The sequence below is a fragment of the Pelophylax lessonae genome (assembly GCF_965119305.1).
Source record: "Pelophylax lessonae genome assembly, chromosome: 7".
NCBI classification, from domain to species: Eukaryota; Metazoa; Chordata; class Amphibia; order Anura; family Ranidae; genus Pelophylax; species Pelophylax lessonae.
In genome coordinates, this window is record NC_138774.1 from 148,334,015 (window position 1) to 148,406,103 (window position 72,089).

The window sequence follows — 72,089 nt, forward strand, 5'->3', positions numbered from 1 at the left end:
GAATCAGTTAGCTTTACTGCCATTTTGTTAGCTAAGTTTAATTAGGGAATTTTAGACTCAATTCAGCCATTTTGTGTTTAAACTTATATGAGAGAGTGACCTTTTTGACTCCTCTCAGCTCTCCTAGCCCCCTTCCCGCTCTGAGGATCCCGCCTTTCATGTAGCTGGGCAGTTTAGGCTAGGTAGCTAGGTAGCTCCTAATCTGCCCTAGTTTTACAGCGAATGAGGCCCCTTCCCGCCTTTCCTTTCCCACCTATGAGCCCACCAGTACCTCAGCTTTAGGCTTATTTAAACAGGGTTCCGTTATCCTAGGGTTCAATCTCTTCAAGAATCTCTTACCAGCGTTCCCCTCCCTCCCTCCCCTTTGGTTTGTCGCGGCTACAATATTAACTGGTTGGGTCACCTCTGCTTTGCAGAGGGGGACGGTTTGTAAAGTGTTAAAGGATGGTTTATTTTTGTGGTTATATTTTGATGGTACAACCGGAGTTGTTCATGACTAGGTTGTTGGTGTGATGTTTAATAATATATTTGATGACTTATTTATGTTTCTTTTACCAGTTAATAAGTCCCCGTTCACACTGGGGCGACCTGTGAGGGGACCTGGTCGCCTCACAGGTCGCCGTAGGTCGCCTTCCATAGGGAAGCTGCGGACCCGTTCTAATAGGAGCGACACAAGTCGCTCCGACTTAGAAAAAGGGTCCGGAGCTTCTTTGGGGCGACCCGGAGCGACCGTCATAGACTTCAATGTTATGAAGTCCGTGCTGGCCGCTCCGAGGTCGCGGCGCGCTGCTCGCACCGCGACCTCGGAGGTCGCCCCTGGAAGTCGGATCGCCCCTGTGTGAACGGGGCCTTAACAGCCGCGCCCTTTATTTATTCAAACAATTTTGTCTGAGTGCCTTTATTTCTTGGTTAAAATATTTACATTTCCTGTTTTATTTACTTCCTAATTTAATGGTATTATTCTTAAAAGGTATGGTTAACATATTCAGTTTGACTCCTTCCTGCCATTCCATAACTTCTTTACAGGAGGTCTCCAACTTACAAGCTGACCTCAATGCACTGTTTCATTGGGCAACTATGTGGCCAATAAGGTTTAATGTTGATAAATGTAAAGTTATGCACTTGGGGGGCTAAGAATATGCATGCATCATACATACTGGGGGGGGGGGGGGTAGAACTGGGGGAAACCATAGCGGAGAAGGATCTGGGTGTTCTGGTAGATCATAAGCTTAACCACTTGCTACTCTCCCACTGTCAAATGACGGCGGAGCGGTGCAGCTATTGTCATATGACGGCGCACCAGAACAGCCTCTCTCGTGCGGCCCCTCGGCTGTGTTTAATCACATCCGGTCACATGTAAATGAGGAAGTGCCATTATTCAGCTCTCCTCACCTCGCACTGTCAGAGTGTGAGGCGAGGGGCACTGATCAGCGGCTCCTCCTCATAGGGGAGACATGTACAATTAATCAGGACACAGATCATCAAAATGTAAATAAAGTGCCAATTACTGCCCACCATGAGTGCCCACAATCAGTGCCCATAGTGCTGCCAGTCAGTGCCCATCAGTGCCTGCTCATCTAGACACTGATGGGCACTGACTGGCAGCACTATGGGCACTAATTGTGGGCACTGATGGTGCTGCCCATCAGTGTCCATCAATGCCGCCCATCCGTGCTCATCAGTGCCACCCATCAGTGTCCATCAGTGCCACCTGTCAGTGCCCATCAGTGCCGTCCGTCAGTGCCGCCTCTCAGTGCCCATCAGTGCAACCTCTCAGTGACCATCAGTGCCAACTCTCAGTGCCGCCTATCAGTGCCACCTATCAGTGTGGCATATTATTATTATTATTATTATACAGGATTTATATAGCGCCAACAGTTTGCGCAGCGCTTAACAAAATGAGGGCAGACATTACAGTTACACTACAATTTGGAACAAAAGGAATCAGAGGGCCCTGCTCGTTAGAGCTTACAATCTAAAATTAGTAGATCAGTGCCGCCTCATCAGTGCCACTTCATCAGTGCCCATAAGTGCCACCTCATCAGTGCCCATTAGTGCCGCCTCATCAGTGCACATCAGTGAAGGAGTAAAATTATTTATTTTCAAAATATACTCACAGAAAATAAGAAAAACTTTTTTTTTCTAAATTTTTTGTCTTTTTTCTTTTTTTTTTTTGTAAGAAATAAAAAACCCAGAGGTGATTAAATAACCAAGTGCCAAGTTCTAGACATTTTATGGCTAATAGTACTTAAATACTTAGTAAAGGCATGGGGAGCTGGTCGCTGCGATGGAAGACATGTACCAATGCAATAAATAACTTTTAAAAATTCCATACCATACCAAGCGCGGCAAACCTAAATCTCCACATTCACTTTTTGTATTTTGAATTCTGAAAAATTACTAGAATTCTCCAAAATTTATGCAGCCAAGAAAGCATTGAAGGTGTACATTTATAGGAACATAGTTTTAAAGGTTAACAGTATCCTAGAAGCTGCAATCTTAGTCTCAGGTCACTGTAATCAGAGCTAATTGGTGCATGCAATGAAAGCCTAAAAAGCACTCCTCGTACAGCATTCTAAAAACACATTAACTACTCTAAATGAAAAATGAAGGCAACCAAGTACATATTTGCCATAGATATTGTTGAATCCTCCATGATACTTGCTGTATATTTGGGTTGCTTGGAGGAATAGGCTGTTTATTCTTACTTTTACACCTGCAGGGGGTTAAAATTGGCAGATATAAGAATATGGCCCTCAGATTTACTTCACTGGGAACTGTCAATGAGTGGACAGGAGACCAAGTAATACAGTGGAGTGCACATGGAAGCCAGGTGAAGCAGAAAGCTGAAGCAGGAGCATCTGGCAAATAGACAGTCAAAGAAACAGGCAGGAGTCTAATAGACCAATGAGCAGAGCCAAAAACAGGCCAAGCCATTGGCACCCATAGGACCCTTTTGGAATGGAGACCACAGCTTCCCCGGACCTGTGTGAACCAGATCCATTGAGAGTCAGTCATACTCACATGTCATGCGAATTGGATGTGGGGACAGCCGCATCCAATTCACACATATGTAAAGTTGGCCCTATGGTTATCACTGGAACAGGAGGCAAGGGCATCTTCCAATGGGAACACCTGTTTTGGTAACAAGTGTCTAAGAGGTTATTTTTCCTTGCTTTTGAATATTTCTTCTCACGTTCTACTTCACCGGGATAGCATGTGAGAAGAAATCTGTGGTGGCACAGAGGGGTTGATTTACCGTACTAAAACTGGAGAATGCAAAATCTGGTGCAGCTCTGCATAGAAACCAATCAGCTTTCAAGTTTTTTTGTCAAAGCTTAATTGAACAAGCTGAAATTAGAAGCTGATTGGCTACCATGCACAGCTGCACTAGATTTTGCTCTCTCCAGTTTCAATAAATCAACCCCCTTGAGTCTTGGTTACCTTTTAGTGTATTCTGAGAACCATGAAACAAGATGCTCTATTATGCAAATACTGATGTAACCCGGTCTGCAGCACTGGAAGAGAGGAGCGGCTGCTTGGATCCGGCTTTCAATTTTATTGTTTCTACTGCTGTCCTTGCCCATGTTTACAGAGGGATAGGCACAGCTGTTACTGGAGACTTTTTTCAGGGCTTTGTGTAGCCTGTGAAGACCACCCACCACTAAGAGGTAGGGGATGTGGACTGCTGTAAATGCTGGGAGGAACTGAGGATTGTGGGGGAGGTACTGAGGATTGTGGGGGAGGTAGTTCTAGAGCTAAGGAACTACAGATCCCACAGTCATTGAAGTTCTTGGGAAAGGAAAAGGAGGTGGCTTGTTCCTGGGCTCAGGGAGATGCAAGGACATTAAGGAAGATAGAGTGTGCATCTGGTTTCTGGCAAGACGCTTACCTCTGCAGCTGAGATGGAGAGAGGATACTCCCTGGTACCTGGGATTTTTTTTTTATATAAATTTTATTAAATTTATACCTGAGATTGTTACTGTCACTGAATGAGCTGCTGCCCAGTTGTTTATCCTAAGCGTTCCAACATCAGATTTGGGCCCCCAACATGCGGTCAGGTCACCTGTGGCCAGGTGACAACTGCACCCTGTTGGAGACAGGGGTGCACTGCAAGGTAGTGAACCCAATAGCTGACTGCTGCGGATGGACAGGACACGTAAGTCCAAGATTCCCCAGGGCACGGAGTCTAAGGCCCAGCAGGTGTTCACCAGAGCCTCTACTGGTGAGGATGGACTTCGCTGCAACTGGACCCAGGTCGTGGCCCCTGGGGTCCCCCGGGTCACGCTCCGTAGGGATAGAGGGGAAGCAGCCACTCAGGATACAAGGGATGGTGATGGGTAAGCCAAGGTCGGGCAACAGGCAGACAAGGGTAACCAAAGGACAGGCCAAAGGTCAGAATCACAGACAAACAAGAGTAGTCAGAGATGAGCCAAAGTCGGTACACAGAAAGGTAGATGTAGCACACGGCAGACAGGAACACAAGCTAACAAACACTGTTGAAACGCAAAGCAGACCTGCAGTGCACTGGTTAATATAGACTTCCTGGAATGGCCTGGGGTGGAGCCATACAGGGAGGAGAGATGATAAAAGGCAGCCAGAAGGAGAGTCAGGCCTCTAATGGAGATATGGAGGAGAAGGTAAGCTGCCAGACACTATTGTATGTCCATGACACATGCTAACCAGCAGGGACAGGTGTTTAATATAGACTACCAATCTGTTATTATTGTTCTACTTCCTTTAGGTACGATTACCTCTAGCATAGTGTTTAGTGACTACTCTCGATTTCACTTCTTTGTCACCAACAGGGGCGGACTGGGCCGGGGGGCAGGGAGGCAATTGCCCTCCAGGCTGCTCTGATGCTTCCTAAAAAGGCCACTTGCTCCGCACCGCTTCCACCCCTGCAGACAGGCATGACACCCGCCGCTACATTGTGTTATACTTGCGGTCGGAGCTTCACTGCTCTGCTGCAGCTCTGCAAGTATACTGTAATACAATGTAGCGGCGGCTGGCGGGTGTCATGCCTGTCTGCAGGGGTGGAAGCGGTGCGGAGCAAGTGGCCTTTTTGACTGGTGAGTCCAATCACTTCCCTGTCAGGCGGAGTGATCTCCACCCGACAGGGGCTTCCTAGTCCCGGCCGAGCGTGATGTCATCCAGAGGCCAGGAGGCGGGAAGAAAGGACGGAGGAGATTGCTTCTGTTAAGAACTGCAAGGAGCCAGCCCAGGCAGTGAAGCCTTGTGCAAGTGAGTTTCAGAGGCTGATAATACACCTTGTGTGAACTGGCTGAAGTGTTTAACTCATTGAGGGGAGGGGTTAATTTACAATGCTGTTTGTAAAATGCAGCATGGAGGGGGTTAATGTACAGCCACTGGCCACTGATGCATTAGTGACCAGTGGCAGTTAATTAACCCCTTTGTGCTGCATTAGTGACAGTGGCACCAGTGTCAGTGTTAATTAACCCCTGTATTGTGCAGCATGAAATGGTTAATAAACACTGACACTGGTACAACTAATGCAGCACAAAGGGGTTAATGACTGCCACTAGTCACTATGCATCAGTGTCCAGTGGTGTATTTTATTTTTGTGCTACCCTAGGCAAGATTTAAATCGGCACCCCCCATCTAAATGTATCCCACCCCAGCCACAGTATACTGTTCTTGTCTCAGGGTCTGATGAGGAAGCCACAGCTGTTCACAATGAATGGCTGCAGCTTCCTTATCAGATCCTGGGACATGAGGGCAGAGGATGGGGGTCAGTGGGACATAGGACGTGGTCAGCAGGGCAGAGAATGTGGCGGCAATGGTAAGCACTGATCAGGAGCAATGAGTATGCTGGATTGATATGCAGCACTAGTAGGTGGCACTGATGGACACTGATAGGTGGCACTGATCAAGCTGCACTGATAAGGCTGAGCTTGAATGCACTGGTGAGGCTGCATTGATGGGCAATGATCAGGCTGCATTGATGAGCACTGATGAGGCTGCACTGATGGACACTGGTGGTGCTGCGTTGATGGGGACTGATGAGGCTGCATTGATGGAAACTGATGAGGCTGCACTGGTGGACACTGATGAGGCTGAAAAAGTGAAAAAATGTGGCGCTCAACAGCTTGATAAAACACAAAATAAATTATTCCAATGTGCAAACATTCGTGCAAAAAAACAGTTTCTAGTGTCCAAAAAAAAAAAAAAGGGTTAAGCAAACAGCCAATGATGGAAACACAGACTTGATAGGAGTGAATCTCAAAAAAGCCTCCACCTCCACACGATCACCCAGTGAAATGTATAGGTACCGCTTACCAGAACCACTGGACCCCTTAGTTATAGGGGGTCAAACACGCTTATTGATCCATATCAGATCCGACCTTGCACATCCCCCTCTCACACAGGCGAGATAGGAGACGCCGCTCCATGCCTGCGTTCCTTAGACCCTTAGATTGGGAACGTGAGACCGTAAACTTCCGGGTCTAAGGAACGCAGGTGTGGAGTGGCGTCTCCTATCCCCAGCAAACTGAAAATGATCCTTTGATGAGTAATACTGCACCATGAGAGCCTGTTTGTCATTTCTCTCCATCTATGACTTGGTTCTTTAATACTCCATCGATTTGGCTACACACTGTCGCCTATGTGAGAGGGGGATGTGCAAGGTCGGATCTGATGTGGATCAATAAGCATGTTTGACCCCCTATAACTAAGGGGTCCAGTGGTTCTGGTAAGCGGTACCTATACATTTCACTGGGTGATCGTGTGGAGGTGGAGGCTTTTTTGAGATTCACTCCTATCAAGTCTGTGTTTCCATCATTGGCTGTTTGCTTTACCCATTTTTTTTTTTGGACACTAGAGACTGTTTTTTTGCACGAACGTTTTCACATTGGAATAATTTATTTTGTGTTTTATCAAACTGTTGAGCGCCACATTTTTTCACTTTTTCATTTGTCACGTTATTCACGTTGATTTTGCAGCTCGCAGAGTGGAAGCAATTTCACCTTAAACACATTTATGGATATGAGTAGTGTTTATTTATTTATACATCACATTCATTTTGCGCAGTTTTTGTTGGGTTCACCAATAATCTTCTTTCACTGATGAGGCTGAGCTGATGGACACTGATCAGGTTGCATTGATAGGCACTGATCGGGTTGCATTGATGGGTAATGGTGAGGCTGCATTGATGGGCACTGATCAGGCTGCATTGATGGGAACTGATAAGGCTGCACTGGTGAGGCTGCATTTATGGGCACTGGAGAGGCTGCATTGATGGACACTGGTGAGGTTGCATTGATGGGCACTGGTGAGGCTGAATTGATGGGCACTGGTCAGGTTGCATTGATGGGCACTGATCAGGCTGCATTAATGGGCACTGGTCAGGTTGCATTAATGGGCACTGGTCAGGTTGCATTGATGGGCAATGATCAGGATGCCTTGATGGGCACAGGTGAGGCTGCATTAATGAGCACTGATGAGGCTGGACTGATGGGCATTGGTGAGGCTGCATTAATGGGCACTGATGAGGCTGGACTGATGCGCACTGGTGAGGCTGCATTAATGGGCACTGATGAGGCTGGACTGATGGGCACTGGTGAGGCTGCATTGATGCATTATTTTTGTTAAACCTCCTTTGTTGCTATTAACATTAAATTATGTTACCACATTGTATCATATTTGTCTTGCTTTATAACATCAATATCAGTTATAAACCAGGTGGGCATAGATGGTGAGCTCGGTGGTTAAATGGGCCACTTGACTGGACTTGCCCCCCAGGCCCAAGGCTGCCAGTCCTCCCCTGGTCACCAATCATATATCTTAATTGCCATTATTTTACCTATTTGTTGAGCAATTATTACTGTTTATTTTCCTTTAAACGGTTGGAGTAGTGTACACTTTTTTAATAAATATTCCCCCTTCATTCCAAGTGTTTCAGATTGCATGATGCTGGAATGAAATTACAAGAAATTGTCTTACCCCTGCCCAGTTGTCGTTTCCTAAACTACAAAATCTCTCCCCTCTCCTCAGCTGCACATCATAGGGGGTTGTTTTTTAGTCCAAGAAAAGACCTGGGAGGACTGGTCAGACTCCTTGAGATAACACAGGGAGACTGAACAGGACAGCTTTAAATTTCAGGTTTACTCAACAGGTATTTTTTTTTTAAACTTATCAAACAGATAAAACAAAATGCTTTCAATGGTTAATTTACCAGAATAAAATGGAGTGAATAAGAGAAGTCCATTATTTGGGTATGCATGCACTTTAAAAACTATGATAGATGTCCTTGTAGCCTGGTTGCTACTTACACTTTGAGAATTTTTAAATGTTTCATTAACATCTCTTTATATTTCTCAGAGCTAAAGTAGAATTTCTTAGAAGGGAAATGTTAAAAAGGAAATTCTACTCTGAACAGGTTGTGAAAGAAATGAACCTGGTAGGCAATTGTTACAGGTCCATCAGCAGGGCGAGGGTTTGCCGATAGGTGATTTGATGGAGAGAAGGAGCCAGTGAGCGGGCTTCATAAATCCCTTGTGTTTTTATACGCTAATCTTAGCATCTCATTCTGCAAAAGCAGGAAGCAGATGACAAATACTCTACCTGACTGTTTGTTCTCACAGATTAGCAGCACGCAGGTCAGACTCCATATATCCAAGACCAAAAACCGGTAAGAAACACATTTTTATTCTATTTCAGACAGTCCTGCACATCACATAACGAAACAGCTATTAAATCCCTATTTTTTCAATTATACTAAAGGAAAATGACGACTTTGTAAATGTAATTCCCTATTTCATCTTCTAAACAAAGAGAAGTGGAACTAACTAGTAAAACAATAACTAGGTATTATGTTACTCATGACCATATGTTTTCTCTTTTGCTGGCTTTAGTCAGTGGTTAGTGGTTCACTTGCTTAGAATTACATTTTTGTTTTTGCTTATTGTATTGTAGGCTCACCTCTCATTGGGGCTTGTGTAATACAACAAGACTGTGGATTTTCAGTATTATAATAGCTTTTTCCTTGTACAAAGGGCAGATTTATAAAGCAGTGATTTTCACTATTTCATCAAAGATTAACTAATGGTGAATCAACTACTGTCATTAAAATTCTGAAAGATTCTCCTGCAGTGAATGCTTTGTAATAGTCAAATTCAATGCTTTATAAATATGTGCTGTTGCTTCTTCGAACGTGCTGTTGATTTATTTCAGTGTACGTGTGTTTCTCTTCTTGTTTCATATGATACTGAGAGAACAATTTTGCATTGTGACAAATAAATAAAGGAACAGGTGTTGAATTGTAATTTCTGCAGTGTGGGATTTTCCGTATGAACTGGCAGTGTTTGGCATCAATGAGCTTATTCCATAAAAATCGATTCCAAAAATCAACTGTGTAACCATTCACAAATCAACTCTTTGTGACTAAAGTAAAGTAAAAATCAGATTTTCTGGTTTCTGCGGGCTACTACTCGTTATAATTTCTCTTTACATTACATTACTGGATAAGAGTGGCCATAGATACACAGGTAACTCCCAAGAAATAACGACTAGGAAGATATTTAAATCTTTTATCACCTGCAGTGATGTCACAAACAGCCCCAAATAATTCTCAAAATTTTGTATCCAGGTAAATAATGTCCACCTGAAGCCCATTTAAGGTTAGAACATTAGAATAAGACCAAGAACAAAGCATAGTAACCAATGTTTCGCAACTCAAAATGTATGATTACATTTATCTGACTTTAGATAAATTAAATCTGATTGGTTGTTATGAGGAAAGGATACGTTGCTTACTACCATCACTCCTTGTAAAATAAGCCCTATACGTAATAAAAACGGAAGTAACAACAAAGATATGCAGTAATCCATAGAAACCACTTACATCTTTGGTTGCAATACAGGCTATTGTACACCATTACCTTATACAATATTTTTAAATAAAGGCCAAAGGAAATTTAATAGACATTAATACTTGCTAATCTGTCAATTAGGATATCTAAAATAAAATTAATATTATTTATTATTTGTATTAAAATATTTTATTCTCCCAAAAATGCATATATTTTAGTGTAGCATTTTATTCTGTGATTTGGAATTACAATAAGATCATTGGCATTAAAAAGAAAGTGATGCCAGATGTTGCTGTGAGCTCCTTGGAGACAAATGCAGTATAATTATCCATATTTATCCTCACCTGCACTGTGTCTGTTATTAACTGCTGCGCTTTGAGATATCACTTAATCCCCATCGCAAACTTGTTTACAATGTATTAAATTCATTTGTCGTGTTCTCCAAAAGCCTGGTACACACAATAAGATTATCAGCCAAATGATCGTCACTTTTTTTTTTTTTTTTTTGCATGCTAGTCTCTATATCAGAAATGAAGATGTTACTACAGTTATGAAAATTCTCGTACAACAAAAAAAAAATCAGAAGTGATGTGATGTATTGTATTACTATTGTATTTTTGGCCGAAAACTGTACTGATTAAACAAAAATCATATAATCGTACGAGAAACATTTCCGTGTTTGTCCCTTTAGATCATTTTAGACAAAATGTTGTGATCAGCTCTCGAAAGCTGTGTATTAGCGATCAGACTTGTGACTAATCGATCAGACTATCATATAATTGCTCCAAAAGCGGTATTCTTCCTCTGATTTAACCACTTGCCGACTGGTCACGTTGACCGTACTGCGGCAAAGTGGCACGATTCCGTCCAGCGACGTAAGACCTATGTCGCTGGACTCCTCCCCCTGTAGGCGGCGCTCCGCTGTTTTCATTCACAGCGGGAGTCGGGCCAGGGGAGGAGCGGCGGCGATCGCCGCTGCTCTTCCCCGATCGTCGGTGGAATCTAGTTTGGAGATCCGCGCGCCTGTGTAAACAGAGCAGGCGGATCTCCTAAGTGACAGAGAGTGACAGATCGCAGTGTTCAGCATAACATCCGATCTGTCCCTGACTCACTCAGTCACCTCCCCCCCCCCCCACACGTCAGTAAGCACCAGGCATACATTAACCCCTCCCTCTCCAATAAAATTAACCCCTTCACTGCCAGTGTCATTTTTACAGTAACAGTGCATATTTATAGCACTGATTTACTGTAGTAATATCACTGATACCACCAAAAGTGTCAGTCAAGGGTCCGATCTGTCCGCCGTAATGTCGCAGTCCCGCAAAAAAAAAAAAAATCGCAGATCGCCGCCATTACTCGTTAAAAAAAAAAACACCAAAAATGACAGAAATCTTTCCCTTAGTTAGTAAACGCAATAACTTTTGCGCAAACCAATCAAAATACGCTTATTGTGATTTTTTTTTACCAAACATAGGTAGCAGAAAACAAATTGGCCAAAAATGTAAAAAAATTTTGATTTTTACATTTTTTTGGGGGGAATTTCATATAAAAAATGTTACAAATATTGTTATTTTTTCAAAATAAACGCTCTTTTTTTGTTTATAGCGCAAAAAATAAAAATTGCACCGGTGATCAAATACCACCAAAAGAAAGCTCTGTTTGTGGGAAAAAAAGGACGCAAATTTTGTTAGGGTACGGCGTCGCACGACCGTGCAATTGTCAGTTAAAGTCGCACAGTGCCGAATCGCAAAAAGTGGCCTGGACGTAAGACAGCAAAATCCTCCGGTGGTAAAGTGGTTAATAATCGTGTGTATGGGCCTTAAGTCTTGGGAGGGGACAGCTTTTCATGTCACTGACAGTGGGTTACAATTAAAGGTGAAAAACAGTATGTGTTTGAATATGTCAAATATAATACAGGAAACTAATGTAGGGATAAGTGAACGGATCTAAGGTCTTGAACAATCAGTGATGTACTGCATGTAATCCATTAGGATTCACTGACTGATCAACATTCATCACAGATTCATCACAGTTCACAGATCTGTTCACTTATTAGGAGTAACAAGGTAATGAACAGTGTCTGTCTACCTGTAAAATTTTACAGCATAGTTTCCAAAGAATAATTTAATTTAGCTTTGGATTGATTTTTTTTTTATGTCATGGGTTATAGGCCTGATAACGCAAATGTTGCCTTTATTAAATCCAGAAAAATATTGCAAGTTATTACTGACAGAAGTGCCTTAAGCTGTCAGCACTGTACGTTGTTTAATTTTTGTTGTTTGCATATTGCATTTGTTTTTTGTTTTTTTTGGTTTTTAAGTTCTGTATTGTTCTGGGGGCTATGTTGAATAAAATTATTTTCTTGTAACTAAAACAATGTATCCTGGTTACAAAAGAAGAATCAATATAGAAAATGGTACGCTGACCACGTGTGTTTGTTCTTACAGTAGATCATTTTAGAGCATGAGGATCACACAAATGATGGTTCAGCCTTGTTGGAATATTGCTTGTTCATCCTTAGATTGAAGACACTCAAAGCCCTTACACATTCACATTTCGGTATTATAATCTGATAATTGTGCGAATCATTCAGAACAATTGATTCTGCAAAAATCAAAGAGCCATAGTTTGGTTTCCAATTGATTTAGACTTGATGTCGATTTAGATGAATGAACTTGGGTCAATAATGGCATCTGAGAATGTAGATTTAGTGGCTGTTACGGAGACATGGTTTAATGAAAGAAATGACTGGGACATAACCATACCAGGGTACTCTTTATACAGAAGAGACAGAGAAGGCAAGAAAGGAGGAGGAGTGGCCCTGTATGTGAAAGATAGCATTAAATCTAACCTAATACAAGTTGGTGAGGCCAACATAGAGTCAGTTTGGGTTACGTTGCAGTTTTCTAATTATGCAGTAACTCGTGTAGGTGTGATATATAGACCACCTGGTCAAGTTAAAGAACTAGATCATCTACTAGTTGAAGAAATAGCTAAAATGACAATGAAAGGAGAAGTTATCATTATGGGAGATTTCAATCTTCCAGATATAAACTGGAAAACCAAAATAGCAAGTTCTACCAGGAGTACAGATATTCTAAATTCCCTACTGGGGTTGTCTCTGCAACAAGTGGTTGAGGAGCCAACCCGGAGGGAGGCCATTTTGGATTTGGTATTCACAAATGGGGATTCGGTATATGATGTCATTGTAGGCGAAACCTTGGGATCTAGTGATCACCAGTCAGTGTGGTTTATTATAAGAACTGTGAAAGAGTCACACCACACAAAAACAAAAGTTTTAGATTTTAGAAAAACAGACTTTTCAAAAATGAAATTAGTCATAAATGAGTCCTTATCAGACTGGAACGGATTACATGGAGTCCAGGAGAAATGGGACTACTTAAAAGGTGCATTATTGAAGGCAACAGAAAATTGCATTAGACTTGTCAGTAAAAGCAAAAAAAGGAAGAGACCACTGTGGTACTCAGCAGAAGTGGCCCAAATCATTAAAAAAAAAAAGCTAGCATTTTGTAATTATAAAAAAACCCAGAGCAATGAAGATAAGGAAATCTACAAGATTAGGCAGAAAGAGGCCAAGCAAGTTATAAGAACTTCTAAAGCGCAGGCAGAAGAAAAACTAGCTCAGTCTATGAAAAAGGGGGATAAGACATTCTTCAGATATATAAATGAAAAAAGGAAATTAAAACAAGGAATAACTAAATTAAAAACAAAGGACGGAAGGTATGTAGAAGAGAATAAAGGGCTAGCCGACTGCCTTAATGAATACTTCTGTTCAGTTTTTACAGAAGAAAAAGAAGGAGAAGGACCTCCACTTGAAAGGATGACTAATGAATCGTTTGATGCATGTGTCTTTACAGAGGAAGACATTCTAAGATTGCTGTCTAAAGTGAAGACAAATAAGTCACAGGGTCCTGATGAGATACACCCAAAATTATTAAAAGAGCCTAGTGGTGAGCTGGCAAAACCATTAACAGATTTATTTAACCAATCTTTAGTAACAGGAGTCGTCCCGGAAGATTGGAAATTGGCAAATGTCGTGCCCATTCACAAGAAAGGTAGTAGGGAGGAATCGAGCAACTATAGACCAGTGAGTCTGACATCAATAGTAGGCAAATTAATGGAAACCCTATTAATGGATAGGATTGTGGAACATCTTAAATCCCATGGATTGCAAGATGAAAAACAACATGGGTTTACTTCAGGGAGATCATGTCAAACAAATCTTATAGATTTTTTTGACTGGGTGACTAAAACAATAGACGGTGGAGGTGCAGTAGACATTGCATATCTAGGATTTTAGTAAGGCTTTTGACACTGTCCCACATAGAAGACTTATCAATAAACTGCAGTCATTGAGCATGGACTCCCATATTGTTGAGTGGATTAGGCAGTGGCTGAGTGACAGAAAACAGAGGGTTTTAGTCAATGGAGAACATTCAGAACAAGGTCATGTTACCAGTGGGGTACCTCAGGGATCTGTACTGGGACCAATTTTATTTAATATCTTCATAAGTGATATTGCAAAAGGCCTCGATGGTAAGGTTTGTCTTTTTGCTGATGACACAAAGATATGTAACAGGGTTGATGTTCCTGGAGGGAAACGCCAAATGGAAAAGGATTTAGGAAAACTAGAAGAATGGTCAGAACTCTGGCAACTGAAATTTAATGTGGATAAGTGCAAGATAATGCACCTGGGGCGTAAAAACGCAAGGGCAGAATATAGAATATTTGACACAGTCCTGACCTCAGTATCTGAGGAAAGGGATTTAGGAGTAATTATTTCAGAAGAATTAAAGGTGGGAAGACAATGTAATAGAGCAGCACGAAATGCCAGCAGAATGCTTGGATGTATAGGGAGAGGTATAAGCAGTAGAAAGAGAGAAGTGCTTATGCCGCTGTACAGAACACTGGTGAGACCTCACTTGGAGTATTGTGCGCAGTACTGGAGGCCATATCTCCAGAAGGATATAGATACACTAGAGAGAGTTCAGAGAAGAGCTACTAAACTAGTACATGGAATGCAGGAAAAAACTTACCAGGAAAGGTTAAAGGACCTGAACATGTATAGCTTGGAAGAAAGAAGAGACAGAGGGGATATGATAGAAACTTTTAAATACATAAAGGGAATCAACTCGGTAAAGGAGGAGAGCATATTTAAAAGAAGAAAAACTACCACAAGAGGACACAGTTTTAAATTAGAGGGGCAAAGGTTTAAAAGTAATATGAGGAAGTATTGCTTTACTGAGAGAGTAGTGGATGCATGGAATAACCTTCCTGCAGAAGCGGTAGCTGCAAATACAGTGAAGGAGTTTAAGCATGCATGGGATAGGCATAAGGCTATCCTTCATATAAGATAGGGCCAGGGACTATTCATAGGATTCAGATATATTGGGCAGACTAGATGGGCCAAATGGTCCTTATCTGCCGACACATTCTATGTTTCTATGTTTCTATGTAGATCGGAGTTAATTGGCCAAGACAGAAAATTATTGATTGTTTTGCAATAATCGTCACCACCAAAATGCTTTAGTTATGAATTTGATCATATTTCTTTTGATCAGATTGTGAAATTGCAAGGTGAAAACAGAGATGCGGTCAATAATTTATGATCCTAAGTTATGGTTGTATCTAAACTATAGATCGAAATCTACTTCACTCATATGTGGCATATTGATCAAATGGGTCATCGACTGTAGGCCAATTATTCCTATCAGAAGAGATCAAATAAAAAATCAAAGTTGCATGGCCTCCAGTAGAGGGCGCATTTTGATGTGCATGCACAGCCTGGCCAGCCTCCGCTGGCCAGGCTTTTTTTGAACAGGGGTTTTTTGAACAGGGGTTTCCTTGAAAAAAATGGGAAAGAGAAATGGGACCACGGCAGGTATGTAAACAGGTCCCAAGAGGGTTGTGGGACCTCCTATTAATAGGAGATTGTCACACCTGATAAGGTGGCTGTCATCTCATGTTTTTGGGTTTCCTTAAACCAATTTTTCTCAACTCCAGTCCTTAAGTACCCCCAACAGTCATGTTTTCAGGATTTCTCTCAGATGAAACAGCTGTGGTAATTACTAAAGGCAGTGAAACTGATCAAATCCCCTGTGGAAAACAATGGAAAGCCTGAAAACATGACCTGTTAGGAGTACTTGAGGACTAGAGTTGAGAAACATTGCCTTAGACAGTGTATGTAGATGTCAACTAACAAAATACAATTGCATTTGGAAGAGTACAGAAAAGATAATTTATAAAAGTTAAAAAAAACAGCAAACTTTTTTTATCATTTTTGGTGGAGTCGGAAGAAGAAAGAACCTCTGTCAGATTTTTATTGTCTGTGTTCTAGTGGGGAAGAATCTCACTAATTGGGAGGAAAGCCCACCTTTGATGTTTGTCACTGTTCCCATCTCCCTCTATAAGAATACCTCACTTCCTGTTCCAGTGACAACTGTCAACAGTGGTGTTTCCCCGGACTTTCTGTCCTAGCTTACCAGACAGCAATACAAATCTGATGGCCTGACATAGGTTCTAATCCTTTTTCTTACTTGACTTGGCAGGAATTTCACTTCAGCCTTCCGCTGCTTACAGATATTACTAACAATATAAACGAGTATCCGTTGTTCTTAAGTATTCACATATACATCTAGAAAAAAAGTCATATTATTTACCAGCCAACCAATTGCAGTTTAGTCTCAGGTATGGATGTCACAAAGGAAAACTTTAATAGTCTAAAATTAATTTTATTCCAATAGTATTTTTTTAGATTTTGCTGTACATACCTAAACTAATTTTTGTTTTTAATTATTTTTTGTAGGTATGTCTGTTTTACAAATATACATTAGATACATGACAAAGGATTCCCAGAACACTATAGGTTATCAGAAGAGACAGCAGTACCATCCTGCGTTGTAGCTGGCCTTGTATGTTTAAATTTGCAAAATAAGTCATTTAATAAAGGACAATTCACTAAAATTAGTCAATCAATTTTGTGTGTAAACTACAGTTTGAGCTACAGACCTCTATATACGCCAAAAGCCTAATTACTGCACTGCAGACTGCTAAGCAGTCTCTGGAAGAAGTAAAAAGGAAACCTACAATGTTGTAAGTTTTACCTGCTGGCTATTGACACCACAATATAAATATGTATAATGTCACATTTAACTTTAAAAAATATATATTTTTAAATTTATTTTTTATTTCTGACAATTGTATAGAAAAAATAAACATACAAACCACTATACATTCCATTTAAAACTGATCTCATTTACAAAACCAGAACTGAGCATTTTTTACATAATGAAATGTCTCTGTTCTAAAAATAGGCGTAGCAAGATTCCCAGCTGTTTTGCTGGATATGGGTCCGCCAGGGTTATCACTAGCAACAGCAGCACAGTTAGGGATATTCTTCAAGTGTGAGCTCTGAGACAAGAATCAGTCCAGTATCTTTGGGTTTTTAGGTTTATTGAGAACTTGGATGGGAGAAGGGATGAGTGGGATACTCTTCTGGCTCAACTATGCACAATATTAGGGGGACAACTGAAAAAAATGCCTGCTGATGCTGACTTGACGCTGGGTGAATGCCGGTCAACGCCGGTTGGCGCTAATGAACGCTGACTCGCGGTCTCTTAGCACTGAACTGACTCCTTGTAGAAGCTCCCTTAACACTTTTCTGTGAGGTAGCTACTTGTACATCTGCTGCAACGCTTAACACTTAAGGGCCCGCACCAGCGCCTTCTTTACACACACACTTCTCTTCAGGGCTTAGACTCAGGCACCCCCTTTCTAAGCTTCCTCCTGGTTAGCTGGCTCCTGGATCCCTCAGACCTTCTGGAGTGGTCCCCTATCCTAGGCACACCCCTGGGCAGTTTACAGAACTCACGACACTGCTTCCCTGGAAACTTCTGCCCCAGCAGTTCCACAGAACACTGGATCCCACTCTGCAGCTCAGCTCAACTTTCTGTACTCTAGGCCGACTGCCAAGGACACTTTTCCTGACGCTGACAGGAGGAGAGACACCCTCCTCCTGGGACTCTGCTTGCCGCCAAAGATGCCCTGTCATGTGCTCCCCTCAGACTTATATCCCCTCCCAGGATGCACTGCGGCAGATTCTGCCCTCTGGGGTAGATACAAGCCCTGGTGTGCCATTGGCCAGGTTTCCTCCACTGTCCAATGAGAGCCCTCATTGGACACAGTGGGGAGACTCCCCAAGCTCAACAGGCACACCTGAGAACACATGACAGCCTAGCTGAACAATCAAGGCCCCCCTGATAAGCAGACAGGGCCACCCATATACTTTTCCTAGCACCTACCTAGGAGGGTGCTACATAGGGATGCTTTGTAGTTAGGCATGAAAATAATGCAGCCATAATACTCAAGAACTGCAAAAATGGCACCCATCCATTCCTCAGCAAGTAGTGAGCCCCTCTTTGTAAAAAATGGTTTTACCCATGGGAGAACCCCTCTAACATGTTTCGCCCAGTTAAGGTTTAATTGTAGAGGGGTAAAACATTGAAACATGTTAGAGGGGTTCCAAGGGGGGGACCGAGGGGGACCAAGCTGAATCCATTTTTACTAAGAGAGGCTCACTATATGCCCAGGTAATGTGCGGACATGTGCCATTTTGTTGTAGTCCTTTATGTGTTTGAAGAACCAGTATTCAATCCAATCAGCACCTGCAAACATTGTGGCCAGTCGGCTTGGATATCAGAATGGAGATTTGAGTGGTATCAATTTTATTTAATCATAATACTTAAGGGATGCAAATTTCTATAATTTACAATCTGACTGTCAGTGTATGCTGCTTTCGGCCTCATACTAAATCATTATGGTGTTCATTAACCCTATTTTCTGTTTGGCTCTCAATGTAAGTCTGTGAAAATGCAGGTCAATAAATGTTCATGCGTTGAGTACTGCTGTTGGTATTCCTCAAACTGGGATGTGAACTGTGAAAACCTGCTGTATTATTGCAGTAATAGTGTATACAGATATATACCAGTCAAAATGAAACAATGTGATGCATACACGTAGCATGTTACCCTATGTGGTCAGTATTCCAATTTTTGACCCATGAATTGCAGTGGTGCATACTTACATCCAACCCCCTTTTATTGGTAATCTGGTGATCTGAGAACTCCTGCTTGTGACTTAAAGCGGAGTTCCGGGCACAGAAGTCATTTTTCACTGAACATACCCCCGGGACAGTCAGGGCTAGCACATTCCACAATGGCTAGCCTCTGATCTGTCCCGGTTCACACTTACCTTTTAGAAGAAATACTTACTTATAAAATTTCTTCCACAGCGTTTCCATCTCTCTTGTGGGCAGCTGAAGCCGGCGCGGTCCTCTTCTGTGTCTTCTTCCGCGTCTTCTTGTCCCAGAATGCGCCTGCACCGGCCCCTCTCGTCACTTCCAGTGCGGCGCCGCATTCCTCCACAGCTTCTGGGCATGCCCAGAAGCTGTTTAGCAGGGGAATGCGGCATCGCCCGGAAGTGACGAGCGGGGCCGGTGCCGTCGCATTGATTCCTGGGAGCGATGACGTTCAGCTCCCAGGAATCATCGCGAAGGAGGAAGTGACGGGTGAGCCGCGGCGCTGAGGGAGGAAGTACTCTGAGGTGAGTATTTACGATCTTCATTTACAAGGTAAGTAAACAAAAAAAAAAAAAAACCTAACTATCCAATTCCTTTTCAGGTGATGTCTACCTAGCGGAGGGGCACAAAAAAAAATATCGATTTTGTGCCCGGAACTCCGCTTTAAGTGAAGAATTTACAAACACATACAGGATGCCAGATAGTAATAAATGTTATTACTAAGGAGTGTATTTATAATAAAAAAATGTGCATACCTTTTTTGTACAGCAAAATTGCTGCACAATCTGCGTGGATGAGGCAAAATGTAATGTTTTCCTTATATTTATTCTACAGGTTGTTTAAAAAATAGAGTGATACAGGAAATTACCTCATTATGGCCAATGGGTGGAACTGAGGATGAAAGGGAAATACATACTTCTTTCCTATGATTCTCAGCTCTATCTAATGACCAAAATAGAAAAAAAAAAAACACTGGATTTTGCCTCATTTGCACAGAATGAATGTACCAGCAGTTCTGCTGGATAAATACCTACACAATTTTTTTATTTTTTTACAGCCATCAATCCGATTCTAAGCTGCCCTGGAAGTTTGAATGTGATTTGTAATACAAGGTCACAGCTGTACTGTTGGCTGGACAACATTAGCACCACTTTTTGCATGAAATTACTCCTAAAAGATAAATTGGGCGGACTTCTTTACTTTGCTGTTGATGTTTCCTGGATAGCATTAGCTATGCACTGAGAGTTCTTAATTATAGCTCCTTTATCTCATGTTCACATTGCTAGAGATGAATTAGAGCAACCAGTGCTTTGGGGCAGTCGAGGTTTGGAGGTAATTTGCAGGTACAGCCTGGACATTGCATCCAACATGCAGGCTGCCCTATGTTAATGACATCCCGAATGGACAACATACAGTATATGATCAGTGCACTTCATTAGACAGGGTGCAAGTGGAGCTCTGACATTTAGGCATCCATATGAGAATAGTCATAATTTGGCACAAACAAATTTGTTTGGGTTCCTGGATCTACTGTAAATAAATAGCCGAGTCCAGGATTCGCAGGGTTTCCCGAATCGCACCAGTGTGAACCCAGCCTAAGGAAGTTATGGATTCTGACTTTTTTTTCTATTTGGATAAATATTGAACACTTTTTTAGTCTGACCTAAAGTCCCTGGCTTCTTCACACTCTGCTGTGCACTCTTCTGACTTGTGTCATGTAGTATAGTTCAAATGTTATCAGCAAAATGATAACAAAAGCTTTGCACAGATAAGTGGCACACTTCATGTGCACTACATAAAAACAGTGTTGGTAGCAATTTTGTTGGTTAAATTAGTTTGTCTGACAGTTCGGTCTATGCGTGACATACCAGTAATGGACCCTTAGTCCATCACCATTAGTAGTAGCAGCTCAGGCTGCTACTACTACTATGAATAGGTAGGGTCACATTTCTAGTATGTGGAACAGGCCTAGGCTGCTTCTATTGTACCTTCCCTATGACCATAGATCAATAAAGCAGCACCATTTTCTACATCTTAAATAATTTCAAATGCCTAGTGCAATAAGTAGTTGAGGTAGAATGTTAAATTCCTAATATGTTCTCCCCGAATGGTGAAATAAATGGCAGTTTGCTTCCCCCTAAAACCTTGTCATCCTAAATCCTGGTTTGTGTTGCCTTTCCACAAATCCAGCCCTTTAGTCAGACAGGTCCAGCTACAGGGAATATGTTGTTCCACATGTCCATAGGTTTTGGAGCCTTGCGGTATTTGTACTTCTACAAGCTCATTAAACTGTGTGAAGGCTTCTGGACTCCATTCAGAGGCAGACAACAGAAGTCTTGGCTTCGGTTTTAACCCCTTCAGAGTTGTACAAGGTAATGTAGACATCTAAATAAGTTATTACCAGGACAACAATCCACACTGAGTATGATGACTGATGTTGGTAGCTCTTCAAGGCAGATCTATCACCAACAAGGTTGAAAGTTCTTTTGCCTTCAGAACTGCCATAATTCTTCATGGCATAGATTCAACAAGGTGTTGAAAATATTCCTCAGAGATTTTGGTCCATATTGACATGATAGCGTCATACAGTTGCTGCAGATTTGTCGGCTGCACGCCCATGATGTGAATCTCCTGTTTCACCACATCCCAAAGGATTGAGATCTGGTGACTGTGGAGGCCATTGGAGTACAGTGAACTCATTGTTATGTTTAAGAAATCAGTGGTGAGATGATGTGAGCTTTGTGACATGGTGTATCATCTTGCTGGAGGTAGCCTTCAGAAGATGGGTTCACTGTAGTCATAAAGGGATGATCATGGTCAGTTGGTACTAGAGGGCCCAAAGTGTGTAAAGAAAATATCCCCCACACCATTAATCCACCACCACCAGCCTGAACCATTGATACAAGGCAGGATGGATCCATGCTTTCATGTTGTTTACACCAAATTCTGACCCTACCATATGAAATTGAGACTCATCAGACCAGGCAACATTTATCCAGTCTTCTATTGTCCAATTTTGGTGAGCCTGTGTGACTTGTTTCCTGTTCCAAACTGATAGGAGTGGCACTTCTGCTGCTGTAGCCCATGTGCTTTAAGGTTCAATGTGTTGTGCGTTCAGAGATGGTATTCTGCATACCTTGGTTGTAACGAGTGGTTATTTGAGTTACTGTTAAGTTTTTATCATCTCAAACCAGTCTACTCAATCTCCTCTGACCTTTGACATCAACAAGGCATTTTTGTCCACACAACTGCTGCTCACTGGATATTTTCTCTTTTTCAGACCATTCTCTGTAAACCCTAAACATGATTGTGCGTGAAAATCCCAGTAGATCAGCAATTTTTGAAATACTCAGTCCAGCTGGTCTGGCACCAACAACCATGCCATGTTCAAAACCACCTTAATCTCCTTTCTTTCCCATGGGGTAGTAGACAGGATTTATCGGATAACTAAATAACTTAAACTAAGATAAATAAATGACACCACAATATTTTTAAGGTTGGAAATTGAAGAGGCCGCGGCCGTTTATTATTTATTAAAATTAACCAATAACTTTTAAATATCAATACAAAATTTTCATCATAAAAACAACCCAGTCACTACGACCCAGGTTGCCACTAGCAAAATTAAAACTTCAGAATAATTATCCAAACAAACCTAAAACATTCAGTCACAAGAATAAACGTCCTCCTTTGCAGCATGCAAAGGTGACCCTAAAATAATAAACTGACCGCGAAAAATAAGGGGGGGGGGGGAACCGCTCGGCTTCGGCTTCCTGAGGCGATCTGAAGTCCAGTCAGTGAGAGACCCCTTAAATGAGGCTGAAGAAAGGCTCTGGACCAATCCTGGATGAGGAAAACAGGCAGGAAAAACGGGATGCAGCAGGTAAGAAGCCTAATCTACCTGGATACTGGGGCAGCTAGTAACAGGAACAGCCAATCAGCTCAAGGATGAGCTAACCGGCCTAAACTCGCTAGTAATATCCCTGGTCCTATAATACTTATGCTATGCTAACTGTACCTGTCACTACCCCATAAATAAAAGGGGTTAATTAACCCCTTTTCTTTTTATTCTGATGCTCGGTTTGACCTTCAGCAAGCCACCTTTACTACCTCTAGATGCCTAAATGCATTGAGTTGCTGCCATGTGATTGGCTGATTAGCAATTTGTGTTACCAAGCAATAGAACAGGTATACCTAATAAAGTGGCTGGTAAGTATATATCCGTGGTTTAGCCACAGCTTTATAGAGCAAAGCAAACTGTAAACAATCACAGAGCTTTTCAAGTACAATGGAAAATCACTGTTTGCTACAATGCACACTTCCATAAATTAGGTTTATCATTGTTTCAAACGTAATCCCTCACAAACTAAATTTTACAAGCGCTGCTCTATCGGTTGCATCAATTAGTACCAGCTGTGTCTTGTCACCCTAACAGTAGTTTATTTTCTTTTTTGTTAATTTCCTTGTTTTCTAATTAGTATTATTCATATGGTCAAATTGTTCTTCTTGGCTATGTTGCAGAGTATGTTAAGCTGTAAAACTTAAAGCAAACCCGTACTTTGCTTATTCAGAGCATAATGTGACCTGGGTCCAATGGCACTGTCACACAGGACTCAGTAGCCCTATGTAAGCTAGATTTAAGACTTGTATCTCATACAAGGCTTTCCTTTTACTCCCACTGGCTGGGAGAAAAAAGCAATATGTGCTGCTGGGCAGGGAAGCATTCAAATATACACGTATTGCTTTGGCCTGCATGGGAAAAGCACAAGATCACTTTACAGTGAAGCTTCTGAAGTCTTCAATCTGTCCTCTCTACTATGTTAATCTGTACAGTATACTGTAGTTTGGTAGAGAAAGGGGAGTGACTCGCATGCTCCCCCATACCAGGTATTTTTCTTTGCCAACAGCAGCCAAATAGTACACTGGGGTAGCGAAGAGAAGGTCAATATGTACAATTGAGGAATACGACAGTAATGTAAAGCCGTGGCCTAGCCCTGCATGGGCAAAACACAGTTTCACTTTTAGGGCCCTTTCAGACCTTAATATCCTGTTGAGTTGCAATAACATACCTTTTTTTGCACGTTAACGTGCATTGCATTTAGAAAGCCTATTGAAATCTATCTGCTGGCAACAGCAAAACACCCAAAACAACAGACACGCATCATTTATATAATGCAGCCTACTATAATGCATGGCAATATGTTACCACGTATTGTGGTACGCTGCAACAAACATGTGGTGGAGCTGTGTTGGTGTGCGTTGGGTTGCAACCTGCTAATGCACATAACATGCATTCCTACATTCACACCACAAAGATGTGAATGGGCCCCAGAGGTTAGGAATCAAATCTCCAGTTTTTAATTCTTGTCTTGAATATTGTCCATAAAAATTTAAGTTAGATTAAATACATTTTGTTTTATAGGTTGTTTACACATATATAGCAGTGAGCAAATTACCGACTGCACAATGCAAATGCACAAGGGATTATTTACATTTCTTGAGGGAAAGATAGATAGATGCTGGCAAGGAGGGAAGGGGATTTGATAAAAGGCTCTGTTAGTGTTGTAACACAGGAAACAGAAAGACAAGTTCTTCTAAGGCATTCTCATTATTCATGTGACTGGGTTAGGGGAAATCTGTACAGTGCACATAATGGACAAATTCATTTTATTTTACTGAACATAAGCAACATGTATTTATTTATTTTTCACTTGTTCCTTGTTGCCAGCCTGGGCGAAAATGCAGTCTGTCCAGATATTGGAGAACATGTGACACCCCCTGGCCTCCCCACAATCCTTTACTTGGTGCTCTAGTGACCAATGACTGGGAGGGGGGGGGGGGGGGTGGAGTCTGACCTTCTGCTTAAAAATGGATCTGTAACCTGACTATGGATATTCAAATATTTACATATTCCTAACAAACAATAAATTAACTTTAAAACAATCAATTTAAAAAAAAAAAAAAAAAAAAAAAAAAACAATTTAAATGACTTTAGTGAAGATGAATTTCTGCATAGTGCCTACAAATACAGAGGTCAGTGAGGATTGTTTTAATTATTCACTCCTTTTTAAGAATATATAAGTACCTTGTAAACCAATTCAGTTTATGTTTGTCTTTTGTGGTATCTAATTGCTAGATTTCCTCAAAGGCTATATTCAGTATTTTCATTGTGTTTGGTATACAATGGGGATCGAAAGTTTTGGCACCCCAGGAAAAAAATTTGTATTAATGTGCATAAAGAAGCCAAGGAAAGATGGAAAAATCTCCAAAAGGCATCAAATTACAGATTAGACATTCTTATAATATGTCAACAAAAGTTAGATATAATTTCCATCATTGACACTTTCAAAATTATAGAAAACAAAAAAATGGCGTCTGCAAAAGTTTGGGCACCCTGCAGAATTTATAGCATGCACCGCCCCCTGTGCAAGGCTGAGACCTGCCAGTGTCATGGATTGTTCTCAATCATCGTCTGGGAAGACCAGGTGATGTCAATCTCAAAGGTTTTAAATGCCCAGACTCATCTGACCTTGCCCCAACAATCAGCACCATGTGATCTTCTAAGCAGTTGTCTAGAAAACTGAAACTGAAAATAGTTGACGCTCACAAAGCTGGAGAAGGCTATAAGAAGATAGCAAAGAGTTTTCACATGTCAATATCCTCTGTTCGGAATGTAATTAAGAAATGGCAGTCATCAGGAACAGTGGAAGTTAAAGCAAGATCTGGAAGACCAAGAAAAATATCAGACAGAACAGCTCGCAGGATTGTGAGAAAAACAATTCAAAACCCACGTTTGACTGCACGATCCCTCCAGAAAGATCTGGCAGACACTGGAGTTGTGGTACACTATTCCACTATAAAGAGATACTTGTACAAATATGGTCTTCATGGAAGAGTCATCAGAAGAAAACCTCTTCTATGTCCTCACCACAAAAATCAGCGTTTGAACTTTGCAAATGAACATATAGACAAGCCTGATGCATTTTGGAAACAAGTTCTGTGGACCGGTGAGGTTAAAATTGAACTTTTTGGCCGGAATGAGCAAAGGTACGTTTGAAGAAGAAGGGGCACAGAATTTAATGAAAAGAACCTCTGTCCAACTGTTAAGCATGGGGGTGGATCAATCATGCTTTGGGGTTGTATTGCAGCCAGTGGCACAGGGAACATCTCACGAGTAGAAGAGAAAATGGATTCAATAAAATGTCAGCAATTTTTTGATGGTAACTTGATGCCATCTGTGAAAAAGCTGAAGTTAAAGAGAGGATGGCTTCTACAAATGGATAATGATCCTAAACACACCTCAAAATCCACAGGGGATTACATCAAGAGGCATAAACTGAAGGTTTTGCCATGGCCTTCACAGTCTCCTGACTTCAACATAATTGAAAATCTATAGATAGACCTTAAAAGAGCAGTGCGTGACAGACAGCTCAGAAATCTCAAAGAACTGGAAGACTTTTGTAAGGAAGAATGGGCTCAAACAAATACCTCAAATACCTCAAACAAGAATTGAAAGACTGGCTACAAAAAGCGTTTACAAGCTGTGATACTTGCCAAAGGGGGCAGTACAAGATATTAACTCTGCAGGGTGCCCAAACTTTTGCAGGCACCATTTTTTTGTTTTCTGTTATTTTGAAAGTGTAAATGATGGAAATAAAATCTAACTTTTGTTGACATATTATAAGAATGTCTAATCTGTAATTTGATGCCTTTTGGAGATTTTTCCATCTTTCCTTGGCTTCTTTATGTGCATTAATACAAATTTTTACCTGGGGTGCCCAAACTTTAGATCCCCACTGTAGTTGTAGCTTGTGCAGTCAGATTTAGTTTGTTATGTCAGCAAATATTACCAGCTACAACAGACCTCAGCAAACTGCATCTTCAGGGCAATATCTAGGCTTTTGGCTATCCATATCTGGCCCTTGATGCCTCCACTGTTAGCATGCCTTTCTGAATCTGTCAGTTTCCTCACTGAGAAGCTGACAGGCTCCAAGAGGCACACTGATGTATGTCTGTGTGGAGAGCTGCAAAAACTGGAAGGAGGGAACCTGAACAGCTGATCAGAACAGTGGGGAGGCTTGGTTCTGACAGGAGGGCATTGCCTAAGATACATCCCACCATGTTTTTGCTGTCTTCGTGCCTGCAAGCTGCAAACCCCAAGAGCAATGAGTCTTGTTCTTCACTCCAGGTCAAGATTCCCAGAAATCCTTGCTGTACGGATCTCAGGCACTATCCTTCATTCCAGTCACAGTGCTTTTCAAAGGGTATGTGACAGGCAGTGAGGAGGTGAAATATTGCCTTTTTACTGCCTGATTTACCCCCTTTAATGCTGTGTCACCACACTGCAAGCCCGTGCATTGCACATGGTTGTGGCACAGCCCACTCAATAGGCAAGTTTGACATTGCCCATCCTTGGCCTACCTACTGTAATCAATAAACTGTGTATTTGTCTAATGAAGTATATCCCCACACTAGATAGATTATGGTAGATTTTGCTGGTCTAAAAAATCAATTCTAAGCAATGGCCTGGCCAGTGTCAGTCAGGAAGACATTCTTGGTCTGTCAGACTTTTCAAAATTTTCCAGAAAGTCCTATTTGGGTGAAAATTATTACTTTGAACATTGTACGTGCTAATTTTTGCCTCCAAGGTGTACCAATAATAGTCTAATCTTTAGGGAAACCAATAAATAGTCTTATCTTTAGGGAATTAGCCTTAGGAACAGCATGTTTATAGCTAGTCTATGCATATATACCTGTTATACATATATAGTAATTAGTTACATATTTCAGGCGTTGGATCAGGGTGTATATTTCCAGTCTATGCTAATATACAGCAGTGTGTGTTCAGTATTTTGATCCCATTTCTTGACAAGTTGCCCTTAAATTGTTCCCCTTATATTCATGCCTGTTTTTTTAGCTTTGCTGTCACCTGAAATTACAATGTTACATGTTAAATCTGTTGCAGGGCCACAGAACACCATGACTGTTACTCCAGTCTACGATGACTCAGAAGCTGTTGAGTTATGTGCCACCTATCATCTCTATCTCAAACCAAAAGCAAAATTAATCATCTCAGTCAACCTCTCCGAAGAGACAGGCCAGTGCCGGCCAGTATCACACTGGGATATTCTGGAACAGATGAAAACTATGGTTGCACCAGACCATTTCACTTCTCTCAGGGTTGTCAAAAGCACAAAGGAGGTCATTCGACTGGAAGGTGAAACAGACACTAGACAACTGTGTCAGATTTTCTTAGAGAAAATGAATGGACAAACATTGCAAATAAACAATCTAAATGACCCTGCAATACTTGAGGTACAAGAGGCTCCTTTAGAAAGTCCAGCCATTGAAGAGACCAAAGAACAAATGCTAGAACAGATAGAAGATGGAGAAGACATCTCAGACTATTCTACTGTGCAATCTTCGATACATCTGGAAGGACTACCATGTAAATGGTTTTCAGATTGGAACACAAATATTGACAGGCCAAGTGAGGGGATATTAAGAAGTGCTTTTGAAAAATATGGAAAAATAGTTTATATTGATATACCTATGCTTGATCCATACAGAGAAGAGGATGTGGGGAATGCAGTGACTCCTGGCAGTCTACAGGCCTTTGATGCTTTTCTCCAATATGAGGACAAATCAAGTGCAATGAATGCTATGTGTTCACTACATGGCATGAAACTCATGTATGCTGCTGAGGATGGGAAGTCTTTGGCTTGTGATTTCAAGGTAAAATACATATATATTGTATATAGGTGATATAAATACATATAAAACCAGGGTTTTTTCAGCTGGACCATGCCAGAATGTTGTTCCACCACCTCTAAGGCTGGCCCTTTGGTCACCACTTTCACTTATAAACACAAAAGCATGGCTTCTTTGTTTACAAGTGACAGTGCACTTCTCCAGGCGGCTCTACACACAGTGTGCACTCAGGCACTTCATGAGAACAACAAGACGTGGCCGCGAGAGGTACTAGAACTAAAAGGACTAAATAGCATAGATAACACAGGGAGGTTGCAGAGGACTTAGGATAGCTCTGAATTTCTGACAAGATATATGGGATTTTTGCACTCATCAAACCATACTAGCCAACTGTCCCTTTTTTCCTGAGACAGTCCCTGCAAATAGGAGCCTGTCCCAGGTAATTTATATTGTCACTGGAAGTGCCTGTTAATCACCTCCCACCCGGGCCATTGTAAATATATGGCCGGGTGGGAGTCTCCTCCTTCTGATCGGACGGTCCGGAACGTCCTTCAGAAGGAGAGAGATCGCGATGCCGCGGGCACCCGCAGCAGCGCGATCTCGATGTGTCTGTGTCCCTCGGACACAGAGCAACATCATTCGGCAGGAGGGCCCTGTGATTGGCCCTCCTGATCACATGACGGCTGTGTCCAATCACAGCCGTCATGTAATGTAAATAGAGGCGTTGTAACGGCTTCGATCTCTTCTCCTCCTGACAGATCCTGTCAGTGAGGAGAAGAGGGATGATCGGTGCTGCAGCGGGGGTGATCAGTGAGTATTTCTAATTACTCACTGATCACAGGGGAGGTCTGTGCTGGTAATCAGAACATTGATTACCAGTGCAGCCCTGGGGGGGGGGGGGGGGGGAGGGGTGCCACTAAGCCACCAGGGATGCTCACCCATGACCACCAGGGATGCCCACCATGGCCACCAGGGATGGCAAACAGGGCTCAGAGAGCCCCCCAGTGCCCTCCCTATCAGTGCTGCCCACCAATGCCATCTATCAGTGCTGCCCACCAGTGCTATTATTGCCATCTATCAGTGCCGCCCACCAGTGCCCATTATTGCCCACCAGTGCTGCCTATCAGTGCCCATCAGTGCCCCCCATCAGTGCCGATCAGTGCCCCCCATCAGTGCCGATCAGTGCCACCCATCAGTGCCGATCATTGCTGCCCAACAGTGCCACCTATCAGTGCCCATCAGTGCTGCCAATCAGTGCCCATCAGCGCTGCCTATCAGTGCCCACCAATGCTGCATATCAGTGCTATCTATCAGTGCCCATCAGTGCTGCATATCAGTGCTACCTATCAGTGCCCATCTGTGCTGCATATCAGTGCCACCCCATCAGTGCCACCCCATCAGTGTCTCCTCATCAGTGCCTGTCAGTGCGGCATCATCAGTGCTCATCAGTGCAGGAAAAAACATATCTATTTACAAAATTTTATAACCTAAACAAAAAAAACTTTTTTTTTTTTTCAAACTTTTCAGTCTTTTTTTATTTGTGCACCAAAAAAGAAAAAACCTGACGGTGATCAAATACCACCAAAAGAAAGCTCTATTTGTGGGGAAAAAATGACACAAATTTGGTTTAGGTACAGCGTTGCATGACCGCGCAATTGTCATTCAAATTGCAACAGCGCTAAAAGCTGAAAATTGGTCTGGGAAGGAAGGGGGTTTAAGTGCCCAGTATTGAGGTGGTTAATCAGGCTGCCCATAAATGTTACGCAGAAGTAGTGCAGCTGAATGGGAGACTTATTCCAACTCTGCTACTGTGGTCTTAAGTTTGAAATTCCCTTTTCAATTTCCTGTAAAAATTTTCTCTATATTGAGTAGACTCTATAATCTGATAAGTAGGCAAGATTAATTGTGGGCAGGGCTTCAGGGAAGTGGGTGTGGTAATTGTTGGCAGCTATGATCAAACAGAACTAACAAAGTGCTTCCAATTATATTTTAAAAAGACCAAACAGGAGCAAATATGAGAAGCTGATTATTAGCGTTTACTTACAGCTCATGTTCTGGACACCACTGTATAATTCATTATAGAGCAGGATGACTGTGTTTTTGTCCTCCTTGTTTACTTCCATCCCCTTATATTTCTATATAGAGCAGGGTGCCATCCTCTTTATTTACTTTCATCCCCTGTAACCTATTTCTCCTGTCTATAACTTCCTTATAAAAATCAGAATGGTACAGGTCATCTATATGTAGTATGTCAGTATGTTAGTATGTTACTACTCCTATCTGTGTGTATTTTTGGCCAGGTGTGTGGTATTTATTAGGGAATCGTTCTCAATCCTTCCAGCATTTTCAGCTGATGCTTCCAACATCTGACTTCCATACCATCTTGGTGTATGTTAAAAGTGTTACTAAACCCACAACAGTAAAATCAGTCTGCATAATATATGCAGTAAAGCATGTTTGATCCTATCTTCTGATCCTCCCCTTCTTCCAGAGTCCCCAATCCATCTCCTAATAGTACAGAGTCTTCGGGGCACTCTGCACATGCTCATGTATACAAAGTGAGCTGGCATATATAGGGAATGGGCGTGTCTCAGTCCAAAATTGTACATATACAAAAAGAAAACATCACCCACGGAACTTTAACGAGGCACAGCCAAAGGATAAGATATACAAAAAATGTATTGTTACATAAAACAGATATTAACATACATTTTAAAACAAGTTGTCATACATAGTTACCAACTATATATATATATATACACACACACACACACATGAATAGCCAATCCTTAAATCAGTCAAAATGAAACTAAACTTCCATAAGGTGCGTAGCACCCTTCTAGGTAGGTGCTAGGAATAGCATATTTGTGGCCCTGTCTGCTTATCAGGGGGGCCTGATCTATTAGTTTCATTGGGGGGCCTGATCTATTAGCTCATTGGACAGTGGAGGAAACCCAGCCAGTGGAAAACTCTGTTTTATGTCAGTTCCAGTGAGAAGGCATTCCTGCAATGCATCCTGGGATTGCACATAAATAGGAAGGGAGCATGTGACAGAGTAGCGGGAGCATCAGTCCCAGGAGGAGGTGACGGCTGTCACAAGTGAAAAGGTGGTCCGGGCAGTCGGTCTAGGGGTCAGAGGTTGAGCTAGGCTGCAGAGGATCCAGAGTGTGCTGACCGAGTGGATCTGCTTGGCAAAGATCTTCTGGAAAAACAGTGTCGTGAGTACTTAAGATCTGCCCAGGGGTCTGCCTAGGAAAGGGGACCATTCCAGAGAGGTCAAGGGGGATCCAGGAGCCAGCTAACCAGGAGAGTACAGTAAAGGGGGTGCCAAGTACTAAAGCCCTGAAGTTTGGGGATTATAGGGGGCGCCAGGAAGGTCCCTGAAGTGTTCAGCGATACAGATTGTACTACAAGTCAGCTACCCTAGGAAGGAGTACCTCAGGGGGCTCAAAGGACTTTTCCACAGTCAGAGGTAAAGTCATAGTAAGTGGCCTAGCCGTGACCAGCGTCAGACAGCGCTAATCAGCGTCAGCAAGCGTTAACCAGCATTAAGCAGCATTTTTGTAGAGTCCCTGACTATTTGTGCATAGTTTAGTTGTTGGAGTATCCCACTCATCCCTTCTCCTATCCAAGTTCTCAAATAAACCTAACCCAAAGAAACTGGACTGGTTCTTGTCTGAGGTATTCACACTTGGGAAACATGCTTAAAGGTACTACTGTTGCTAGCGGTAACCCAGGGGGACCCACACTCAGCAGCTCCCTTGGGAGTAGTACTACAGCTTAATAATCTGTACTGATTTTCTCTACGCGTTTCATGAGATAAGCCCTTGCTTCTTCAGGAGAGGTGCACATGAATATCTAGAGATAAAGACAAGCTAATATGAGAAAAATGAAGAGGGAGAGAAAAGGGGGGGGGGCAGCCCACACACACCTGGACTTACAATTGGTTGGATAAATACAAAAAGATTCCACATGTTTACAGTAGTGTGTTTAGCAGATAAAATAGGTTAACAGGTTTTTCAGGGGTAGATCAACAGAAAATGCCCGTCAGGGTCAACCCAGTGGTCCAACTAGTTCACCCTGGGAGTTGTGGATATCTGTTTTATGTAACAATACATTTTTTATCCTTTGACTGTGGGTGAGGTTTTCTTTTTATGTGTGCACATGCTCGGTTTTTGTGTATTGCTAGAGAGTTTTGTTTTTTTAGGGAGGATGCATGTGATCAGCACAAGGCCAATCAGCACTGTCCAGACAAAGGGTCAGGGGTCCTGCAGCCTCATAGGACAGTCAGTGAAAACTCCTCCTACAAGCTTTAACCAGTGTTCAGCTGGACACTGTCACAAGACTGCTATATACTGTTGATTAGAAGGTATTTAGCAAATTATATTTATTAAAATAATTGCATGTCCATGTTCTGTGTACTGTGGGAGATCAGATATAGTGAATGCAGTGTCCTGGCTTTAGTAACACTTTATGCTGAATAGGTGCACATAGCCCCATGCCAGCACTGATCCCCCAGGTTCAGGTAATGACAGCATCTAGTCCATTTTAGGAGCATCTACTGGGAAATATACCAGGGTAAGATACCATCTCCCTTTTTAGAAGTTTATCAGCATTTGTAATCAAACCTTTCTTTATCTAGTCTAAAATATGACCATCTCAATTTCTACTTTTACCACGAATCAGGTATGTTTGGACACCACCAACCACTTTAGTGAGGAGGCAGTAAACAAAAGGGCTGCTGAGCGTCTTAAGCTGCAACAACTGGAGCTGGAGAGGAAGCAAGAGAAGGAGGAAGAAGAGAGGTACATACAGATAACATGATCCGTAATGCCCTGTGACAAGTTTATAACAGTTTATAAAATAAAATAACTGATTAAAATTTGCCAGCCAGATCCTGTATAAAAAGTGGTCTGTACTATAACTCAACTCATACGGTCATACATGCCCTTATGTCCATATGACCTGTGATGCGTACTATGTATAGTTATTCTGCACCTGTGCTGCTGCTGCTTACGCACTGTTGGTATTTACATCTCCCCCTGAAGATGCAGCGGCAGTGCAGGTCTGATGATGTGTGAAAAATGATGGTGTGTGAATGACTTATTAAAAAGGAGATGTAAACATCAACAATTGGTAGGCAGTGGCACAGGAACAGAATGACCTCAGCCTATGTTCACATCTGTGCGTTTCTGCAAGCCACGTTTGCGCAAGCACAGCAGCCTATTCATTTCAATGGGCTGCTGTGCCTGCGTTTCCCGAAGAAAAAGGTGAATGCATCTTTTTTAAAGCGCAGCCCGCAGGAAAATCGCATAGTTATTTTTACCATGTGATTTCCCTGCAGTTCCTGCAGATGCACTGCACTTTTTTCAGAATGAATGGCAGCCCTATGTGTTTTCTCAAAGCAGTGCATTTTCACTGCGGGTGGTTGTGGGTATCACTGTGATTCCCGCACCCACAGCCATGCGCATGGTGTGAACCTAGTCTTAAGCCCCGTACACACGCATCGATTATTGGCCGGGAATTTTCGGCCAACGTCTGATTGGCCGATTTTCGGCTTGTTAGTATAATGCTTCCGACAACCGACTCCGACTTTTCGGCCGAAAAAAAATCTGGTGTGCAGGCTATAAAATTTTTGTTGGCCGTGAACACAACGGCCGATTTTCCGTAAGTCAGTACAGATTTCGGCAGACAAAAATCTGATGGGCAAGACTGGGCATGCTCAGAGAAGAAAACACACGGAAAGTAAACCAACACATGACATCACTTCTGAAGTAGATTTTTGTCAGCCGAGAAAATTCGTGTGCAGTCTAGGCACATTCCAACAAACAAAACACCACTCTGGACAAAAGTTGGACGATCAGTCGGCCGATAATCGTTGCGTGTGTACAAGGCATTAGTCATTCCCAACATTTGAAGGGTGAAGTCATTCTGCACCTGCGCAGCCGCTGCTACCTACATATTGATTGTGTTTACATCCCCAGCCCTGAATCCACTGGGCAAAGGCAGCAGCACATTTGGCCATGTCCATTTATGCTGTACACCTGTATACATCCACACAAATGTTGACATGCATATAGTATAAAATACAATCTAAATTGGGCTTTGGACACAAAGGCTAGAGGCTAAATGCTACAGAGCAAAATGATGCTCTGTGAATGGGCCCATAGCATACAATGCTGCTGTGTTCTGATCCGTATACATTACAGATCTGAATGCAGCGTACTGTGTGCATAACCTCTTACTATATAGTTATTGTTTAATAGCGCTGACTACTTGTATAATAGATATTAGCTATGAGTACTGTATGTGTATGAAAACGCTAGTTTAAAAATAAGGAAAACACCAATTTGTACCTGAAGACTATGTAAACAAATTGTTGCTCAGTGCTTTTATATGTTTTGTAATGTGACTTTTATAGTGGAATCGTACATAAATGCCAACTAGCTTGCTGGGATAAATGTAGAATAAAAAAGAACTGAAATATTTACCTTTCCTGGAGTATATACTATTCCAACCACCTGTCAAAAGGTTAGGCTATCTCTGCTGAAGGAACAATCAACCACTTTAAACCTTTAATCCTATGCCCCGTACACACGTGCTGATTATCTGCAGACTTTTGTCTGCAGACTTACCTTTTCTATGTAGTGCAAGGGCCTGCCAGATTGCATACAAATTAAAAATGTTTAGGTTTGACCTCATATTATATGGTTTTGGTAAGTCTGCAGACAAAAGTCTGCAGATAATCTGCACGTGTGTATGGGGCACTATCCTTTAGCAGAAATCACTTAATTGAGTCGTTAGGCCTTTGATCAGATGACCAAGTCTGGAAGGTTCCTTAAATAGTACTTTCTTTAAAAAATATTCAAATTTTTGCAAATAGATGCAATATTAATAGTGTAAAATCCAATAGTTATTTATAGGCCAAATAGTCTCTCCATGTATGTTGGCTTAAAGGAAAACTTTACTTTTATTTAAAAAAATTATATGACATACGGTACAGTATATGATTGCTAAACAAGCCATTTAGTTATTCAAATGAATTAAATTATCCAGTAATAATTTTCTAAAATTGACAAAAAACACCTATTCCCTATAAAACATTTTTTATCCTTTGTAATACACTACATGTGTAAAGGGGTGTGTTCCTTTTAGAACATTGGGCTTGATAAGGTAGTTTAGGCAGACCCTTTCACTTAGCACTGATTTTGTACTTGCAAAGCCTACATCAAAATCTATGATACAAAAAAATCTGCTACAACATTTGTTTAGGTTGCCACAGCTCTGTATTTTGTACCTTTGAAACTATAATTAGTGTTTTAAACTTAAAATAAATGAAAGCCATTACCTTAAATCTACAGGAAAAGAAAAATTGAGGAGAAAAAAGCCAGAGCCAGGAAAAGGAAAGCCAGGTTGAAGAGGAAACTCCAGAGACAGAAACGAGAACAGAAAGCTGCCCAGCAGAAAGAGGCCTGTCCTGTAGATGAAATTGAGGAGACACAAGAATGGGAAGAGAGGAAACTAATACTTGCTCAGAGACGTCTTGAGTCAATCCAGCTTCTCACTGTTCTCCTGGATAAAGTGAATGTAAGTGTTTTCTAGTAATCTACATCTAAGGCTCCGTTTCCACTATTGCGACTTGTTGTGCGACTTGACGCATGTCGAGTCGCATGACAAGTCAAAACCAATTGTTTACAATGAAGTTCGTTCTAATTGCTGCGACTTGAAAAAAGGGTTTTGCACTACTTTTTGGGCGACTTCAGTGCGACTTGTCCCTCATAGAAGGAAGTCGTACTGAAGTCCCCTGAAGTAGCCGCAAACAAGTCGCACTACAAAGTCGCGCTAGAAGTAGCATGGCTTTGTAGCCGCAATAGTGGAAACGTAGACTAAAAGTAGTCCACACAGGTGTTTGCGACAGTTTAAACTGCGGATTTTTGTCATATAACAAATTTTGACGTTTTCTCCTCTTTTCCTAAAATAATGACAATTTTTGTGCAAGAAAATAGTTGTCTATTAGGAGAATTGTAAAAATTCCATGCCATGTGGCACACAGAAGGTTACTAGTCATTGGTTAAGTAATTGACTTAAAGCGGAGTTCCGGGCACAAAAACAATATTTTTTTTTTTGTGCCCCTCCGCTAGGTAGACCTCACCTGAAAAGGAATTGGATAGTTATTTTTTTTTTTTTTGTTTACTTACCTTGTAATTGAAGATACTCACCTCAGAGTACTTCCTCCCTCGGAGCCGCGGCTCACCCCGTCACTTCCTGTCTCGCTATGATTCCTGGGAGCTGAACGTCATAGCTCCCAGGAATCAATGCGACGGCACCGGCCCCGCTCGTCATTTCCGGGCGACGCCGCATTCCCCTGCTAAACAGCTTCTGGGCATGCCCAGAAGCTGTGGAGGAATGCGGCGCCGCACCGGAAGTGACGAGAGGGGCCGGTGCAGGCGCATTCTGGGACAAGAAGACGTGGAAGAAGACACAGAAGAGGACCGCGCCGGCTTCAGCTGCCCACAAGAGAGATGGAAACGCTGTGGAAGAAATTTTATAAGTAAGTATTTCTTCTAAATGTAAGTGCGAACCGGGACAGATCAGAGGCTAGCCATTGTGGAATGTGCTAGCCCTAACTGTCCCGGGGGTATGTTTATTGAAAAATGACTTCTGTGCCCGGAACTCCGCTTTAAAGGAGAATTTTGGGGTGAGTAAGAAAAAAAACATCCATATGATGCTATAATAAATATGAAGGGTGCCAACCCAAAACCCAATACAGTGCCCCTTGAAACAGTATTCATACCCCTTGAAATGTAAAAATCTAAATTTTTTAACATTCTAGGCCAATTTGTTTTTTGCTACATATTTTTGGTAAAAAAAATCGCAATTAGCGTATTTTGATTGGTTTGCGCAAAAAGTTATTGCGTTTACTAACTATGGGAAAGATTTATGTCATTTTTATTGTTTTATTTTAAACTAGTAATGGCGGCGATCTGGGATTTTTTTTGCGGGACTGCGACATTGTGGCGGACAGATCGGACCCCTGACTGACATTTTTGACACTTTTGGGGGTACCAGTGACATTACTACAGTAATCAGTGCTATAAATATGCACTGTTACTGTAAAAATGACACTGGCAGGGAAGGGGTTAACTTTATTATTGATCAAGGGGTTAAGTGTGTCCCTAGGGGCAGTATTCTAACTGTTAGGGGTGTGGCTAGTGAAGTAATCGCAGAGACATACCATCCTACATGGCAGGATCGCATAGCCTCTGTCATTACTTCAGGGAGAATGACATACGGCTGTGTTTACATCAGCCGTCTGTCTTTCTCCCACTCCTGAGGGAGATCGCGAGTGGCCGGCGGACGTCGGAGCCGCCGGGCACATCTAGTTCAACCAACAAAAAAAAAAAAAACACCACCAGTATTGAAAACCCAACCATACAATCCCATATACACATTCCTATACCCACAGTTGATCCAGAGGAAGGCGAAAAAAAACAGCAAAGCATGATCCAATTTGCTACAGCAGGGGGGAGAAATTCCTTCCTGAACCCCGAGAGGCAATCGGATATTCCCTGGATCAACTTTACCTAAAAAATTGTATTAGTACCCACTTACTGTATATTAAGTACACCCAGGAAAGAATCCAGACCTTTTTTTAAAGCAATCTAGTGAGCTAGCCAGAACCTCCTCTGGAGGGAGTCTATTCCACACTTTCACAGCTCTTACAGTGAAGAAACCTTTCCGTATTTGGAGACGAAATCTGTTTTCCTCTAGATGTAATGAGTGCCCCCTTGTCCTCTGTGTTGACCTTAAAGTGAACAACTCAACACCAAGTTCACTAAATGGACCCCTTATGTACACATAGTACCTCAAAAAGTCAATAAAATAATACTCATAATAAAATAACATGTTAATCCTAATTGAGCTGTGCAGTAGTGTCTTTAGTCGATTGAATTTTTTTTTTTTTGAAAAAGGCTTGCTGGTGGAAAAAAAATGTTATGCTTGTGTGAACTGAACACTATATGTTCAATGTAATTGTACTCCTATGTATGTCTTATGACATACATGCATATCAGCACTGTATAATGCGTAAGCTCAAACCTGAACCCGGGTCCCAAAATCGTTTTTGTATCTGCAGATTGTTAGATATGGCATCACTGTATTGGCTAAGTCTCATCAGGAAAGTACCTGGATTTGGAGCCTCAGACAGTAGCACCGTTATAATGGCATAAACAAAGCTGACCAGCCAATTCAGACTATCAGACAACAGCAGAGCACTTGCATGTTTCAAACACTGTGTCCTGGAGTCTACTTTCAGTATTTACATGATCTTTAAGTAGCAGTTGCCCCTGGCTGCCACCAGAGGGTACTGTTGAGAGTCAGAAGAGGCTCTTTATTAGTCTGAATAAGCAGTTCACTTTGGTCTCTTAACAGTGCCCACTAGTGGGAACTATGAGCAGCTGCTGCACAAGAAGACCATTATACACACTGACATTGATATAGAAGATTTTGCTAAAAGCATGTATACTTCATAGGCAACACTAAAGACACTGTCAGATAATGATAGCTTCAAAAGAACTTTGTCCTGGTCATACAATATATTTATGAGGCAAACAAATGAATCAAACACCAACACAGACAGTTAGTGGGAAACTAAGATTAGATACAAGACATCAATTGTAAGTGCCACTGCCATCGCTGTGAAAAGCTGACTTTTGTGGAGTTAAGTTGTAAATGCATTACAAGAAATTATAGGACCCTATCAAAATTTTATTGGGAGTCTTGGGACCCCTATCAGTTACAAGTGGGTTATAATGCACCTCTATTTATACTATGTTAAACTATACAGCTAGAAATTGTATTTATTTAATGACAGGTATTTAAATAGTGCCAACAATGTATGCAGAGTTGTACATATATGGTACATTCACATCAGTCCCTGCCCTCAAGGAGCTTACAATCATCTAAGGTCGCTACCTAAATTCCAGGTAGTGTCATGGTTGGCATTTAAACAATGATCCTAGCGCTGTAAGACAGAAGTTCTGACCACTTTGCCACTGTGCTGCTCAGATTATAATATAAAAGACCTCCTGCAAATTAAAAGTTATAATAATTATTATTAGAGAAGACAGCTGTGACACAAGTTGTAGCCAAGCAATATTAACCACTTCAGCTCTGGGAGGCTTTACCTCCTTAATGACAAGGCCATTTTTTGCAAAACAGCACTGCGTTGCTTTAACTGACAATTGCACAGTCGTGCGACCCTGTACCCAAATAAAATTAATGTCCGTTTCCCCCCCCCACAAATAGAGCTTTCTTTTGGTGGTATTTGATAACCTCTGTGGTTTTTAGTTTTTGCGCTATAAACAAAAAAAGAGCGACAATTTGTAAAAAAAAAACTATGTTTTTTACTTTCTGCTTTAAAACATTCCCAATGAAAAAAAAAAAAATTAAAATTCTAATTTTTTTTATCAGTTTAGGCCAATTTGTATTCTGCTACATATTTTTGGTAAAAAAAGTCCCAAAAAGTGTATAATATTTGGTTTGCGCAAAAGTTGTAACGTTTACAAACTATGTGATATTTTTTTTTACTTTTTATTTATTTATTTTTTAGTAGTAATGGCGGCGATCAGCGATTTTTATCGGGACTGCGACATTGCGGCGGGCAGATCTGACATTAAGTGACACTTTATGGGGACCAGTGACATTAATACAGTGATCAGTGCTAAATATTATGCACTGTTCCTCTATAAATGACAATGGCAGGGAAGGGGTTAACACTAGGGGTGATCAAGGGGTTAAATGTGTTCCCTATATGTGCTTTCTAACTGTGTGGGGGATGAATTGAACAAAGGCACAGAGAGATCAGTGATTCAGCTTAGCTGAATCACACGATGTTTCCCTGCCTCTCTGACAGGAGAGCCTTCTTGCGTTGTTTATATTGCAGATGGCTCTCCTGTCAGTCTAGCCGAAGATCGCAGGATGTTGGTGGTGATCGCGTCCGCTCCTCCCGCGTGTCTAATCACCGCGTCAGACCACATGCACACAATCACATAGATCTACGTGATCATGCGCAGCCGAGCCGACCTGTTGCAGTAAATCTGCATTAGGCGGTCGGCAAGTGGTTAAAGAAGAGCTCTATTCTCCCCCCCCCCCCCCCAATAAATTAAAAGTCAGCAGCTATAAATTCTGTAGCTGCTGACTTTTAATATAAGGACACTTACCTGTTCAGGGATTCAGCAATGTCCTCACCTGAGCCAAATCTTCAAGGTAGGGGAAACCAGCAGTGAAGCTTTCCCGCTTAACAGCCAGCTTCCTACTGTGCATGCGCAAGCTGGGGTATGCTTTATGAATGGTCTCCCAGTCTTCTAGGACCTGTGCTATGTCCCAGAAGGTTGCGGGTGGATGGAGGAGGGGGCCAAACTTCCGCATAGATCAGCACGGCGATCTGTTTAGAAGTGGAAGCGGATACCTGTCAAAACCAGGTACCCGCTCCACCCTTGCCCCAAAAATGTGTAAAATGTGGCAGTGGAGGGGGGAGGATGCACACAAGCAGAACTTCCCCTTTTGGGTTAAGTTCCGCTTTAATGTGGCACTCCACAGCCTGTGCGGTTGAGATAGCTGCATTGCAGTGTTTTAGGCTAGGTTTCCACTAGTGCGGCTACGAAGTCGTGCTACTTCTAGCACGACTTCGTAGCGAAAGTAAACTGCGGCTTCAGTGAGACTTGTCCCTCATATATAGAGGGAAGTCGCACTGAAGACGGCTCAAAAGTAGTGCACGAACTACTTTTGAAGTCGCCGCAACTGAAGCCACGGCAGTGGAAACGGGACCCATTGAAAACAATGGCTTTTGACTTGCTGTGCGACTTGACATGTGTCAAGTCGCACTAGTGGAAACCGAGCCTTAATGGAGACTGGATTCTTTTTATGGTTAGCATTCACTGGATCAGGTGATTCGATCAATGGGCAGTAAAGAAATCTCTGCTTTCCAAACTTCCAAGCCAACAATCAGAATGGGCTTTTGCTGCAAAGGGGAATATATAATGTTTTTTGAATTTTAATAATTTTATCCTAAAAACCAAGGTGCCTTGGAGTGAAAATGCTAAATGTGATATATTCTTATTTTTGTGTCTCCAAAGGATCTGGTTCAAGTAAATAGACTTGAAGAGGAGCAAATGAACTGTGAAATCGAAGCCGTTTTCAGTGACTTTTCGGTGTCCACATACTCAGAGAATAGCAAAGTGGTTTTTCTGCATGAGACTACAGAAGAAGAGAACAGCCATCATGAAATAGAAATGGAAGCTGAACACGAGATGGTGGAAATCAAAATACATAAAGAAGATGCTGAGCCATATGGACAAAGACTACAATCATTCACTGACAGCAGTTGCGAGAAATGGAATTATGAAAAGGACCACCAACAACCAGAAGATGCACATGAATCCTATGATCCACCACAGCGCTTTTATGAACATCGTATTTTTAAACTATCACATTCTCAGCATGTCCATAGTGATAGATCTTCCAAAAAACGAAAGATTTATGAAACAGATGAATTTATTAATTATTTGCTAAATTATTACCGTTACCCTGAATATGCCAGAATGTTTCTAGAAACAAGTGAACGTTTGAACGAACCTATGTGCAAAAGAGTGGTCCTTTGGAAGGGGAACAGCTTTCAGATAAGATTACAGAATGTCAATGGCCATTTTGCAGAGATGAACTCTATCCCGGAGTTAGATGAGGATACAGAAGATGACAATGGTAGAAGGGAGAAGAATATTCAGGAGTCCATGGAGAATTTACTAGAAATGCCTATTTGTAGAAGAGATGTCAATGAACCTAGGAAGGATTTTATTGAAAATGAACACGAGGTTCTGATAAAAAAAGAAAAACCTCAGCAGGGAAAGAATTTTGAGAAGGTGTATCAGAAATTATGGAATGATGATGAGGATAGCCAAAGCTTGGAATCAAATAGTGAACTGAAAAAGGTTTTGGAAGAAATAAGTAGTACTTCAGAGTACTTCAGTGAGGAATTAAGCGCAACCTCAAGTAAGCAATTAAATGTAAAGAGAGCATCAAGGAAGCAAAGAAAACTTAAGCAAATGAAGAAAATGAGACAATGCAGTGTTTCTGGGCAAAATCACATCTGCCATCATAAAGACCTGCTAGGTCAGTTACTACATTCTTACTGCCAGCGTTTCAAAAAGCATGCACAACATAAGTTACCAAAGGCTCTTAGAAGAAAGCCGATCTTGCATCATCAATGTGACTCTGAAACAACCGAGTCTGATTCAGACACAGTAGTTGAGGTTCAGAGAACATGGAAAAGAAAAAAGCCAAAGAACAAGAATCAGGGTTCTTCTCTAGAAGAAAAGAAACATAAGAAGAAAATATGCTCCAGTTCTGATACAGAAAACAGTTTGGATTCTTATCACCAGCACAAGAAAAAAATATTTAATCAATACAATGGGAAACCAAAACGCAAGAAACAAAAGGCAGCAGATTTTGATGAAAATTCAAAGAGGAACTGGGATTACTGCTTTATAGAAAATGTTTCTGACTCCTTTGAACAAGAAGAGTCCTCATGGATTGGTGAAGAAACCCAAAGCAGTTACAGCCTGAGTTCCAGTCTTCAAACAGGGGAAAATGAACAAGTTGACATTTGTTCAAAGGGTTTACCTGCTACTTACTGGGACTGGGACCACCATTTCTACCCAGCTAGTAAGACTTAATACATAGAAAATATACTTAAAGTGTATGTATAGGGAGAATATTTTTTTGTTTTTGAGAAAATGAAGGAGGATTAAGCTGGAAATATATGTACCAAAAATCAGCCAGTGCAGCAGGAACCATCCAACTTTCGGTCCATGCGTACTCCTCTCTGTTCAACAGAAGCTGGTCTAATGACTGGTTTCTGTCAAACGGTCATGCTGGAAAATCAGAATTGGATCAGTGCTTGCAGCCAATGGTTGCAAGCGGTGATCAGTGTATTCTGGCAGGGAAGGGTACCCCTGCAACACACATGGTTTTTGTTGATGTAGGACATAGTCAGTTTTTGTTTTTTTTGTTCAACCTTCTGATTAAACAAAAAAAAAAAAACTGAACAGGTATACCGTGCTTTAGACCCTCTGCAAAGTTTTATTGGCCAGCCTGTGCCCAGAGGCTCTTGGTGACCATTGGCATTAAAACACAAAGAAAGTGAAAATACTGAATTTGTTGTTGTAAGTTATCATGAAAGCAAGAGATGATGGTGAACCTTCCAGTAGAGACAAATGTTTTGGTGACAACTGTTTAGGATGGGAATTTCCCTCACTTTAAGGAGCAATTTCTTCTGATTTTCCTGTTGTGTCTTCAGGACAGGAGTGAAGGTAAATCTCTCCCGCAAGATGCAGACAGCAAGAAATAAACGCAAAGTGTTTTAAACCTTCCCTGCTATATCCAAAACATACAGCGGAACTACACTCTATCTTATTACCACAATCCAAAAGTGCTAATTATTTCATTTTTATTATTCAAAGCAAACTAACCCCTCGGACTATATTTTGAGGTTGGCTGCAGCCCACTCCCTTGTCCATAAGCGCGGAATTCTTTCTACCCTCTAAACTAACCCATCCGTCCATGTCTCCATGCTTTATTTTGTTGAGAGATCACTTCAAAAAACATCCCCCTAGCTTTTCTGCCCATGGCCATTTTTAGTAGGGGCAGATGATTCATGTAACATTCACGTCCTAGAATCCATATGCCCTTAGCCTAGGCATGCAGGCAGGAGGGTGTGCTTAGCTGAGAAAACCCCTCCTTCCCTCCTGAAGACTCCTGGGATGTATGACATAATGTGCCTAGGCTTGAAAACTAGGAAGTATCTAAAGAAATGTAAAAATAATAACAGTCTATTTACCAATGCTAGCAGCATAAGGATTCCAAATAGTCAATATTGATTGAGAGAGCAAAGTTCCACTTTAAAAAAAAAAAAAAAAAGTTTTGGCTTTGCATACATTTTAATTATGATTGTGTACAGACCTTAAAGTGTTACTAAACCCACAACAGTAAAATCAGTCTGTATATGCAGTAAAGCATGCTTGTTATACTCACTGTGGAACCTAAGGGGTTAATCCTCCGCATTGTGTAAAAAGCTCCTGTCTTCTCTGATCCTCCCTTTCTTCCACTGTCCCCAATACATTTCCTGATAATACAGAACCAATGAACAGGCTGCACACGCACAATTTGGTGTGTATTGCTAGAAAGATTTTTTTTTCTTGGGAGAGTGTATGTAATCAGCACAGGAGCAATCAGCACTGTCCAGAGGGTCAGGGACCCCGAAGCCTCAAAGGACAGTCAGTGCAGAATGAAAACACCTCCTACAAGCTTTAACCAGACACTGATCGAAGTCACAAGACTGCTACATACTGCTGATGTGAAAAGGTATTTAGCGGTTTATATTTACTGAAATAGTTGCATGTCCATGTTCTGTGTACTGTGGGAGATCAGATATAGTGAATGCAGGCTCCTGGGTTTAGTAACACTTTACGTGTTTGCATTTAGTGCCTTTATTTCTATGTGTTTTTGTACTAAACTATTTCTAACAAAGTGAAAATAACAATAGGTTAGTTGTGTATGATATTGATTTAGATATTTGTAAATAATGATATTTATCTATTTGAACCACAGTGCATATAAAAGTACTTTTCATCCCTCCAAAGGTTTGCTTGTTGTACATTTAGAGCATAACTAAACCTAAGAACAAAAATACATCACAGCTTACTAGTCTTTATATGTGATGGCTGCATTAGTTTTTTATTCTTTCATTTTCACCTGGCAATCCTGCTAATAACAAACTGTCCTACATAGTCATAAATCTCACTTACGGTACTGTATCTATGTAGGAGCAGCATTGTCAACCTAGGGCAGGACTACAGAACCCCTACTCTCCTCTACTCCATAACATACAGTGGGTATAGAAAATAATAGAAAATAACCCCCCCCCCCCCCTTTAAAATAACCACATTTTGATGCTTTGCATCCTGAAATTAGGACAGACACCGTTATTGTTTTATCCAGCTGTATTTACTCAGTGCAACTTCTAACATACAAGTGAAAGATATAACCTCAACATGTCAGAAATAAAAAAAAAACATTCAAAAACAAAATCACTGAGTTGAAAAAAGGATCACCCCCCTCCTAAAAATGACTTGTAAACTCAATCAAGTGAATCACCTTCTCAATTGCACACAAAGCCATTTGACTTTCAGCTGTGGTCATTTTGATTAGCTCAGCATTTAAAGAGCTTTCTTGGAGCATTTCAGTCCCTGATAGTGCAACTGAAGCAAACAATCAACTATGGGTGGCAAGGCACCGTCAAAAGATCTCTGGGAAAAAGTTATGGACAGTCACAAGTCAGGAGACAGATACAAAAAATGTTTTCAAAGGCTTTATCAATGCCTAGGAGCACAGTGAAAAATATTAATAAGTGGATGGTATTTGGTACAACACAGACCCTCCCTGGATCAGGACGTCGCTCCCAACTGGATGAAAAAGGCCAGGAGGAAACTGGTCAGAGAGGCTACCAAAAGGCCAACAGCAACTCTGAAGCAGTTGCAGGAATTTTATGACAAAGAGTAGTCATTGTGTGCATGTGGCACTGGCCCTCAGAAAGGATGTGCTGGAACTGGAGAGAGTCCAGAGAAGGGCAACAAAAATAATTAGGGGAATGGAGGGCATCAGCTATGAGGAAAGACTACAAGCATTGAACGTATTCTCTATGGAGAAGAGACGCTTGAGAGGAGATATGCTATTAATGTACAAATACCGTACTAGTGACCTTAACATAGGGAACAAACTTTTTAGAGAAAAGGAAATTCAATTACCACACAGGGCCACTCACTAAAACTAGAAGAAAAGCTGTTTAACCTTAAACTGCGTAAGGGGTTCTTTACTGTCAGAGCGGTAAGGATGTGGAATTCTCTTCCACAAGCAGTGGTATTAGCAGGGAACATCTATAGTTTCAAAAAAAACTTTTAGATGGGCACCTTAAAGACCACAACATACAGGGATATACAATGTACGGTTAACAGTAAACACACACACACACATAATAGGTTGAACGGGATGGACTGGTATCTTTTTTCAAACTCACTAACTATGTAACAACAATATCACAAATTCTCCACAAATGTGAAATAAAAAGACACTCCTCACGAAAGGCCACATGCAGTCATGACTGAGCTTTGCCAAAACGCACCTTGAAAATACTGAGGCCATATGGAAAAAGGTGTTATGGTCAGATGAGACTAAAATTGAATTGTTTGGGCTCAACACAACAGCATGTTGGTGGTAATATCCTGCTATGGGGTTGATTTCTTTGCAGCAGGGACAGGAGGACTTATCAGGATAGAAAGAGTAATGGATGGGGCAAAATACCACCAAAATCTTGAGGAAAATCTGCTGCCCTCTGCCAGAAAATGGGAAGATTTATCTTCCAACATGACAATGACCCAAAGCACACAACAAAAATGAACACACAGTGATTGAAGGAGAAAAGGGTAAATGTCCTTGCATGGCCTAGTCAGAGCCCAGACTTAAACCCCACTGAAAATCTGTGGAATTACTTGAAGACTGCAGTCCACAAATGGTCACCATTAAATTTAACTGAGCTTGAGCAGTTCTGCTAAGAAGAGTGGGCAAATATTGCAAAGTCCAGATATGCAACGTTAGTAGAGACATATCCCAACAGACTGAAGGCTGTAATTAAAGAAAAAGGTGGTTCAACAAAATACTGATACAAAAGGGGTGACCCTTTTTCCAACTCTGTCATTCTGTTTTTTTTTTTTTTCTGACATGTTGGTGTTATATCTTTCACTTTGGATGTTATAAGTTGCACTGAGTAAATAAAGCTGGATAGAACAAAAACTGTGTCTGTCTTAATTTCATGCTGCAAAGTAACAAAACATGATTATTTTAAAAGGGGTGATTCTTTTCTATACCCACCCACTGTAGAAGGGAGGTGTTTTGTAGTCCTTAGAGATAGCTGAAAACAATGTAACTGATAAGAGCTCAGAAAAGGCAGAGTCGATTTTCTATATTTCGCTGACTAAAAGGAAGCATGTTTCGTTTTAAAATGTGCTCACTGGCTTATCCAGATAGAAGTGAGCCATATGTGCAAATTGCAACAATCAGAATTCACATTAGTGATATCAAGCTATTACAAATGGAATTCTGATCTGTTTCATACAGTATATGTTTGCAAAGATTCAGGGTCACTAAATAAAACTACTCACTACACTAATTTTCACAAAGATGATTTTATAAGATAGGTTTATCAATAAAGATTGATGCATATGAAAGTGTTTCCATACATTCTCCAAAAGGAAGGCATTTAAATGAAGGTAATGCATTTGGGAATGATTTATCAACTGTCATTTGGTATCTACACCGTCACTGCTTATTGACCCCTCTGCAAACAGGTATGTATCCACAGCAGCCTCCCTGTATTCTTCATTCTGACACCCAGTGGCTCTGGTACAGTGGAACTACTCAGCTGTATGCATTTGAAAAATCAGGCAACATCTTTATCACATGACAATCTAGGAACTGCAATGTCCCACTCCTTCATACTCAGCCCTACTGTCTTTTGAATGCGTTGCTGTTTCTACATTGAGCAGCAGACTGTGCAATATATGCATAAAAATTGTATAATTTTCTAAACAGGCTCCAGGTATTTTTAAATTGTTGTGAGCTGCTGCTATTCTACATATTGAACAAGATGTACCTTGTTCTGTTTAGGGTATGTATTCACATTCCATACTGTAGGTATACCATATACATTTATATTCTCAAATATGAATGTGCTTACTGCAGCACTGAAAAAGAGTTATTACCTTTGCTTCAGAGCAAGGTATTGTTACAACATGAGTAAGTACCTTAGAAATATCTTTGAGTCTTTATTCAGGTATTGCCAGAATTAAAAAAAAATAAATAAAAATTTTTTATTAAACTTTATATTGGTTTTCAAAAGTGTTTAGCACAAGCAGGTGCAGGAGCAGGCTAACCCGCACAAATAATACACAAAAACCCCAAAAAACAAAAAGGAAATACAAAGAAGGCGTGCATTTAAATGGCTCATTGCACCCACATCAATGACAATAATAATGGCTTAACTTTGGTCCCCGGCCAAGTGCAGGATAAGTCAAGTGAAAACTAAAATACCTTTTATATCCTTGGTACATAGTAAAACTCTTTGAATATATAATTGACAACTGAAAAATTCTTTAAGGTCCTGAGTGCTCCCGATAGAGAGGGACCTGCATCGTGCATAAAGAGCAGGAGGTCGTCCGCACATAGGACTACCCGTTCCTCCACCCAACCCACCTGCAGTCCTTGAATGTGTGGAGAGCCTCTGATATGGGTTCTACTGCAGGGTCGGAGAAAGCTGGCAGCCCTGCCTAGTGCCGCGAAAAAGTTCAAAAGGAGCTGAAAGGCAACATCCGAGCCTAATTGACGCAGTGGGTTGAGAGTAGAGGGTGCAGAGCCACAGGACAGTCCTCTCATAGTTAAATTATATGAGCAATTTTCATAAACCCATTCTTTATTTAGATCAAAAGAGGACCAGGTAAACAATTGAACATGTGAGTCATATAACAATATCACCGTATATAACAGAGAAACTGCTGTATATCACAGTCTAGAGGCAATTGTACATGAGCAAAACATTGTAGACCTATGCAGTACCAAGAGACTTCTGCTGGACATATAAAAAAATGAGGTGATGTCTACCCAGTCCTGGTCCATGTTTTTAACCACTTAAGCCCCGGAGGATTTGGCTGCCCAAAGACCAGGCCCTATTTTGCGATTCGGCACTGCGTGACTTTAGCAGACAACTGTGTGGTCGTGCGACGCTGTACCCTAATTAAATTGACATCCTTTTTTCCTACAGAGCTTTCTTTTGGTGGTATTTGATCACCTGTGTGATTTTTACTTTTTACGCCATAAACAAAAAAATTTAGTACATTTTGAAAAAATAACAATATTTTTCACATTTTTTTATATGAAATTCCCCAAAAAAATGTAAAAATCAAATTTTTTTAACATTTTAGGCCAATTTGTTTTCTGCTACCTATATTTGGTAAAAAAAAAAATCACAATAAGCGTATTTTGATTGGTTTGCGCAAAAGTTATTGCGTTTACTAAGGGAAAGATTTTTGTAATTTTTATTGTTTTTTTTTTTAACAAGTAATGGCGGTGATCTGCGATTTTTTTTTTTTGCGGGACTGCGACATTGCGGCGGACAGATCGGACCCTTTACTGACATTTTTTACACTTTTGGGGGTACCAGTGACATTACTACAGTAATCAGTACTATACATATGCACTGTTACTGTAAAAAGGGCACTGGCAGGGAAGGGGTTAACTTTATTGGTGATGCAGGGGTTAAGTGTGTCCCTAGGGGCGTGCGTCTAACTGTAAAGGGGTGTGGCTAGTGATGTAACCACAGAGACATACGATCCTACATAGCAGGATCGTATGATCTTTGCAGTTAGATCAGGGAGAATGACAGGCAGCTTTGTTTACATTAGACGCCTGCCTTTCTCCCTCTCCACCGGGAGATCGCGAGTGATCGGGTACGCCGGTCACACGTGCGGACATGTTAGGGAATGAGCGGGGGCAGGAGCACGCCTCCAGGGGCACGCGCTTGCCCCCTAGAGGCTCTCAGGCTAGCGACGTAGTACTACGTCACTTTGCCTGTACGGGGCTGACTGCCGCAGTAAATATACTGTGGGCGGTCGGCAAGTGGTTAAATGTATGGAGAGGGAGAAAAGCATATAACACAGTAGCGTTATGAGGGGATAGGGGAATAAACCCATCAGCAGGGTGGGAGAGAAGGGTGCTAAAAATATAGAATGGGACATACAGTAGCAATAAGAAAAATGGGGAGAATGGAGAAGCAGGAGAAAAAAAGAGGGTTGGGGAGTGTAGTATGGTAAGCAACGGGTTAAGTTGCTGTCTGCAAAATGTTACAATTATGTATATGTCTGGGAGCTGGGTTGGGCTGAAGTTAGTTGCATGCTGATGTGCAGTGAATAAAGAAGCAACCTGTAAAGCCTGTCTGTGTTAATACACTACATTTTGGCGACGAGGATGGCTAGCTTTCTGGATTTACCGGGTATCGGACCGTTTGATGTGTCTGGAGACCACACTAGTCTCTCACAGCGCTGGGACAAGTGGAAGAAGGGATTTCAGCTCTATGTTATAGCCACAGGAGTGACTGCACCTGCTCAGAAGAGAGCCATGTTGCTGCATCTAGCTGGACCTCAAGTTCAGGACATTTTTGAAACCCTGGGAGCAACAGGGGAAGATTCAGACTATGAGACAGCCATGAATAAACTGAGTGAGTACTTTGAGCCAAAGAAAAATATTCCCTATGAAAGATATAAATTTAGACAGGCTGTGCAAGAACTGGGAGAAACCACAGACAGTTATGTGACTAGGCTGAAATATCTGGCAAAGTCTTGTGATTTTGGGACTGTAACTGAGGAGATAATCAGAGATCAGGTCATAGAGAAATGCACATCTGTGCACCTCAGGAGGAGATTATTGAGAGAACCTAGTCTCACACTTACTAGTCTGCAGGAGATTGCAAGAGCCATTGAACTGTCTGAGCTCCAGGCTCTGCATATTGAAACCAAGAACACTGCATCTGTCAATACAGTCTCCAAACCTACCTATAATAATAGGAATATCTGGAGTAGGAAAGAGAGTTTTCCAAAGAGGACTTTACATATCACCTGCAATAAATGTGGCAGGGCGGGACACACAAGTCAGGACTGCACTGTGGTACAGAATAAAATGTGCTTTGCTTGTGGAAAGACAGGTCATTTTGCAGCTGTGTGTAGAAGTACAACCAGAGATAACAAAACCTGGGGGCGGAGCCAGCGGCCGGCATGTGAGGACGTTCTGAGTGAGAGCTCCGCTGACTGCCTGTGATCCTGTACTCATCCTGCCCGCAAACTCCGTTTTTTTCTTCTGTTGCCTGATCGGGGGAACCCCTGGACCTGGAAGGACAGTGTTGGAGATGGTCAAATACGGTAAAGCGGCTCCGGTGCCGCCCGGGGACAGACTGGCGTGCTTTGCCTGGGGATCCCAAGATGGCGCCGGTCGCCTGGCGGAGGAGGTGCCGAGGGAGCGGGCTGGTGCGGACGTTGTGGGGGATATCTGGGATGATCCTGAGGCGCCTGAGCCCGCTCCTAGGCCTCCTAGGAAGGGGCACAGACAGAGGGGGAGATCGTTGGATCGGCTGGTGAAGCCGGTCTGTGCTGACAGCTCTGGCTCTCATCCCTCAGCCTCTGGGGAACCGTCCCTGTCCCAAATTATGGAGGCCATACAATTCTGTCGCTCTTCATTGACTGAACAAATTGATGGGCTTAAGATTGAGTTCTCTTTTTTGAAGCAAGATCTGGCCAAAGTGAAGGACAGGACGCGTGCAGCAGAGAGGAGGATTCAGGATGTGGAGGCTGTGGTCCGCCCTATGGAGACAACGGTGCAGGTGTCTAAGCAGATAGTGGCTGAACATACGCTGAAGTTGGCTGATATGGAGGATCGCATGCGCCGCAATAACCTCAGGTTTGTGGGGTTTCCCGAGGGTTCGGAGGCCAGGCACCCGGAGGACTTTCTAGAGGGCTGGCTGAAAGCCAATATGGATGCTGCCACCTTCACTAGGCTGTTTGCTATTGAACGGGCCCATAGGATTCCCTCCAAGGCACCGCCAAGGGGGGCCATCCCTCGCCCTATGATCGCAAAGTTGGTGCATTTCAGGGACAGGGAGAACATTCTACGGGTGGCCCGTACAGGCCCTGCATTGGAGTTTAATGGATATCGTGTTTCAATTTATCCTGACTTTTCGGCAACAACGCAGAAGCAGAGAGCCAGCTATCAACCTGTGAAACGGCGTCTCCGAGAACTTAATTTGGGGTACAGTATGCTGTACCCGGCCAAGCTGCGGGTGGTGGATGGGGCAAGGCCCACTTCTTCAATAATCCGACGGAGGCGTCTGCGTGGCTTGATGCGAGGGGCCCTGGTGCCCGGCGCGGGTCCCCTGGGAGATCCTGAGTGTGGCTTGACCTGCCTAATGCTGTACCATGATTCTGCTCGGCTGGAGTTTGTGTGACTGTGAATGGAGTTTTTTTTACAGGTGGTTGGAGGGACTCTTTTTTCTCCTGTTTTTTTTTCCTTCTTTTCCTTCTGTTTTTTCTGCTCCCATTTTTATCTGGCCTCAAGGACCTTTTTTTTTTGAACACTTGGCTCGCTGCTGAACTGTGTGGGGGGGGGGGGGGGGGTTTGGTTTTTTCTTTGGTGGACCCAAGGACTGTGGACCTGATGTTGTGGGGGGGCTTGTCCGAGTGATCTTGGGGAGGGGGGAGGGGTGGTATTGCACTTCTGAGGTAGAGACTCTGGTGTTTTTTCTAGTTTTGTGTTTTGGGAATGAAGCACTTGGCGGGTTTGGGGCTGGGTGCAGGGAGGGGGGTGGGGAGGGAGTGGGATGGGGCTCTTGTTTTTTCCATTTCAGGTGACTGTGGGAACTCGGATGGGACTCTGCCATGTGGGGGGACCTGTATTTGCTGTGATCTGGTGGTATGGGAATGTCTGCTGCTTGATGGAGGAGAGGATCCTGGAGTTGGGGCTGAGTGGGAGGGCCCTGGAGGATGTGGTGGGAGGAGTTTTCTGCTGTCTGGAAATGCATGTGATGGCTGAGCGTCTGAAAGTGGTGTCCTGGAATGTCCGGGGCTTGAACTCGAAATTTAAACGTTCATTGATTTTTGATTATCTTAAGGCGCATAAGCCGCATCTGATTCTGTTGCAGGAGACTCATCTACAGGGCTCCAGGATCCTCTCCTTGAAGAGGGCACATATTGCTAGCATGTATCATTCAACGTACTCCTCTTATGCGAGAGGGGTCTCTATTTTGGTAACGAAAGCAATGCCTATCACGATACAAATGGTTAAAACTGATGTGTTTGGGAGGTATGTGATCCTGGTCATTAAGGTGTGCCTACGAATACTGACAGTTGTAAATGTTTATGTGCCTCCTCCATTCTCCTTGGCCCTGATGGATGTGATTTTCAAGGCAACCATGGAGGTGGCGGAGGGACAAGTGTACATTATGGGGGATTTTAATGCTGTCTCTGACCCGGAGCTTGACAGGCTGAGGGGTAAGGCCGGTTCTCCGGCTCCTTTGGCGAGGTGGTTGGCCTCTTCTGGCTTTCGGGATGTTTGGAGACACACTCACCCGTTGGCCCGGGAGTTTTCGTGCTACTCGGAGACATATAAGTCACTGTCTCGGGTGGACACTGTCCTCGCCGAGGAGGCGGGATTGGGTCTGGTGGACTCGGTGGAATATTTGCCGAGAGTCCACTCGGATCACTCTCCCCTGGCTCTCACTCTTCGGGTGGGGTTTAGGGAGGGGGTTCGTCAGTGGAGGATGGAGGCCAGTTGGTTACAGGAGGAATATATTAAGATTGCTTGTTCACGGGCCATAGCCAATTACTGGGTGGAGAATGGGGAGTATGGGGAACCTCAGCTTCAATGGGAGGCCTTTAAGGCTACCTTGAGGGGGGTTTTCATGACCGAATTGAAAAGCTTTAGGAGACAACTGGCCTCTACTAGGGCGGAAAAGGAGCTGGTGGTTTCCAGGACTGAGATGGACTATGTGGGTGCTCCGGACCCGGAGGGGTTGCTTAGTTGGAGACAGGCGACCAGAGACCTACAGATGTTCCTGACTGACCAGACGACCAAAACTATGTTGGCCCAGCGGCGGAGGGTGTTTGAGTTTGGGGACAAGAATGGGCGGATGTTGGCCTTTCTGGCTCGCTCGGAGCATGCGCCGGTGCATGTTGGCTGTGTGCTGGGCGAACAGGGTAGGGAAGTTAGGGATACCGCTGGGATACTTCGAGAATTTACTCGCTACTATGAGGACCTATATAAATCAGGTCTGGCCCGGGACCGGGCGGAGCTCGATGACTATCTGCAGGGTGTGGAGTTCCCGCAGTTGTCGGACGAGGAGGTCAGTTTCCTGGATAGGGGAATTACTGTGGGGGAGGTGGGAAGGGCCATTGCGTCCTTCTCCCCCAGGAAGTCCCCTGGTCTGGATGGGATGCCGTCGGAATGGTATCACACTTTTAGGGAGGAGTTGTCGCCCCGTTTGCTGCACTTGTACGATTCTGCGCGGAAAGGGGGGGTTCTGCCTCTTTCTATGAGAGAGGCATTGGTGGTGCTTATCCCGAAACCGGGGAAGGACCCGAGAGATTGTGGGGCGTACAGACCAATCTCGTTGATTAATGTCGACACCAAAATTTTGGCCAAAGTTCTAGCTATGAGGCTGCAGACGGTTATCCTGAAATTGATTAGGGCAGATCAGACGGGCTTTATGCCGGGGCGGTGTGCGCAGATGAATGTGCGGCGTCTTTTTGTCAATCTTCAGGCTCAACATGACGTGTGGGGGGAACGGGTGGTGGCCTCTTTGGACACTCAGAAGGCCTTCGACTCGGTGGAGTGGCCGTATCTATTCCGGGTGCTGGAGGCGTACGGCTTCGGCCCGGTTTTTCGCTCCTGGGTTCAATTGCTGTATACAGAGCCTCTGATGAGGGTTAGGGTTAATGGACAGATCTCTGAGCCCTTCCGGATGCATAGGGGGACCAGACAGGGATGTCCTTTGTCACCCCTGCTCTTCGCCCTGGCTATGGAACCTCTGGCGATGAGATTGCGGGAGAGTGTGGTTTTCAGAGGGTTGCGGGTGGGCTCTATGGAGGAACGGGTCTCATTATATGCGGACGACATGCTATTGTACTTGCAGGATCCGGGGCCTTCCTTGACCTATGCCATCAGTGTGATTCGGGAGTTTGGGGAGTACTCTGGGTTCTGTATCAATTGGGCCAAGTCATCTCTCTTTCCACTGGACGAGGGGGTTGTGGCTCCGGCTGGGTGCCCGATCCCCCTGTCCAGTTCCTTTAAATATCTGGGAATTGTGTTTCAGATGCCGATATCTGGGTTTTTGGAGACCAATCTTGCTCCTATTGTAAAGGCCTTTCGGGAAAGGGTGGAACGGTGGTGGTCCCTCCCCCTCTCGCTGCTTGGCAGAGTAAATCTTTTTAAGATGATTTTTTTGCCCAAATTTTTATATATCCTGTCGAATTCTCCGGTCTATGTTCCGAGGAAGGTTTTCCGGAGGATCGACGCAATCCTTACCACCCTGCTGTGGGGTAGTAGACCCTCTAGGGTGGCTTTGTCGGTGCTCAAGTGCCCGGTAGCGAGGGGGGGATTGGCGGTGCCGGACTTGCGGTCCTATTACTTTGCAGCACAGTTGGTCTTTCTGCATTGGCGGTTTTCTCCGCAGGTGCCTAACGCGACGGTAGAGGTGGAGGCGGCAATTGCCTCCTCATTTGAATCGCTGATCAATGTTTTGTACAGGGGGGGGCTCCTGGGCGGGATTGCCTGGGAGGATTTTTCGGATTTGTGCTCGGAAGATGGGGGATACTCCGTTGGAGTCATCTCCGAATGCTCTGTTGTGGTTCAACCCATCGTTGCGGGAGCTCGCTAGCCTGCAAGATGGGGGACATTGGGCCAGGTTTGGCCTTAAATATTTGCATCAATTGTTTTATCAGGGTAAAATGGTGTCATTCATGCAGTTGAGAGACAGCTTTGGGATTCCCGGGACGTGGCGCTTCAGATATCTGCAACTCCAGCATGCGGTGCGGGCGCAGTTCGGGGGGGGGGAAGTGGTCTTGGCTAACCCCTCTCTTGAGACTGTGCTGCTGGATCCGGAGCCTTTGAAACGGATCTCTAGATTCTATGGGGCGCTGGGTCCTGGGGGTCCTGGGGTGGTAGATAGGGCCAGAGTTAGATGGCTAGCTTTTATACCGGAATTGACGGAGGAACGCTGGGAGGAGGTTTTGGAGACGTACCTTGGTACGGTTATCTCGTCTACTGATAAGATGATCCAATTGCGATATCTTCATCAGACCTATTACACTCCGGCCCGCCTGTTTTCCATGCGCAAGAGGGATTCTGCTGTGTGCCATAAATGTTCAGGGGGTAGGGGGTCCCTTTTGCACATGGTGTGGGATTGCCCTAAGGTGAGACCCTTGTGGTCTCAAATTACGAAGTTTATGGAGGAGAACTTTGGACTCCCGAATATTTGCTCGCCCCTGGTGTGTCTTCTGGGGGTAATAGAGGTGGAGGGACTGGATATGGCCACTAAGTTATTTATCCGCATCCTTTTCTTCTGTGCGCGGAAGTTAATCGCCAGGAGGTGGATCTATACTGAGGTGTTGTCTCTAGACATGTGGAAGAGGGTGGTGAATGCGGACATTGTGCTATATAAGATGACTTATGAGGCTAGGGGGTCCCCTAAGAAATTTAGGAAAGTTTGGTACCGCTGGGTGGACTCCGATGCTACTTTGGTGGATACGCCCTCTGACCGACCTTGAGGACTGTGGACCTGTACTGGGGGGGGGTTGGGGGCTCTGGACACTTCTCAGGCATGGGCTTCTTAGACGACTACGGGACCGGCTAGGTTGGGAATGTTATTGCAGAGAGGTTCTCTGGGAGGGTCACCTGAAGGGGGGGGGTGGGAGATGGGCGTTCTGCTCGTTTGGTCGCCCCCGCTGGTTCTTCCTTGGGGGGATCAGTGAGGTGACTGGGGTTCTGGTTCTGTTTGGGGGGCAAGGGCAAGTTTTGTTTTTTTTTTTTTTTAGGTAGTGTGTTCCAAATAAAAATGGGGTCCGGCTACTCGCTCGGTCCGTGGGATATTGAAGTTTATTATCCAGGGGATGATCTTTTGTTTTCTGCTGTTCCTGACTGTATTGCCATGTGCCCCTTGGAGAATGCTGAGTGATGGTTATAATGTTTTATTGTATTGTACTGTTGCGGACTGTGTGTTTATGCTGGACTTCAATAAAAATCTTTTTTAAAAAAAAAAAAAAAGAGATAACAAAACCAAAGGACAATCTGCACAAGTAAATGTTATAGCTGAGGATAAAGAGAGTGCTCTTGACTGTGAATTTATATTCTCCCTGTGTTCTCTGCAAGCCGGGACATTAACCATTAAGATTGGAAATACAGATGTGTCAGTGTTGATTGACTCTGGAGCTACATGCAATGTTATGGACTTAGCTTCTTGGCACAGTCTTAATGGCAGAGAAAATCACCTTAAATTGTGTAACATCACTAAACAGATTTATACTTATGGCTCCAGTACACCACTGCAACTTAAAGGCAAATTTTATACCTCTGTTCAAACACATGAGACTGGTCCTCCATTGCAGACCGAATTCTATGTTGTAGATGGCACAGGGTCGCCTCTGCTTGGTCGTCAAACCGCAATGGCACTAGGGGTGTTACAGATTGGCCGTGATGTAGGCAGCGCAAGAGTGAATATGGTGTCTCCTGCTATTTCTGCATTGAAAGAGGAATTTAAAGATTGCTTCTCTGGGTTTGGAAAATTAAAGGATTTTGAGTTGGAGCTTCACATTGATCCACATGTAAAGCCTATTGCACAGCCAGTACGCAGACTTCCTTATAGCCTGAGATCACCTGTTGAGCACAAACTGGCAGAGCTGCTAGACCTTGACATTATTGAACCTGTGGAAGGGCCCACTCCGTGGGTATCGCCGTTAGTTGTTGTACCAAAGGGCACAGATATTCGGATTTGTGTGGACATGAGATGTGCTAACCAAGCTGTGCAGAGAGAGAGACATCCAATTCCCACTATTGAAGATGTTCTACATGCAATGAATGGGGCACGTGTCTTCAGTAAACTGGATTTGAAATGGGGTTATCATCAGATTGAATTGACCCCAGCATCTAGAGTCATCACTACATTTGCAAGCCATAAAGGTCTTTTTAGATACAAGAGGTTGATGTTTGGCGTATCGTCCGCACCGGAGGCCTATCAACATGTGATTCAGCAAGTGCTACATGGTTGTGAAGGCACGCATAACATTTCTGATGATATAATTGTGTGGGGAAAAAACACACAGGAGCACGATGAACGTCTCTGTGCAGTGCTAAATCGCTTGAAGGAGAAAGGGTTAACATTAAATGAGAAGAAGTGCACATTTCAAATGAATAAAATGACTTTTATGGGCCATGTGCTGTCTGACAGGGGCATTGGTCCGGAGGACTGTAAAATTAAAGCAGTGTCTGATGCCAGAAATCCTGAAAACCCTGCAGAAGTACGCAGTTTTCTTGGGCTAGTGAATTACTGTGCCAAGTTTATTCCAGATATGGCGACTGTCAGTGAACCTTTGAGAGTGTTGACTCGCAAAGCAGTCCCGTAGAAGTGGGGCTTTTTGGAACAAGGTGCATTTGTTGAACTTAAGAGACGGCTGACTTGCGCCACAACTTTGGCTTATTTCAATCCTACTGCACACACCCAAGTTATTGTCGATGCTAGCCCTGTGGGGTTAGGCGCCATCTTGGTTCAGAGACAATGCACAGGCGATTACAGGCCTATTCAGTATGCAAGCAGATCCCTCACTGATGTAGAGAGATGTTATTCTCAGACCGAGAAAGAAGCCTTGGCTGTTGTTTGGGGATGTGAAAGGTTTCACACCTATCTCTACGGCCTTGATTTTGAAATCATCACAGACCACAAGCCTCTGGAAGTGATATATTCGCCACGCTCAAAACCATCCGCCAGAATTGAGAGATGGGTTCTCAGATTGTTACCATATCGCTTTACAGTGCGGTACAGACCTGGACCGACTAATGCGGCAGATGCACTTTCCAGATTGCCTCAGTCTTCTGCACCTGTTCATAACCTGGCAGAAGAGTACATTCGTTTTGTGGCTACTAATGCCATGCCTCAGGCATTGACACCGCGGGAGGTTGAAGAATTGTCATCTGTGGATCCGGAAATTGCTCGGTTGAGAAAATGTGTAAGACAAGGGGTTTGGGTGGATTGTGACCCAAGCTATCACAGAATCAAACAAGAGCTGAGTATTGCAGGACAACTAGTTCTACGTGGCCATCGTATTGTGATGCCTAAAGACTTACGGAAACGTACATTACATTTAGCCCATGAGGGCCATCAAGGCATTGTACGCACCAAACAAAGATTACGTGAGAAAGTCTGGTGGCCAGGAATTGACAAGGATGTGGAACGTTTGGTTTCTTCATGTCGAGCATGTCAGTTGGTGGGCAGCAAACCTCAACCAGAACCAGTAACTCACACTGTTCTACCTGAGGGACCATGGGAAGATTTAGCCATTGATCTGTGCGACATTCCATCTGGACACCATCTTTTAGTTGTTGTGGACTATTATTCAAGGTGGCAAGAGGTGGTAGTTCTCACTAAAGCTACATCATCAACTGTAATTGAGGGGTTGGAGAGCATTTTTGCATCTCATGGGTTGCCTAAACGGATTGTGAGTGATAATGGTGCCCAATTTACTTCTCAGGAATTTCAGGATTATCTGAAATCAAATGCTATTGAACATCATCGTACAACTCCATACTGGCCACAGGCTAACGGGGAAGTGGAACGCCAGAATCTAACCTTGCTGAAAGCTTTGCGGATTGCTCATTTAGAGAGAAGAGACTGGAAAAAGGAACTGTGGCGTTTTCTTTTGGCTTATCGCACAACTCCGCATACTGTCACTGGCGTTAGTCCTGCGGAACTTCTTTGTGGTCGCAAATTCAGGACAAAATTGCCAGACATTGGGGGTCCTCCTACAAGTCAGAAACCTTTTCGGCATATTGATGAGGAAAGGAAGAACCGGGCTGAACAGTATGCAAACCACCGCCGCCATTGTCAACCTAGTGGCCTTCAACAGGGTGATAAGGTGTTGCTTCAAAATGATCGGTTTAACAAACTGGCTCCGTCCTTTAAACCTGAGCCTTATGTTGTAAAGGAGAAAAGAGGTACTCAAGTGGTTTTAGAGGATTTAGATGGACACACAAAAGTGCGTAATTCCTCATTTGTGAAGAAATTTATTGAGTCAGAAGGTCAAGTATCGGAAGATGGCGAACAGGCAAAGAGTAGTAATGATACTGCCAGTGATCCAGACTTCAATCCACAACCATCCACATCGGAATGGCCAAGAGAAAAACGAGCAACAAATCCACTGGCCTACCTTAAGGACTATGTGTATAGTCAGGAGTTTATAGTTTAAATTTTTAGTTGTTCATCCATGCATTTTGTTAATCTTATTAATACGTTGTGCATGTTATGTTTTATTCAAAGAGAGGAGGGAATGTAGTATGGTAAGCAACGGGTTAAGTTGCTGTCTGCAAAATGTTACAATTATGTATATGTCTGGGAGCTGGGTGTGGCTGAAGTTAGTTGCATGCTGATGTGCAGTGAATAAAGAAGCAACCTGTACAGCCTGTCTGTGTTAATACACTACAGGGAGGAAAAAGATAGGGGTGGCTCCTCTTGCTAATAAATAAAGCTTTAGGCTTCAGACCCATATCTAAGGAATCTGGGACTGATGCTTCAGGCTTGCCATGAGTTGCTTCAGTAATTCAAGAGCTAAAATTCTGGCTTGCCTCTGTTCTGTTGTTTGAGTTCTTTTTTTTCCACCTAGCCAGAATGCATGCTTTTGAAGTATTTAGGAGGTGCATCATGTAGTAATAGGTAGCTGGCTAATCCACCCTGGTCAGACTTTTAATGGAGTTTTTGACCACGGACCAGAACTTATCCAGTATTGGGCAAAAAAAATATGAAGTAGTGAACCCTTCATTTTTTGGCATCTCCAGCGAAGAGGAGAAATCAGGCGGCTGATTTTGTGGAGTACTTGGGGTGTTTTGTGCCACCTAGTCAGAATTCTATACCCATTTTCTTGGTATATATTTGCCAAGGAGGCCTTGTGTGCAAAGAAGCGTATTTGGTCTTTTTGAGCCTGAAAGAATGTGGTATGTAGTTCTTGTTCCCACTTCTTTAAGAAGCTGGGATCTTTGGCAAGATCACTCAAGGTCAGCGTTGAATACAACAGGGACAGTGCATGCATGACTGGCAAAGAGTTCAGGTAATGTTATTTAAAAGGGGTAAGCGCACAAAAGCTTTAAGAAGAACTTGGTAGTGATCTAGGGAACAAGCCTAACTGCATGATGCACCTCATCAATTTAGACCCATGAGAAAAACCAATGTGACTTAATCATGAGGTTTTTTTTTTTTTTTTGGGAAGTGAAACAATATAATTTGAGATGTTCTTTTGCAATGAGAGTGCAGAATTAAATGTCTGTGGCACTGTGCAGGTAATGCAGTGAATTCAATGCAGGTAACATTGGGCTAGTGTGCGGAGATATACAGTGCATTGCAAAAGTATTCGGCCCCCTTGAACTTTTCGATCCTTTGCCACATTTCAGGCTTCAAACAAAGATATAAAACTGTAATTTTTTTTTTTTTTGAAGAATCAACAAGTGGGACACAATCATGAAGTGGAACGAAAACGAAAGTTATTGGATATTTCAAACTTTTTTAACAAATAAAAAACTGAAAAATTGGGCTTGCAAAATTATTCAGCCCCCTTAAGTTAATGCTTTGTAGCGCCACCCTTTGCTGCGATTACAGCTGTAAGTCGCTTGGGGTATGTCTCTATCAGTTTTGCACATCGAGAGACTGAAATTTTTGCCCATTCCTCCTTGCAAAACAGCTCGAGCTCAGTGAGGTTGGATGGAGAGCATTTGTGAACAGCAGTTTTCAGTTCTTTCCACAGATTCTCGATTGGATTCAGTCTGGACTTTGACTTGGCCATTCTAACACCTGGATATGTTTATTTGTGAACCATTCCATTGTAGATTTTGCTTTATGTTTTGGATCATTGTTTTGTTGGAAGACAAATCTCCGTCCCCCAGTCTCAGGTCTTTTGCAGACTCCATCAGGTTTTCTTCCAGAATGGTCCTGTATTTGGCTCCATCCATCTTCCCATCAATTTTAACCATCTTCCCTGTCCCTGCTGAAGAAAAGCAGGCCCAAACCATGATGCTGCCACCACCATGTTTGACAGTGGGGATGGTGTGTTCAGGGTGATGAGCTGTGTTGCTTTTACGCCAAACATAACGTTTTGCATTGTTGCCAAAAAGTTCAATTTTGGTTTCATCTGACCAGAGCACCTTCTTCCACATGTTTGGTGTGTCTCCCAGGTGGCTTGTGGCAAACTTTAACCACTCTACAACCGCTCACAGTAATACTACTGCGGCAGAGTGGTTCGTTATCGTCCAGCGACGTAGTATTAACGTCGTTGGACACTCCCCCTTCTGGGCGGCGCTTGCGCGCCGCCGGAGGCTCGCTCCCGCTGTTTTCATTCACAGCGGGAGTCGGGCCAGGGGAGGAGCAGCGGCGATCGCCGCTGCTCTTACCCGATCGTCGGGGATCGAGTCTGGAGATCCGCCCGCTGTGTGTAAACACAGCGGGCGGATCTCCATAGTGACAGGGAGTGACAGATCGGACTGTTCAGCATAGCTGGACATCCGATCTGTCCATGACTCACACAGTCACCTCCCCCCCTACACGTCAGTAAGCACCAGGCATACATTAACCCCTCCCTCTCCAATAAAATTAACCCCTTCCCTGCCAGTGTCATTTTTACAGTAACAGTGCATATTTATAGCACTGATTACTGCAGTAATGTCACTGGTACCCCCAAAAGTGTCAAAAATGTCAGTCAAGGGTCCGATCTGTCCGCTGCAATGTCGCAGTCCCGCAAAAAAAATCGCAGATCGCCGCCATTACGCGTTAAAAAAAAAACACCAAAAATGACAGAAATCTTTCCCTTTGTTAGTAAACGCAATAACTTTTGCGCAAACCAATCAAAATACGCTTATTGCGATTTTTTTTACCAAACATATGTAGCATAAAACAAATTGGCCAAAAATTTTTAAAAAAATTGGTTTTTACATCTTTTTTGGAGGGAATTTCATATAAAAAATGTTAAAAATATTGTTATTTTTTCAAAATAAACGCTCTTTTTTTGTTTATAGCGCAAAAAGTAAAAATCGCACAGGTGATCAAATACCACCAAAAGAAAGCTCTGTTTGTGGGAAAAAAAGGACGTAAATTTCGTTTGGGTACGGCGTTGCACGACCGCGCAATTGTCAGTTGAAGTCGCACAGCGCCGAATCGTAAAAAGTGGCCTGGACGGAAGACAGCAAAATCCTCCGGTGGTAAAGTGGTTAAACAACACTTTTTATATATACACTGTATCTTTAAGAAATGGCTTTCTTCTTGCCACTCTTCCATAAAGGCCAGATTTGTGCACTATACGACTGATTGTTGTCCTATGGACAGAGTCTCCCACCTCAGCTGTAGATCTCTGCAGTTAATCCAGAGTGATCATGGGTCCTCACTGGCTGCATCTCTGATCAGTCTTCTCCTTGTATGAGCTGAAAGTTTAGAGGGACGGCCAGGTCTTCGTAGATTTGCAGTGGTCTGATACTCCTTCCATTTCAATATTATCGCTTGCACAGTGCTCCTTGGGATGTTTAAAGCTTGGGAAATCTTTTTGTATCCAAATCCGGCTTTAAACTTCTCCACAACAGTATCTCGGACCTGCCTGGTGTGTTCCTTGTTCTTCATGATGCTCTCTTTAAACGGACCTCTGAGACTATCACAGTGCAGGTGCATTTATACAGAGATTTGATTACATGGGAGGTGGCCCACTTGAATGGAAAGTCATGCCTAATTTGTTCATATAAAGTAGGCAGTACAGTAATGTTTATTGCCTTTGACTCCCATACCGGTTCTGTTCTTCTAATAGGACATGGTGGAAAGTAGTTGGTGACATGATAAAGATAAAATCACCTTGTGGGTGTTTTTAGCCATCTCAAGATCTGCTATTCCATTGTGTGCCCTAATGGTGAGTAGGAATGGCTCTAAGGCAGGGATCAACAAACCCCAGGCACCAGGTCACCATTGCGAATAGAAAATGTGGACTGGCGCCTGGGCTGCTGTCAGCCCCAGTGGCTAGCATGGAGGGAGCAACCGGACGCACCATTCCTGGGCGGCCGGCAGGAACGTTTGTTTTCTGATGCCAGGGGTGGGAAAGGGAGGCTCTGTGAAGCCGGGTTAAAAGAGGAGAGGGGTGGGACTGTGAGGGGCAGGTTAGAGCAGATGAGGGGCTGTAAAGTAGTAGGAAGAGCAGGTTGGGGGAGGAGCGGAGCTGACAGGGGCAGAGTGGTGCCCTGTGTGGCTCTCTCCCCCCTTCCACTGGATGCGCGTCTAGTTTGAGCTGTCCGGGGAGACTCCCTAGAGCAGGAACCACTCTGAATGGGCTCAGCAATGGCCCCAAGCTGGCCACCACCTCACAGGGATCCCCCGGGCACTTTGGTTGCCCCTGGATGAGCTCGGAATGTGGCTTCGATTCGGGTCTGGCCAGCCCAAGAGCCCCCTACCCCCTGGACAGCTGGTGTGGCCAACTATTAGTGCCCATCAATGCAGCCTCATCAGTGCCCATCAATGCTGCCTTATCCAGTGCCCATCAATGCTACCTTATCAGGGCAGCCTCATTAATGCCCATGTTAGTGCCCATCAATGCTGCCTTATCAGTGCAGTCTCATCAGTGACCCTATTAGTGCCCATCAATGCTGCCTTATCAGTGCAGCCTCATCAGCGCCTATATTGGTGCCCATCAATGCTGCCTTATCAGTGCAGCCTCAACGGTGCCTCCTTATCAGTCCTGATTAATGATGCCTTATCAGTGCCACCATCAGTGCAGCCTCTTCAGTGTCCCTATCAGTGCAGCCTGCCTCATCAGTGCCTCTATCAGTGCAGCCTTATTAGTACCCATAAATTCTGCCTTTTCAGTGCAGCCTCATCCCTGCACATTAGTGAGGAAGAAAAATGACTTATAAAATTTTGAAAATAACAGAAATAAAGAAAGGGTTTTTTTTTTTTTCAAAATTTTCAGTCTTTTTTTCATGCATTTAGCAAAAAATAAAAAAAAAACCTAGTGGAGATCAAAAACCACCAGAAGAAAGCTCTATTGGGCTAAAAAAAAAAACAAAATTCATTTTAGACATGAATCTGCACGTGACCTCTGTGACAGCTGTGTATAAGGGATGATTTTACACACAGAGCGGTCACAGATCCCCCCCACACAGTACACCCAAGCACCACTGTCCCTGTCCCTGTCCCATAAACATCTATATAACTACACACAAAACATCAGTCCCAGTACCCCATCACATCTGTACCAGTACACCACACATCTGTCACAGTATACCCATAAACAACTGTACCAGTGCCCCTTCACATCTGTCACAGTGTCCCATAAACAACTGTACCAGTGCACAAAACATCTGTCACAGTGCCCCATCCCATCTGTACCAGTGCACAAAACATCTGTCATTGTCCCATTACATCCGTACCACTGCACAAAACATCTGTCATAGTGCTCCATTACATCTGTACCAGTGCACAAAACATCTTTCAGTGCCCCATCACATCTGTACCACTGCACAAAACACCTGTCAGTGTCCCTGTGAACATCTGCATCAATGCAAAAATTTGCAAACTCTACTATTTTATTCTCTAGGGTCTCTGCTACAAAAATATATAATGTTTGGGGTTCTAAGTAATTTTCCAGCAAATATACAGATTTTTACTTGTAAAAAAAAGTGTCAGAAAAAGGTCTGGTGGATAATGCTTGAAGTACTCTTTGGATGTTGCACTTCTCTAGCACTTCCAGGCTGTGAAAAAGTCTCGCACATGTCGTATCACCCATACTCAGGATAAGTAGCAGAATGTCTTTTGGGGTGTAATTGCCAGTATGCCTATGCCGTATGTGAGAAATACCTTATTAACCACTTAAGGACCGCCTGCCTCAGTTTTACTTCGGCAGGCAGCCCCTCCTGCGTGAACCAACATAGGACTATGTCGCTCACACACCTGCTGCTAGGGGGGCGAGCGTGTGCCGCTCGGCAGCAGGGACCCAGATGCACGGGGCTGGCAGCCCCGATTGCCGCCGGCCACCCGTGATCGCTCCCCGCTAAGAGAAGAACGTTCAGCTGTTGTAAATACAGCCGACTGTTCTTCTCTCTGGAATGATCACAGAATGCCTGTGATCCTTCTATATAGGATCACAGGTCTCTATGATCATTTCAAAAGCCCACCCCCCCCCCCCCCCCCCACAGTTAGAAAAACTCCCCTAGGCTTACATTAAACCCCTTGATCACCCACTGTGTTAGCCCCTTCCCTGCCAATGTCATTATTCAGTAGCCGTGCACATTTTTAGCACTGTATACTGTAGTAATGTCACTGGTCTCTCCAAAAGTGTTGAAAATGTCAGTTAGGGATCTGATCTGTCTGCCGCACTGTCGCAGTCCCCCTAAAAAAAAAATTGCAAACCACTGCCATTACTAGTAAAAAAAAAAAAAAAAAAAAAAAAAAACAACAATAAAAATGACATAAATCTTTACCCTAGTTTGTAGACGCGATAACTTTTGCGCAAACCAATCAAAATACGCTTATTGCGATTTTGTTTACCAAACAGATGTAGCAGAAAAATTGGCCTAAAATGAAAAAAATCTGATTTTTTAATTTTTTTCTTTTTGGGAATGTTGTGTAGCAGAATGTAAAAAAATGTTTTTTTTTTCCAGAATTGTCACTTTTTTTTTTTTTGTTTATAGCGCAAAAAATAAAAATCGCATAGGTGATCAAGTACAACCAAAATAAATCTCTATTTGTGGGAAAAAAGGACATCAATTTTATTTGGGTACAGCATCACACGACCACGCAATTTTTCGTTAAAGTAATGAAGTGCCGAATCGCAAAAAATGACCTGGTCATCAAGGGGGCAAATCCTTTCTGTTCAGAACTGGTTAATATGACATTTCTGTGGGAGAAAAATTCTTAATTTTCTAAAACATTTGGGGAAAAAATTACATCTTCAAAAAACTTGTTATGCCTCTTACTACATGCCTTAGAATTTTCTATCTTTTTTCAATTGTAGCACAAAAAACATCAGTGGTGAATAAATACCACTAAAAGAAAGCTCTATTTGTATGAAAAAAAAAATGATACAAATTTCCTTTGGGTACAGTGTTGCATGACTAAGTAATTCTCATTCAAAATGCGAGAGTGCTGAAAGCTGAAAATTGGCCTGGGTAGGAAGGATGAAAATGCCCTGCATTGTTAAAAATAGAAACGATCTCATAAAAAACAGAACCCCAAATCCCAGTGGTACCACACTCACATTTGGTCAGTTGCACAATTACCATAAATATAAGCTCCTATATGCTATTAAAGTAAAAAGCTCACTAGACAAAAAAAAAAACTTGCTATAAAATCCAAGTCAGATGAGCAATCCCCATAGGACAGTGCGTACAATCTGGATTTTCTCACCAGTTATTTTTTATCTATATAGGGAGCTCCTCGCACTCTGATCCAGGTTTGTTTTTCTTTTTTGGCTATCTGTCCTGAGCCATGGATCAAGGTGAAGAAAGAGTGGAATGGAAACCTAATATAGAGACTATCCTGGTCAGAAGGAGGTGGTGTACTTCCTATCCAAGCCCGGGGAAAGTGCAGTTTGACCCCACATTATATATATATATATATATATATATATATATATATATATATATAGGGGTAAAAATATTTTGGCGAGCCTCCATTTTATTTAAGGGAGACATTCAGAACATTGGTGAAACATATTGAGACTTTGCACTATCGGATTTTTGAAGATTCACAGACTCCTCCACTATTGAACTCTCACTTTATATATGTTTATTCTAATTTTATAGGGATTTTTATAAATATGGAGTACTTCACAATATTTTTTCACACATTGGAGATATGATTGTATATAGATGCTAGCACTAATAAATGTTTTGTTATTTAAAAAGCAATGGGGTGTGTATTTTATTAGCAGCTGGCCAGGGCAGCCATCAGGGGGGGACAGCCCATACACATGTAGGGGGCCCAGGCGTTCCGAGGGGCCCAGCCGGCAAGGCCCCAACCAACGAGACCAAGTTGTTGCTGTTGTAGTAAGTAGCAATTGCTAAAGCATGGAGGCTGATGCAGCTGAAGGGATGTCTCTTTGCTGGATTGCACTGTCTCTTTGCTGAATATATGAGGCTGTCTTTTTACTGGATTGTGATGTCTCTTTGATGGATTGGATTCATTTTCATTTATTAAGTTATAAGAGTGTTAAAAAAGAAGTGGTTGCACTGAAGGACTCGGTGGGATGGTCCGTGGGCGGACTTGGTGGGACGGCAAGAGGGTTGCCCTGCGGAATGTTGGTGGTCAGGCCCAGAGGGGCCCAGGCCTAAAGCTGTGTAAGGGGCCCCAAAATTTCTGATGGCTGCCCTGCAGCTGGCTAAAGTATTATTCACTGGGATTTTTTTTTGTGGGTATATACAGTGCGGTTTATAGTTTATAGTATATTGTACTGCAGCGTATGATTGACTGCTAGATCCACAACAGGCATACAGCCAGTGAGGTTTTCCCCTTAAACCTCTGTACTTGTTTTAGACCAATAATTCATTAAACCAGTCAATGACGACAGCGCATGAAAGCCAGCCAACAAGCATTTTCAGATAGCAGATATGTCTCTCAAAATGGGATTCCTTAAAAAAAAAAAAGGAAATGCCATTCCTCTTGCTATCCAAATTAACAGTACCTATGCATGGATACTGTTGCAAGTTCTTTATTATACCCTCTGTTGGGTATCTACCAATCTCTAGCTAACAAAGAAAACTCAGACTGGAAATCAGACTTTTAAAGATAAAGTCAAGTCAGATCTCATACAATTTGCTTTGATACAATGACATTGTCCCTCTTTACCTAATGGTCTGGGACTGTTATCTTTTTTTCTATTGGCTGAGGCTAGCCACTAAAAAAAAATAATAATTCCAGCCAATGGGAAAAGGAGGAATGAAGAAAGTGAAAATGAAAGTAAGGTGAATTTTTACACAGAGATTTCACAGCTGTTATCTACGGACTGATAGAAGGCTATGGCAAAAAAAAAAAAAAAAGCTTACAACAGCCTCAATCCACGGGTACTGTTAAGGCTCCGTTCACATGTAGGCGTTTTTGGGGAGTTTTTCTGCTCTAGGATCAGCTCTCAAAACGCCCAACAAGACGAATCCTATCCATTTCAATGGCCCCTGTTCACATCTGAGCGTTTTGACGCTGTGAGCAAAACGCCCAACGCTCAAAAAAGTACATGAGCTTCTTTTTGGGCAGATTACAGGCGTTTTCCATTGGTCTCTATTCAATCTAAAAACGCCTGCACAAAAAACGCCTGTAAAATCACGGTAAAAAACGCGCAAAAACGCTACGATCAGGTGTGAATGTAGCCTAAGATAGAAGGACAAAAGGAATGGCAAAGTTTACTTTAAGCACACTTGGGGCTCTTTCACACGGAGCGGATCGTATTGCAATCCGCTCTGGCACTTTTTTTTTTTTTTACGGACACGGGTGACACTTGTGTCATCCGGTCCATATGTCCGCATATCATCCCATCAGTTTGCGGATGATATACGGACATAATGTATGTCAATGCAATTGCAGATGTCAGCGAATGACACCGCTGACATCCGATTTACCGTCCTTTCCATTTTTTAAACGGAAGAAAAAATAGGGTTCTGTTTCATTCCAAAAAACAGAACAGAACTGAAAGGACGAAAATCGGATGTCAGCGGATGGTCATCCGCAGACTTCCGCAATGCCATTGACATACATTATGTCCGTATATCATCCGCAAAAAAATAGGATGATATACGGACATGTGAAAGAGCCCTTAAAGCGGAGTTCCACCCTGAAAAACATATTTTAGATAAAAATACCAGGGCTAGTGCATTTCAGCAACGATAGCCTCTCAACTGTCCCTTGTTTCACTTACCTTTTAGAAGAAATACTTACCTTAAAAATGTGTTGTCCAGTGCTGCCATCTCAGGTTTGGGCAGCTGAAGCCAGAGCGTCCTCTTCGGTGACGTCAGAATCCCAGAATGCCCTGCTCGTCACTTCCGTTCAGGCGGGCCATGCCTGCACAGCTTCTGGGCATGCCCAGAAACTGTTTAGCAGGGAATGATGCCCCTGCACCGGAAAAGACGAGCGGGGCCAGTGCAGGCGCATTGACTCCTGGGAGCGTTGACGTTCATCTCCCAGGAGTCAATGTAAGCAGGAAGAGACGGCGCGGGCCGTGGCCGCAGAGGGAGGAAGATGAAGGAAGGCAAGTATATTTTCTTTGAAAACAAGGTAAGTAAATAAAAAAAAAAAATTTTTAAATTATCCAATTCTTTTTCAGGTAAAAAAAAAGCAAGCGAATGGTGCAAAGTTGTTTTTTAGGCCAGAACTCCGCTTTAAATAAAATAAAAAAGGGGTGGTGGCTTGTTTAAATGAAATGTAATTCTATTATTGGCTATTTTGTTTTTACAGAAGAGTGGGAATCTCTAATTACAAAAGCACACGGGTCATAAAGAATCCATCCTCCCATAGCAAAATAAAAATAAAAGGCAAAATCAGTAAGCAGAGACCGCTTGAGAAATAAAAAATGTGCTTTGAAATACTTTTATATTCAGTCCTGCTGTTTGTACAATTATAGCAATATATAACACTATTACAGTATATTATTTATATAGATTATCTGTAAAAAAAATATTGCAATGGGTATTGGGAAATGCCTGCTGTACTATTTTATATCTGAACTTGCTTCCATACCTTGAACAGCAGATAAAATGCAAAATGTTAAGCCCAAAAAAAAATACAAACACACAGATTAACAAGTTTTATTTAAACATTGGTCCTAAGTAAAAGATCTTTCCTGACGCCAACATGGCAGCATACACATGATATAGCTCCGCCCCTATATCCACCCACAGGACCTGTTTAAATCTATGAAAGTGTGACTGAGAGCAACCTCCCCATTCTCCTTTTTGTCCTCAAAAGATCAACACCTACAGACCATCACATTCAAGACAAAAGCTCTTACCTACCGACTATGTCGCAGTTCCGTCTGGGTTCAGCTTCTCCCAGGTCGAAGTCCTGCATCTTAGGCATGCCAATGGCGCCAACAAGGTGAGGAACCCCTTCTGGTGGTCTTCTGGGGTGAGGAGCATTCTTAGTAGAGATGGTGTCCCTCTTGTGGCTTCCATGTTGTGGGATCTGTTTATGGCAGCAGGGGCAGCATATCTCATGGTTCTTTCCTTCCTTTCCTTGATGTTTCTCTGTTAAGGGGGGGGGGGGGGGGGGCGGGGGTTTGCATCAAAATTATTCCCCTATGTATATCGATATGTAGACTGACATAGAACATTCCCTGGTGATCTAGTAGCTGGTGTGTGCAAAAACTCTGTTTTGTATTCTTACTGCTAGTTGTATAGTTGAAAAAAGTCATTGTATGTTGAAAAGGTCAAGTCAATTATCCAAATTAACTTTATTATAAAAAGCTGGGAGGGGGGGAGGGTCATGGCTATTTCAACAGCCTATTTAAACCCCCTCCAGCCAACAAGGAAAGACATGTCCATAGGAA

At 42.8% G+C, this 72,089-nt stretch overlaps 1 protein-coding gene across 1 annotated transcript; it reads left to right on the forward strand.

Annotated features, from left to right (window-relative positions):
* The first annotated feature begins 8,557 nt into the window (after positions 1 to 8,557).
* LOC309560009 (A-kinase anchor protein 17B-like) lies at positions 8,558 to 43,507 on the forward strand. The gene is made up of 5 exons (XM_082263500.1): positions 8,558 to 8,650; positions 27,893 to 28,662; positions 33,325 to 33,443; positions 36,000 to 36,225; positions 41,775 to 43,507. Exons 2-5 carry the CDS (start codon positions 27,907 to 27,909, stop codon positions 43,368 to 43,370), a joined length of 2,697 nt encoding a protein of 898 aa, XP_082119626.1. The 5' UTR covers positions 8,558 to 8,650; positions 27,893 to 27,906; the 3' UTR covers positions 43,371 to 43,507.
* Positions 43,508 to 72,089: the final 28,582 nt, after the last annotated feature.

What these genes read in the sequence shown, in the direction of transcription:
- LOC309560009 (XM_082263500.1), top strand. Translation starts at nt 27,907, where the DNA reads ATGACTGTTACTCCAGTCTACGATGACTCAGAAGCTGTTGAGTTATGT. An exon ending in GAGAAGGAGGAAGAAGAGAG is followed by an intron (nt 33,444 to 35,999) that starts GTACATACAGAT and finishes TTAAATCTACAG; the next exon opens with GAAAAGAAAAATTGAGGAGA. An exon ending in TTCTCCTGGATAAAGTGAAT is followed by an intron (nt 36,226 to 41,774) that starts GTAAGTGTTTTC and finishes GTGTCTCCAAAG; the next exon opens with GATCTGGTTCAAGTAAATAG.